A 72,089-nucleotide genomic window follows, 5' to 3' on the forward strand; every position below is an offset into this window, starting at 1 on the left:
ACCAAATACAAGAGGCATGCGATTCTAGTATTTCGAATATATTTTTCGATGTTGTGTTCTTTTGTTTTTTTTCCTTGTGATTTGATTGTTCTTTTCGGTTAACCTAAAGTTATTTTAGGAAATTAAATATTAGCTTTCCATAAAAGGTTTTGTCTAGTCGGTGGTGGTTGCTCCCATATCCAAGAAGGCCATGTGCCTCGCCACGTCAGTACTGGGAACCAATTATGGAAATTAATATTTAATGGAATTAATAACTTAAGGTGATTTGGGTCGAACGTGTTAAGTTCCGCAGGAGACCCAAGTCAAAACCTAAAAGAACGAATAGATTAAGTTTTGGATCAAACGTGTTAAGTTCCGCAGGCGATCCAAAATTTAATTTAAAAGAACACATGGTAGCTAGGAAAAGGTTCAGACCTTTGTACAAAATTTTTGTACAGTGGAACCTCTAGGCTTTCCGAGTAGCAACCAACACCGTGGTCCTTGACCACTTTCGTTGGGCAATCACTAACAAGTCGAAATATGATTACAGAATAAGTACAGGAAATGCTAGTGAAAATAAAGCAATACCGACAAAGAAAATTATATAAAAACCGAAGGAGCACTTTTGTCGGAGCGTTGTTGGCGTCGCACTGAACGTCGAGCAGCAAGACCAGTAGTAGAAGAGTTCTCAGTTTGATTGATTCTGAAGCTCCTGCCTGGTGCTTCTTTTATATCTTGTTAAAGCGCTTGGATTCCTTCCGCGCACGGAATGTGACTCAAACCAAGATGCTCACGTGGCGATGACTTGGTGGATAGAATTAGCCTTGCGCCGGATCCTTGGCGCTCGGACTCTGGCGCCGGATTCCTCCGCGCCGGACCACCTGTTTGAAAACTCCTTTTCTGCAAAACAAAGTTAGTCAGGGTAAAATACATATAGAATATAAGCAGATGCTACAACAAAGTTCAACAGATGGATAAAAGAGTATGACTTAGATTCCGTCTTTCAGGAATCTAGTCACGATCTCGACTTAGATATCCGAAATGGATCTAAGCGGATCGGCGCCTAATGTTCCTTCCCGGGAGCGCCCACGTCACTCCTTCCGGTGACTTACCTTACTGCCAGACGTCCGGTCAGCCCGTCGACCCGTCTGGACTTCTCGCCAAGCGTCCGGTCAGCCCGTCGACCCGCTTGGACTTCTCGCCAGCTATCCGGTCAGCCCGTCGACCTAGCTGGACTTCTCGCCAAGCGTCCGGTCAGCCCGTCGACCCGCTTGGACTTCTCGCCAGCTATCCGGTCAGCCCGTCGACCTAGCTGGACTTCGTGCCAGACATCCGGTCAGCCCGTCGACCTGTCTGGACTTCTCCTGCACACTCGATCAAAGTGTCAGACAACAACAAAACTAACTTAACCTATTTGTCATTCATCAAAACCTGGGTTAAATCGTTAGTGCTAACCGCACCAACATAAACAAGCTGAACCAAGCCGAATAGTATTAGGCTCGAGCTCGGCTCGTTTAAGTTATATTCGGGCTCAAGCTCGAATCAAACTTTTATTACAAGGCTCGAGCTCGGCTCAATTTGGAATTATCAAGCTCGCGAACAGTTCGAGCTCAACTCATTATTAGCTCGATTATCATAGTTAATGAGCCTAATTCGTTAAGCGAGCTCGGACTCATTTTAGAGCTCATTTTTTTTGGCTCGTTTTAAGGTTCGTTTTAGAACTCATTTTTTGGCTCGTTTTAGAGCTCATTTTTTTTGGCTCGTGAGCCTATAAACGAACATGTTCATGAGCTCACAAGCCAAATATCCTTAAGCTCAAGCTCAGCTCGATAAAACTGTCGAGCTTGAAATCGAGCTCGAGCTGGCTCGATAAGATAAACGAACGAACTCGAACGAGCTTTTTATCGAACTGAGCTCCGAATAACTCGTGAACCGTTTGGTTCATTTACATCCCTATCGTCGGCTCTCTCCCATGCTGTTCTTCTCGCTAGATATGTCTTTTGCTCAACTTCCTATGCTCCTAAGCTCCTGCACACTTAGACATAGGGTTAAACATAACAGGATTTAACTTAACTTGTTTGATCACATCAAAACAACCTTGGGGTACTAATAACCAGAGCAGTTGGAACCTCAAATGGACGCGTAGAATCTCGTATGGAAGTTGTTGTTGAATCTTAGGTCGAGAAGCCCTTATAAAGGCTGTGGAAGGTGCCTCTAATACGGCAATTCTGATCCCAAATAAGCTGGCCCTTATCCACGACGAGGTTTAAACTTTATCCTATGGAAGATGCCTTCCATGCACTGAAGGCACCTTCCATGAACAGTGTCAAGGTGCCTTCAGTGCTTGAAGGCACCTTCCATCTCCTGGAAGGCGCCTTGGGTATTGTTCATCCAAGATTTTATGTTCTCTTATTACCCTGTAAAGCGTGTTAGTCCAATAAACCAAATAATAACCTGCAAGATAAGTGTTAGCACAATAATATTGAGTAGTAATTAGACCTTGTCTCCCCAAGATCAAGATCTAGTCAAGGTCTCAGTTCACGGGTCTGAAATGGATCTAAACTGGATCAATATCTACTGTTCCTCAATTGGGACGCGTCCTCACCGATTCACTCTCCTCCAGTGACTTACCTTTACTTACCAAGTTACAGTCGGTTGACTAGCCTCTTGACCCACCAGCTCTTCATGCTAGTTGTCAGGTCCACAGACCCAACTGGACTTCTACCGGCTGTCAGGTTCTGTGAACCCAACCGGACTTTCTGCCAGATATCAAGTCGGCCCGTTGACCTATCTGGACTTCACACCAACTATCCAATCCTGCGAACCTAGCTAGATTTCAGCTTGGTATCAGGTCTTCCATGTTGGACCCCGTGATTATTTTGATGTGATCAACCAAGTTAGGTTAGGTGCTATTTGTTATTTGATCCCTGTGTCTAAGTGCGCAGGAGCTTATGAGCGAATGAAGTCGAGTGGAAGACGCAGCTAGCAAGAAGGACGACACGGGAAGGGAGTCGATGGGCTCGGTGCGTCTGAAGGACGAAAGAGCTGCAAAAGAGTACACCGGTGGATGAGAAGAACGTGTGCGACGTTCGAAGGACGAGAAGCCGGGTCGGAAGCCTGCTCGAGGAGAAGGTCAGAAATTGGGTTCGGTGAGCCCTATTTCGGTTGGCCGCAATCACCCAAGCGATCGTTACTTCAGAAGAAAAAGGAAGATGAAGAGAAGCTGAAGAAGCCATTTGAGGTGCCCTCAACTCGGTCAATATGGTTGTTTGCAATCGGATAGAGTTTTATCCGGTCAAACCCCTTGAAGGCGCCCTCAACCCCTTTGGAGGCGCCTTCAAGACCCGAGATAGAATTTCCAGAAGCTATATAAAGGCCCATAGAGCTAGGAAATTATTCATTCAACTCTGTATCAACTTCCTAACAACTGTTTGAGCTTCTAGTGTGTAAAAAGCTTCTCCGCCTTCAGAGAAGGAGACTTTTATAGTGTGCTTTCCAACCACCTTGGATTAACAACCTTCTTGGTTGTAACCAAGTCAAAAGTCTGAGTCTTTTCTCTTACTGTTTACTTCTGTTATTTCTTTTATTATTGTTGCTAATTTTTTGAGTTGAAAGTTTGAGGAGGGTACTTTTTATTTGCAGGCAATTCGCCCTCTCCTCTTGCCGACCCCGCTGCACCAACAAATGGTATCAGAGCCTGATAGCCTCAAGAGGACTAACCGCCGTCTGAAGCAACAAAGATCAAGACGATGGCCGGTGTATATATTCATCCCCCGAAAATCGACGGAGACTTCGCTACATGGAAACGAAGAATGGAGGTATTTTTTAAAACAATTTTTGATATTCTTCTAACTATGAAATTTAGTTTTACAGTTCCAAAAGACAAAGAAGAGTATCTGTGGACGAAGAAGAAGCAAGCCAATTTCGTGGCCAACGGAAAAGCTGAGTTTCATCTGCTCAGTGTTTTGCCGCCCTAGGAGGTAAGTCAGATCGGAAGCTACGACTCTGCCAAAAACCTCTGGGAAGAATTCCTGGAGCTCCACGAAGGCTCCTTAGAAGCAAAATTAGCAAGGCGTGACATCCTCCGGACTCAGCTAACAAATCTCCGGATGAACAACGGTGAAAAGGTAGTGCAACTCCAAGCAAGAATAAAGGAGCTGATAACTCAACTGACCAATCTCGAAGAATCGGTAACGAACCAAGATTCTATCCGGTATGCACTCAACGCCTTCCCAAGAACTCCAGAATGGACGCCCTTAGTAGATGCTTACTACATCTCTAAGGACTTTGAAGTAAGTACTTTAGAAAATTTATTTTTTACTTTCGAACTTCACGAGTCTCGAATTGTAGAGCCGAAACAAATAGAGATATCAGATCTCAATGTTGCCCTACAAGCCAAGATGGACGATCCCGACTCCGAAGTGTCGATCGATGAAACTGAAGCGGCGTTATTGGTAAGAAAATTAAATAAGTTTATTAAGACTAATAAATTTAGATCGCAATAGAGAAAGCATCAACACAACAGAAGGACGGTCCGATGCTACAACTATAACAAGGAAGGGCACATCAAGGATGACTGCCCAAAACTAAAGAAAAGAGACAAGGAGAAGTCTCAAAGGCCGACGTCCTCGAAGCGCAAGAGTTTGAAGGCTACATGAGATGAATCATCATCCTCCGAATCTGAAGTCGAAGCCTTCTCGGGACTAGCGTTAATGGCCAATCATCAAATAGAAGAAGATGAGTTCAGCTCAGAAATGAGCATAGATGAAGGAGGAGGATCATCAGAAGAAGAAAGTTGCGATGAAGGGGGAGCATCAGAAATAGAGATAAGTGAGGTACGTAATCTGACTCCCAAGTAGTCTTTTCAATTCATTAAAGTGCTTACTAAAGATCTAGTTAAATTATAAAAGGAAAATGCTGAATTAAAATTAAATTTAGCAAAAGCATGTCCTCTACAATTATATGATAATTTTAAATTAGAAAATGAAAAATTAAAGATAGAAATTGATAAATTGAAAAATAATCATGCATGCTTGAATAAATTTCAAAAATCAAAACTGAGAATTTATGGTAAATTAAATTTATATATTAGACATCACCAAGGTCAACTTAGGAAAATTTCTAATGAATATGTACCCACTAAGTTTTTGACTAACCCAGTAGGAAGGAACCTCTATTGAGTTTCAAAATCATATCTAGAATAAAACTGTTAATCAAGGCTTTCAGAAGAAATTAAATATTGAAATTCCTTAAAAGCCTTTGTCTAGAAGTGGTTGATGATCTAATAACCAAGAAAGCCTAGTGTCTCGCCACAGCCTGGAAGTCGATTATCGAATTAAATATTTAATTGACAATCTAATAAAGCATAACATATTGGTTAAATGCTTTTAAAATTCTTGTCAATTATTTGAATTTTTTTTAACTTAAAAATAGTGTTAAAAGTTTGTTTTAACTTAGACAACTTCTTTACTTCATTAACTTGGAAATTTACCCCCTATTTTTTGATGTAATCAAAGGGAGAGAGATAGGACAAGTTTAGGGGGAGTTTTAGGGGAATTAAAGTTTAGGGAAGTTAATATTTTTAAAAATTTTAATTTTACTTAGTGTTGTAAATTTGTTTATTGCAACCTTTTTTAAAAAAAAGTTAGTTTAGCAATTTCTTTAAATTACTACTTGTCTGTTTTTTTCCCTAACTTGAACTTGGGTTGATGCACATCAAAAAGGGGGAGATTGTTGGGCCCTGTGGTTGTTTTGATGTGATCAACCAAGTTAGGTTAGGTCCTGTTTGTTATTTGATCTATGTGTCTAAGTGTGCAGGAGCTTAGGAGCGCAGGAAGTCGAACGGAAGACGCAGCTAGCGAGAAGGACGACATGAGAAGGGAGCCGACGGGCTCGGTGCGTCTGAAGGACGAAACAGCTGCGAAAGAGTGCACCAGTGGACGAGAAGAACGTGTGCGACGTTCTAGGGATGAGAAGCCGAGTCGGAAGTCTCCTCGAGGAGAAGGTAAGAAATTGGGTTCGGATGAGCCCTATTTCGGTTGGCCGCAATCACCCAAGCGATCGAAGCTTCGGAAGAAAAAAGGAAGATGAAGAGAAGCTGAAGAAGCCATTCAAGGCGCCCTCAACAGTGTTGAGGGCGCCCTCAACAATGTTGGAGGCACCCTCAACCTTGAAGGCGTCCTCAACAATGTTGGAGGTGCCCTCAACATTGAAGGCGTCCTCAACTCGGTCAATATGGTCGTTTGCAATCGGATAGAGTTTTATCTAGTCAAACCCCTTAGAGGCACCCTCAACCCCTTTGGAGGCGCCTTCAAGACCCGAGATAGAATTTCTAGGAGCTATATAAAGGTCCCTGGAGCTAGGAAATTATTCATTTAACTCTGTATCAAGACCCGAGATAGAATTTCTGAACCAATGCCAGCAGAACCGGAGTAGAAGACCGGGACCAAAAGTCAACAAAATGTTAACTTTCTTGGTATGGGAGCCTGAACCTAGTCCAAGGCGCCCGGACATGGTCCAAGTGTCTGGACCAAGAATTTTATCCAAACTCGACGTGGCGCATCCCATTGCGACATGGATAAAAGTTTATCCCCCTCCAGGCGCCTGGAACCTTTCAGGCACTCTGACCAGAGCTATAAGTACAGTCCTAATCCCAGAAGGTCAGAACAACACTTGTAAATGCTTATCTTTTGTTCTACTACTTGTTTGTGAGTCATCAACGCTATAAGAGACTTCTCCGCCTGAAGAAGACTTTGATAGTGAACTTCAACTGCCTTAGATTAGCAATCATCTAATTGCAAACCAAGTAAAATATCTGTGCCTCTTTTTCTTTAATTAGTCTCTTATTTCTTTTATGCAAGTGTATGATTTAATTAAGCCGTAAAGTTTGAGAAAGGTTTATTTTTTCTTTTGCAGGTCTATTCAACCCCTTCTATCTAGCCGCCAAGGGTCCTACATGTAGTATTGATTAATTTCTACTTGCGTGGTTAGGCACACTTTCAGAACTCAAGTTTTGGTTTGATTTTTATGCTTGTTGACTAAAGATATAAACGTTTTATTAGTTGAGCTGGACTTCTATATGAGTCTGGATTTATTCTATACAGCTCTTTGTGATCCAAGTATTATATCCAGATACTTAGATCTTGTTGTGAATTTTTCTAATAGTTGTTTTAGTTCAAGTACTTTACTTTTCAATTTGGAATTATCCTCCTCAAGTTGTGCAACTTGAGTCAGAATTTCAGGTTGAATTAGCTTAATTGTTGAGTTTGAATTTAGTTTTTTGTTAAGTATTTTATTTTCTTTGGTTAGTTCATTTATTTATTCTTCAAATACAGTTAATTTCTTATGTAAGTATGCAATAATTTTAAAAAAATTACTTAAGATAGATTGTACCTCATTGAAAGCTTCAGAAACAAGTACAGACTCTTGGCTCGATTCGGGTTCAGACCCGTCTTCTGGTTCACTCTTCGACTCTAGTCCATACACCATCAGCATGAGGTAGTTGATGCACCTTGGTTCATCGCCGTTTGATTCCTCCGCGGACGATTCATCCCACATTGGTTTGAGGGCTTTCTTTTTCTTGAGATTCGGGCAGTCGTTCTTGCAGCGTCCCTTCTTGTTGCATCCAAAGCACATGACATTCGTCTTGTTGTTATTGGAGTTAGAAGTAGAGTTGATCTTCTGTAGGTCCTTTTTGGTGAAATTCTTCTTTCTCCTGGTGAATATTTTTCTTACCAGGTATTCTTCATCATTTGAGTCTGGGTCAAACTCAGCTTTAGGTTCTGGTTTAGTTTTTGATTTTTCTTTTGACGTTCCTGCAATAAGAGCAATACCTTTCTCGGGTTTGGCGTTAGTCTGTTTGTGTAGCTCTAATTCACAGAAAAGTCCATCTAATTTAAGTTTAGACAAATTCCTTGAGATTTTGTAGGCATCTACAATGAATGCCCATAATACATTTCGAGGGAAGGCATTTAGGGCAGACCTTATCAGGTCTTGGTTCTCCATCCGATGACCGATTGTGTGGAGCCCGTTAAGGATGTCTTTTATCCTTGCGTGCAACTGACTAGCGGATTCTCTTTTCTACATTTTGATATTAAATAATTTATTTAAAAATAGGTCTCTTTTTGTTACATTTGCATCATTAATTCCCTCGTGTAGTTCTACAAGCTTGCCCCATAGTTCCTTTATGTTTTCGTGTGAGCCGACATGGTTCAGTTCCTCCTTTGTTAGCCTGCACTGGATGGTGTTGAGGGCTGATAACCATGATTTTACTGCATTATTTTGATTCATATATTAATGGTTTGATGTTGATTTTATAGGTTTAAATCATGGTTACATCACATTTTGTGCATAGTGTGTATTTTTGGACTTAATTGCAAATTATCTTATTTTTGTGCTATTTGATGCTAATATTTGATTCTTATTTTGTAGGCATCAAAGGATCTTAGATTTGGATCTACTTGGACTGAAATTGGGCTCGAATCGGAATTCAAACGAGAAGATCAAGCTTTGAAGCATTATGGGCCGTTCATCAAGAATAGGACAGATCTGGACCATCCGTTGAAGATCTGGCCGATCAAACCTAATGGGGAGCAGATCTAAGCCATTTATGAAGATCCAGAAGTTTTGATCCAGATCTGAGTTCATCCAGCCATTGATCCAGCCGGATTAATCTGGACCGTTCAATGAAGACTGTGCAGATCCGGGCCATCCAGTGATGATCTGATCGATCCGACCTACGGGAGGGTAGATCCAGACCCTATATCAACATCAGTACATTAAGATCGGAATTTGGATGACTTTTCACCGTTGATTTAGCCCGGAATCATCTCAGCCGTCCGATCAGATCCAGATCTGATTTAAATAGAAGCTACAGTAGCTACAGTGCCTTGGTCGATCTCCTCCTCCGCACAGCTGCGTCGCGCGTTCTTCTTCAACGAGTTTCGGCCCCTTTCCTTTCTCCGATCATCCTCTCAAGCTTCAACCTCGGTGGATAGTCTCTACATCCGCTCTTCCCGATCATCTGGTGTCGTAGGCGGGTGTTCTCTCCGGCGCAATCTCCACTTCTGCGATACCTCTGTTCACCTCAGATTTGGAGGTGTTCTTCCAAATCTGAGCTCCGATTCCTATCAGAAACGCTCGGCGGTGGTCCTCCGGCGTTACTGAGCTTCTTCCAATGCCCATCCGCAGTCCACATCTTCATTCCAGATTCAGAGGTCAAGGATGGCAGATTTCCAGCATTTTCGGCATTTGATTGGTTCCGGGTTGTTTCTAGCTCGTCGGGGGTGGTCCGTCGACTAAGCTGAGCAATTTTGGAACTGATACGTTGTAGAGATGCTCCATTGAGGTCCAGAGTTGGGTGGTCTCGACTTTGGCACTCTTGTGTGACGGCAAGAGTGTGAGGATTGTTAGATGATTGTGAGAATGGATTGGTTTATCATTTTATTTCATTTTGTTATTGTTTTTACAGCTTAGAACAGATTCATTTGATGTTTGTTATGTTTTTAGCAAGTAATTTAGTATTTCATTACATTGTTGTAGTTTAATTTGAGTTTAATTTGTTCTCGGTTAATTGTTAGGTTGAATAGTTTAAATTAGGGTTTAATTGGAGCTGTAGATCAGATTTAATTGCATTTCATTATTTCATATTTAGTTTAAGTGTGTTGATGGTTTAATTATAATGTAGGGTGACAATGCATTATGGTTTGATCATTGGCACATAGTTAGGTTTCATTTATGCATTAGATAATTTCGTATTCGCTATTGTTTTCATTTGTTAGATTTAGATTCAAAGTATTAAACCCCCAACTCCATTTTTATATCGAAAACCCCAAAAATAGGAATAAAAATACGATCCTAAGATTACATCATACTATTGGTTCCTCGGATCGATCCTGGGCTCGTTACTACAACATTATTGTGAAATTAAGGGGTTCAGTGAATATAATACATTGTTAATTTGATAAGCCTATTTGTGACATTTAATATAGATTTTGTGCATTATCAAATTTTGGCGCCGTTGCCGGGGATTTTAATATGCAATGTTTAGTAATTTTAGGATTGTTTTGATTGCTTTCATGTTTATATATCCATGTGTTGATTTTATTTGTTCCTGAGTCTTCTAATTTTATTTGCTAGTGTTTCAGTCTAAGAACAGGAAATTCTTTTTTATCATGGATCCATATTATCCGTATTTTGGAGGTGGGATGGAGAGTTATTATTATCAGCCTCAAACTGGGATTTATGCGCCTGAATATCAGTATGAGGATGCACAAGAACAAATTGAAGAATCAATGTGGAAATGCAATAAAGTTATGCAACAAATGAGAGAGCATCAAGAGCAACAATTTGTAAGGATACAGAATATACAGAGTCAGTTAGATCAGATAACATCATCTATTAATCAGTTACAAGCACAAAGAGCCAGTGAAGAGGTGGATTGTGGAGATCTTGTCAGGCCTGACACTACTTCTATTTCTTCACAACAATTTTCTAGTTTTATTTGTGATGATGTAGTTGTTCAAATTTCTGAATCTACTGATAATGTTGCTTTAGATGTTGTTGAAGATGCAGGTTTTGATGCAGAAGATGATTTAAGTGTAGGGGAATGCTTACTGGAAGCATTACCTCAAGAATCACCAAGAATAGAGGATGTAAGTGTAGGGACTTGTGCTACGGAGCCAAGCACCCAAGAATCACTACATGAAGTTGAACCTTCACCAGAACAAGAGTTTGAGCCATTATTTGATGATAATGAGGTAATAATCACCACTCCAGGTAACTTTCAACACGATAAGGTAAGTATTGTTTGTGATACATCAGAAAATTTCATAGAGGTACCATTTATTGATTTTATTAGATGTGAATCATTTCTTGAAATATCTTTTACCCACACTAATTTTTTCCTATTTTCTTTTTACCCCACATGTGTGTGGGAGGTATTTTCTTTTATTGATTGTGTAGGAGAAGTTGAGCTTCCGGAGTGGGTGCTAAAACTGAACCAACTTAGACCTCCAGAGAGAACTTTGAAAGGAAAAATGAGTAATAAGAAGAATTTGAGTAGAACCATGATTACTCCACTTCCGGGGTGGCTTATTTTTCTAGATCTTCTTCAGCCACCGGGAATTAAAGGGGAGTTGGTTCCAATTTTGCTTGCTCTTGCATTTTAATTCAAGCTTTGAGTTTAATAAATTCTTTACATGTTTCTTTAGTTTCATACTTTGCATTTTGCATTTTACTTTCATACTTTGCATTTAGTTGGTATACATAGCATGTCATTTGAATAATATTCTCCATGGAATTGTTTAGTAATATTTTTAAGATGGTAAAAGTCTCTTAAATTTGACCATCAAATTTAGGTCATTTAACATGATTGGATGCTTTTCTCACATGATATTGGTTAATTTGGTAGAGGATTCCATTTTGATTAATCAAGCTTGATTGCATTAAAATACCTAGTGAGGTCCACTTTAAGCCTATACACGATTATATTCTTTTGTGTGGCATGCACTCATAGCAATTGAAACTCTAGAACTTGCTTTGCCTCTTTTCAAAGTCACAATGGCATATGTGTGCATGGAGATAAAGGATATTGTCATTCTTTTCCCTCATAAATCCTAATTCCTTTTCCTCACAATTTTCTTTAAGCAATTTCGTCTAGCATCTTTGCTTGTCATTATTTCTTTTGAGAGTTTGGTTGAATTCTTGATGAGTTAGATTGTGCAAGATGACAAGGTTATAAGTGTGGGGGAAGTGTACTCTATTGAAATAAAGGATTGAAGAGTGGCTAATGATGTTTTTCTCAAGGATTGCTGGAAGGAAAAGGGGTTACTGAATTTGTAGATTCTGTGATGTGAATTGGCACATTGAATTAACATTAATTTCAGAATTCTACTTACACATATTCAGAAATTTAAGCATCCAATCAGAACTTATGAATCAGTTTCATTTCTGTCTTATTATGTTCTTGAATTCAGAAATCCCAATTTAGTAAACATATAAGTGAATGCGTTGATAAGAGAGGAAGCTTAGTGGATTGTTGTTAACAGATTGGAAATCGAAAACTGATGCTATGATCAGTTTTTATAGAGCTTTGGAATTCTGCAGAAATTGAAGTGCAGGGCTGAAAAGTTTGTATCAAATTTAGAATGCAATATTCGAAGTGAAGGAAGCTTAGTTGGAATTCAAGAAGAAGCTGGAAACAAATGGTATGTACTTGTCATGGCATTGGCAAAATAATCTGGACAGCAGAATTCAGATACATTGTAGCTGTTGAAATCTGACCACAATGGACTTTAATAGGGAATTCAATTGGTGGTACTTATTTCATCAACAAAGCATTCGAATGGAGTGTCAATTACTCTGAAAAGTTGAAGGAGAGGGCAACATTTGGAACTTAAAACAGTGAGTTTAAAAGCTGGAAACAGAATTCAGAAACATTTGTATCAAGTTGTGCAAATCTTTCATTATCAGCCCTTGAAACCCTTGGCAATGAATTGAAAATCTTGTATTCCCTGTAGCAATGGTTGTTTATTTTCTTTCCATACTCTACAAACTTGCTGGATAGGATTGTGATACTATCAAGTTGCTGAAATTGTGAAGTTGCAGTAAGCTGTTTTATTGATGAAGGTGAAACAAGATGGATTTCAAGTTATGAAATGATACTTCATTCAAAGATTGCTGCAAAAATGAAGAATTTCAAAACATTTTCTGTGCATAAAAACAATGACTGTCTGGAAGTTGGATGAAGGGCTAAGTGCAGAACTGAAATTGCAGGAATGAACCATCCTCTGCAACCTTTACTTACCGCAGAGAAAGAAACAGGAACTAATTACATTCAAGGTCCAGAACTAATTAAATCGAGCTGAGAAAGAATGTACCAATTTAAGTCTTTAATGTGCCAAATTCTGGATGTGATTTTCGGATCATTCAACCATCAAGATCTGATAAAAAAAATAATAAAAAAAAAAAACTAGAACTCAGATTTTGAAATTTTGATTGTTGTTTCTGTTCAAAGCTTGAGGTTGTTCATAAGAAGGAAGGGCAGTGACAACAACTATAAACAGATCAGATTTCTGAAATAGCTGATGCTAAATTGCTTTTGCTTTGACACCAAGTCTAGGAAATTTGGAATTCAGAGATTCTGAAATTCTTGATATTGAAAAAGCTGAATTGAGGAATTCATTAAATTCTGTAATTTGGTATCTGAAATGTGTTTATGACAAATCTCTTGTTATCTCTTATCAGCAATAACTTTGAGTTTGAATCCTGTTAGCTTAGTGTCAACTTCTAAAGTCTGAATTCTGAATGTGCAGTTATAGAATTCTGGATTGCAGGTTTTCAGAGGTGGAGTTTAAGCTCTCAACAAGTCAGAAACATTTGGGAGGATTTGATAACTTGACTTACTATTGTTTGATCCCTGAATTTCAGTAGGAAGACATGTCTTTTAAAAGTTTAATTGTGGAACATTGAAATATGGTTGCTGGAGTTTAATCTAGAGGTTGAAATTTTGAGTTCAGAATGTAAATAAGCTATTGTCCTTTGATTTCAGCATAATGCAGAAACATATAAATGAAAACAACATACTTCAACACTACATTGGGTCAAAACAAAAAAATGCTAATGGAAAAAAATGTGTCTAAAACAGAAATGCAGTAGTGTTCGAAATAGTGAGAATCTTGAAGAACTAAGCTGTTTAAAACAGTGAAGTGTTGATTTCCTAGTGATTCTAGACTATGGAGATGGTGTTACCTACTTCCTATTCTTAGGCAAGAACGAAATCAAATATTGCTGTAAAGAAAACCAGCTATTAGTGAATGTTGTATCTGTTTTATTGCTGGTTCTACTAAATCTTTGGACTATGTCAGAATTTAGATTCAGCTGTACTTCAGAGCTGAATTCACTGTAATGTTCAGTAATAGAGAGTTAAGTATCAGAATTTTCGGGATTTTGTGATCTGATCAATTTGCTGAAACTTAAGAAGATCTAGCAACTTCTTTTAGCTGAACTCAAGCTGCTGTAATGTTCAGAAAATTGCCTTGGACAAGAAACAAAAGTCTGAGTTTAAAACAGAAATAGAAAAAGCTGCAGAATGAAAACAAAAACAGTGGTTTGGCTGGAATTTGAAGTGTGCAGGAGTGGAGCTCTACAGCATCAAGGAGTTTGAAATTATTAAGTCATATGGTGTTCTATTTGCCAAAATGTCCACAGTTCAAAATTTGAATCAACACGAATCCTGAAAGCTGGAAATTTTAAATGTTGTTGCTTAACCTGGAGATAGTTACTGGTGGAGATAGTTACTGGAAGAATTAGTTATCAAGTGTTGTGGTAATTTTTTATGATCTTAAGACAAGTCATAGTGGTTGAATTTCGGAATCAATTTTAATTCTGAATCTGGAAACCAGAGCTGAATCTGCCAATGACAGGAACAGAGTCCAGAGCCTGTACAGAAATTCTGGAAACCTGCAAGTTCTGTGGTACATGGTGTTTAGAGCCATTGGATCACTAAAAAATTATAAACTAGCTGTTGTTTAAGGATTGTTAAGAAAATCTTTCCAATACCTTTCTTTCTAATTGATCAGAATTTCTGGAAAAGGGGAACTGAGTTAACAGAAATGGAGAAAGAATGCAGAATTTTCTGCAAACCTAAATGTCTGAATTTTGGTTTATAGATTCCAGTTTCATTGGTTACCAAAACCGGAGTAGATACCAGAATAGGACTATTGACAGCAATTTGAGGGTTGCTGTTAGATGTAGAAGCAGAATTGTAGGAGCACAGTGATGAATTTCAAGTTAGGAAGTGACTGCATTAATGAGAAAAATGTACAGGAGAAGTGCTAGTTGTGCCAACCTTTCAACCCAGTCTTTGATCAGGAATAAGGGTGAATTCAATTGCTATTAATGCAGTGCTAAAAGGTATCTACTTCCTAGTTTAACTTTTCATGAAGCCGACCAAGATCTACTTGATTTAAATTCTGATACTAAGGTCAGAAAACTACTTTGGTCTGATTTCTGAATTTGGTCTACTAATTCATACATTTGTTGCTGATCTAAATTTTGTAATATGAAATCTTTATAACTTGAGTCGAAATTCAAGAGCTCCAACAACCTGGAATATATTGCACTGCAGTGCAAGAAATCAAAAATGGAATACTGATTTGTGCCAAATCTTTGTATTGTTTAAGAATTACAGAAATGTTGGATTCAAGTTCAAAACAATTTAGTGCCAAATGAGTTCCTTACCTAGTTCCAACTCCTTCCGAACTAAGCCCAAATATCTCCCAATTCAGAATTATGAAATGTGAGACTGAAGACCAGAATGCTGAATCAGCTGTAATTCCGAATTTTCAGAATCTGAATTTTATATTCAGTATTTTGCCTAGATTTAAAAGATGGCTTAATTAACAAAATGTCTAAGCCTATTCCTTTGGCCAGATTTTTGTGATGGGTCAGAATCAACATGAGTTGCAGCTGATGAAAGTATGAATTGCTGAAGTAAAGAGCACATTTTTCTGTGAACCTGATTTTGGGAACTATTTAATCTGAGAATCTGAATTATGTTGCTGCTAGTAACTGTTGGTGCTGAAGTAGATTGCATTGGTATCTATAACCAGGTCCAGTAGCAATGCCAAAGAATTCCAGAAGTGCTCCTTAAATTCAGTCCAAGAAAATGAAATCTGTTGCTGCAGTTGAATTTCTGAATTCTTAAATTCTAAATCCATGTGCCAATTCTTTTTGAAGTGTCTCAGCAGAGACAACTATGAATAAAGTTTGAATCCTATTAACCTAGTATCATATACTATCCTTTGTTTAGCTGAATTCTGGAGGATTTAAGCTGGAACTAATCTAGTAAGTTGAATTTGTTGGGCTGTTGAAAACAAATGAGCTGTGGACTAATTTTCTGTACTGCATTGATTTCTGAATTTCTTATATACTAGATTTATGGGAATCTGAAGTTGGAACCCTGTTAGTTTTTGCAAGATCTAAGTTAGAAGGAGGAGTGCTGAGTTGTTAGCTGCAGTCTTGAAATTTTTCTGCTGTAATTGTGAGAAACCTGCAGAAATTTCAGAATCCAGGAATATTCAGCAACCTATTAGAATGGACAGATCTGGAGTTTAGTTCTCAGTGCAAATTGAAGTGCAGAATTTATAATGATGTTTTGAATTTTGTGTTCAAGGCTGCTATTGGAGATTGATGGAATTTGATTTGGTCTTCTACCAATGCACTAGAGAAGCACATCTTTATTGAATTTGCCAAAGACAGAGAAGAAAATGCAAGATTTGTTGAATTGTCCGAGACGGCCAAAATTTAAGTGTGGGGGAGGGAATTCTTCTTCATTAATTGAGTTGAGATTATTTGAGTTTTAAAGTGATGAAATTGAAGAGTTAAAGCAGAATTGAAGTGAAAAAAAATGACAAAACAAAGAGTATCAAGAGTGGAGGTAGAGTATCAAAAATTTTGGATAGCCATCAAATTGAAGGGGAGGTTAGCTTGATATTTTGAATTGGTAACAACAAATGGTATTCATCTCTTTACACATCAAATTGGTCAACTCATCAAGTATATTCCTCGAATACTCTCATCTTCTCAAATTTTCATTGAATTCTTTTCTTTTGCCTACTACATTCACTTCACTTGTTCTTCTTGATTTCATGTTAATTCTTCATGATTAAATCCTTTTGATTCATGTATGCTATGTTTATAGTGGTGGAGAAGTAGAATATAAGCAAGCTTATGGTAGTGAAATGTTGTGAGTTGCATTGAGAGAGCTCCACTTATACACATGTTTGAGTGTGAGAGATAGAATAGGTAATTTCCTTGTGAGATTGCAACTTGCTTAATTTTTCAATTGGATTGAAACTACCATACCTACTGATTATTGTTTGGATTGTATTCATGATTGTTTGTGATCTTTAGATGGTCTTAGTTAAATTCTTTTTACTATCTTTTAGATATTGCTAGGGAATTTCTATGGAGATGATTTTTAATTTTCTTTACTTGCACGGGACGTTCAAGACTAAGTGTGGGGGATTTGATAACCATGATTTTACTGCATTATTTTGATTCATATATTAATGGTTTGATGTTGATTTTATAGGTTTAAATCATGGTTACATCACATTTTGTGCATAGTGTGTATTTTTGGACTTAATTGCAAATTATCTTATTTTTGTGCTATTTGATGCTAATATTTGATTCTTATTTTGTAGGCATCAAAGGATCTTAGATTTGGATCTATTTGGACTGAAATTGGGCTCGAATCGGAATTCAAACGAGAAGATCAAGCTTTGAAGCATTATGGGCCGTTCATCAAGAATAGGACAGATCTGGACCATCCGTTGAAGATCTGGCCGATCAAACCTAATGGGGAGCAGATCTAAGCCATTTATGAAGATCCAGAAGTTTTGATCCAGATCTGAGTTCATCCAGCCATTGATCCAGCCGGATTAATCTGGACCGTTCAATGAAGACTGTGCAGATCCGGGCCATCCAGTGATGATCTGATCGATCCGACCTACGGGAGGGTAGATCCAGACCCTATATCAACATCAGTACATTAAGATCGGAATTTGGATGACTTTTCACCGTTGATTTAGCCCGGAATCATCTCAGCCGTCCGATCAGATCCAGATCTGATTTAAATAGAAGCTACAGTAGCTACAGTGCCTTGGTCGATCTCCTCCTCCGCACAGCTGCGTCGCGCGTTCTTCTTCAACGAGTTTCGGCCCCTTTCCTTTCTCCGATCATCCTCTCAAGCTTCAACCTCGGTGGATAGTCTCTACATCCGCTCTTCCCGATCATCTGGTGTCGTAGGCGGGTGTTCTCTCCGGCGCAATCTCCACTTCTGCGATACCTCTGTTCACCTCAGATTTGGAGGTGTTCTTCCAAATCTGAGCTCCGATTCCTATCAGAAACGCTCGGCGGTGGTCCTCCGGCGTTACTGAGCTTCTTCCAATGCCCATCCGCAGTCCACATCTTCATTCCAGATTCAGAGGTCAAGGATGGCAGATTTCGAGCATTTTCGGCATTTGATTGGTTCCGGGTTGTTTCTAGCTCGTCGGGGGTGGTCCGTCGACTAAGCTGAGCAATTTTGGAACTGATACGTTGTAGAGATGCTCCATTGAGGTCCAGAGTTGGGTGGTCTCGACTTTGGCACTCTTGTGTGACGGCAAGAGTGTGAGGATTGTTAGATGATTGTGAGAATGGATTGATTTATCATTTTATTTCATTTTGTTATTGTTTTTACAGCTTAGAACAGATTCATTTGATGTTTGTTATGTTTTTAGCAAGTAATTTAGTATTTCATTACATTGTTGTAGTTTAATTTGAGTTTAATTTGTTCTCGGTTAATTGTTAGGTTGAATAGTTTAAATTAGGGTTTAATTGGAGCTGTAGATCAGATTTAATTGCATTTCATTATTTCATATTTAGTTTAAGTGTGTTGATGGTTTAATTATAATGTAGGGTGACAATGCATTATGGTTTGATCATTGGCACATAGTTAGGTTTCATTTATGCATTAGATAATTTCGTATTCGCTATTGTTTTCATTTGTTAGATTTAGATTCAAAGTATTAAACCCCCAACTCCATTTTTATATCGAAAACCCCAAAAATATGAATAAAAATACGATCCTAAGATTACATCATACTATTGGTTCCTCAGATCGATCCTGGGCTCGTTACTACAACATTATTGTGAAATTAAGGGGTTCAATGAATATAATACATTGTTAATTTGATAAGCCTATTTGTGACATTTAATATAGATTTTGTGCATTATCAAGGGCCTTGAAGTCAATCTGGGTCTTTTTCTTCATCTCTGAATTCTGATTTTCTGGGTCCATTGAAATTTCAGTGTTGTGGTCGATTGGTGCCTTGTATCCTTTGGTGGCGCTGAACCACTAGTTGAAGTCAATTTTTAAGTAGACTTCCATCTGCTTCTTCCAGTATGAGAAATCATCCCCGTTGAATACAATGGACGAACAGTGATGTATCCTTCATTTTGAGCCATTTGTCATTGAAATACAAAACTAGAGAAAAGTACCAAGACTTGGTCTTGGATTAGCAAAGTTTTAAGAAAATAAGTATGCCTAGGAACTCGAGTGGTGTTGCGCCAACTTCGAGTAAAAATCAAACAAAAAAAATTATTTGAAGAGGTAAACTTTTACCGATTCAAATAGAATGTGAAAAACTGAAATCCAAAGAAAATAACTCAAATTCCCCTACCTTGATTGGTGGTTGCACCAATTTCAGAGCAGAACCTGCTCTGATACCACTTGTTGGATCGAGTCGCACGTGAGAGGGGGGGTGAATCACGTAGTTTTTTAAAACTTGTCTTTTCTTTTCAAATTTAAAATAAAAGTAAACAACATAAAACATAAAAATAAAAAAAATACAAGTTAGAAGATAAAATCTGACATGGTCGGTTTACTTGGTTTGGAGCCTTCGATGACTCTTACTCCAAGACCTAGGTCTCGCAGACCTATCGACGGATAATTCACTAATCACCCTCTTTCGATACCCCGAAAAAGGAAATTGAGTACAAAGAAAGACAAAACAAGTGCAAAACACTGCACTTATCCTTTTTGCAGATAAGTAAGTACACAAATTACAAGTTCGTTACCCAACACCTCCAAAGATTGCCAGCTTATACTCTATGTCGGTTAGCTCCTTGGCAGTAGTCGAGCACAACAACGTTGTAGCAGAGTTACAGTAGGAAGCCGGAGCAGTTAGAACTTCAAATGGATGAGTAGAAGCTTGTATGGAAGTTATTGTTGAAACTTAGGTCGAGAAGCCCTTATAAGGGTTGTGGAAGGCGCCTCCAATGCGGCAATTTTGATCTCGAACAAGCTAGCCCTTATCCGTGATGAGGTCTAAACTTTATCCTGCGGAAGGCGCCTTCTATAAATAGTGCCAAGGCACCTTCAGTGCTTGAAGGCACCTTCCATCCCCTAGAAGGCGCCTCGGGTACTGTTCACCTAAGACTTTTGTGCTCTTCTTGCCCTGTAAAGTATGTTAGTCCAATAAATCAAATGATAACCTGCAAGACAAGTATTAGCACAATAATACTGAGTAGTAATTATGCTCTGTCTCCCCGAGACCAGGATTTAGTTAAGGTCTCAGTACAGGGGTCCGAAATGAATTTAAACTTAACCGACACCTACTGTCCCTCAACCGGGAGGCATCCTCACCAAGTCACTCTCCTTCAGATTTACCTTTACTTACCAAGTTACAATTGGTTGACTAGTTTCTTGACCCACTAGGTCTTTATGCTAGTTGTCAGGTCCGCAGACCCAACCGGAGTTCTACCGGTTGTCAGGTCCTGTGGACCCAACTGGACTTTCTGCTAGATATCAGGTCGGCCCGTTGACCTACCTGGATTTCACACCAGCTATACGATCTCGCAGACCTAGTTGGATTTTAACTTGGTGTTAGGACCTCCAGACCCATCAATTCCTGCACACTTGATAAAGTACTTAGATCACAAATGCACCTAACATAACTCACTTGTCATTCATCAAAACCTGAGTTAGACCGTTAATGCAAACTGCACCAATAATATCTTGGTTAGATAGGTGATAAAAGATCTCGCTAAAACCTCATCTTCAACCTTGCTCCATGTTGACCACTTTCTTCTACTTGCAGCACTAGAATCTATCTTTTCCAAATTTACGAATTCAATTGGGGATTCACGGTCAAAAAGTTGAGTCTCCAGAATAAAAGTCGGAGTAAATGGTTCCTTTTCCGTCAAAGATGTAAAAGGCATACCGGTTGCATGTGGAATAGATGGATAATTTTATGGATATGGATATGGATAATTTGGTGGATATAAATCATATGGATTATTTGATGGATATGAATTAGGTGGATAATTTAGTGGATATAAAAAATATGGATAATTTGGTGGAATTTGTGAATTTTGGGAAGAAGCATTTTCTTCTAGATTTTTTTTATAATTCACAATTTTTTTTAAAAAAAAATCGATTATTTTCATCTATTTCAGAGGAAAATAGGAGAAGAATTTTGGAGAGATTGGTGGTTGAATAATTAAAATAAGTTGGGTAAGGCGATGAGAATTTATAGATAAAAATTTGACTTTTTTTTTATTAAAATAGTCGTTAAAAATCAGTCGTTAAAAACTAACCATTTTATTTTATTTTTAATTTTAAAATTAATAATTTTTTTAATAAATAAAATTTAAAAAATATACTCACGTGGGGTGGGCCAGCTAGGGCTGGCCCACCTGAATGAGTTCAAGAGAAGAGGCATTATAACACCTCTTCCCATTGGTTTTAACACCAAGGGAGGGTTATAACACCTCATTAATACATCCAATGTAGATGCCCTAATACACCACAGAAAAACTCATTCATTTCTAGTGTGCACTTGCCTCCACCATGTTATATTTATATAATATATTAACAGTTGGTCCCTTGACGACCAACTAGAGAGGGTAAATAATCCTACAATTCAATCAAGGTACCTTTCTCTTTCTTTCAACATTTAGGTTATAAAAACACTTTAGTAAATAAAATTAAACTTCATAAAAGAAAGTACGAGACAAATAAAATTTACTTGGTTTGCAACTAGGGAGGTTACTAATCCAAGGCAAATAAAGCTCTTTAAGTCGATTCCTTCTTTGACACAAGTTCGAGGCGGATAAGTCTTGTACAATATGTTGACAACTCACGAACAATGAAGAATAGTAAAGTATTCAAATACAAAGAAAGTGTTGTTCTAAATGAAGAGGACAAAGACTCTATTTATAGTCCACTAGTAAAAAATAATCATTTGCTAACGTGACGACTCTGGGCACCCCAGCTGTGTGTTTTATCTGTCTGCAATGGCTACACAACGGTGCGATGATAAAACTTTATCATCGTCCGGGCGCTTGGATCAAGTACAGGCGCTTGGATCAAGTCCAGGCGGCTGGAGTGCTGCTAACGTGGCCCTAAAGGTGATCCGTAGCAATAAATTGCGAAGGCGCCTGATCGACACCAAGGTGGTCAAGTGCCCAAACGAGTCAACTTCATTCTGGCTCATCTGACTTCTTCTCTGGTCGAACGAGTGATCCTCCAACTATCCAGAGTTGAGCTAACCTGAACCCAACTCCGACTTTCTGCTCGAGCAGTCTTCCACTTCGGCTTCGCGTCCCTTGGAAGCACTGCGCTCATCCTTCTCACTCCACCGGTATACTTTTTCACAACTTCTCGTCCCTCGGATACATCAAATCCATCGACTCGATTCCCATGTCATCCTTCTCGTCCGCCACATCTTCCGCTCGAGTTTTTGCATTCCTAAGTCCTTACATATTCAGACGCAATGTATCAAATATATAGAGTCTAACTTAATTTATTTTACGATATCAAAACTAATACGATATATTTATATTAACATGGAACATTTTTTTTAATTTTGAGAATGACGATATATTTATATTAACATGGAACATTTTTTTTTTAATTTTGAGAAAGTCTGTAGGTTGATCCTTTCTAATTATAACGCGACACAATTAAAGATGGTTTTAATTCGTATATCTTACTATTTTATTAAAAATCTCCCCCCTTTACTAACTAACTTTGGTGAAGCCTAAAATGAATTTACGTTAATATCCTTTTTTCTATTCACACTAAAAATAATTCCAAGGTTTATTAGTAATTCCACAAGTGAAATAATCAGTGATCTAGAGTTCGAGACTCAGCTGCGACATATTATTATAAATTTTTCTCATCATTAATTTTCTCGGATTGTTTTATATAAAAAAATATAATTATCTTTAGTCCCACATCTTAGAATTGACAACACTATGATCAAAGAAGCTTCTATAAATATTTTAGGTCAATAATGTTAAAAAATATACTTTTCTTAGTTTTTTTACTAACATAAGTATAATATTAAATTAAATTAATTTTTTTCATAGGGAAGTCATAAGGGTGACACTCGAAAATCCAAACAATTCGGATTTTCAAAGATCCAAATAATTTAGATTTTCAAAAGTCAGGTACTTTACCCTAATGACTCTACTTTAGTATTTTAATGCTAAAATATTTTAATTAATATAATTTCATTATAAAGGGTCAATGTGATTTCAATGTATTATATTACACACGCGACGTGTGTGCACGATCACTAGTATTGATAATAAATCTTCCAAATCTAACTTCCCGATTAAACTAATTGTTTCTAGTTTGATTTATAAATTTAAAAGATTACTCTTTAACTATTGTGATCTGACCATAATATTTAGGGAAAAAATACCTTTAACACCATGTGTTTTTTTTTTTATCAAATAGTATTTTATCTCCTATCATATAGTCGACCCATCTAATGGGAAAAGATTTAATTGTTATTGTTTAGTATTTTATCTCCTATATTTAAAAAATGATATTTAATTCCATTAGATCAAAAGTAAGATGTGAGAAATCTAATAAAAGATAATTATGTCCTTACAATTTTTATTATTTTTTCGATAATAATCTCGAGAAAGAAAAAGCATATTAAATTGATCATTATATCTTTTAATAAAAATCTTCATAAAATTCATATATGCACCAACATAAATAATAAAAAATATAATTTTGAAAAGGATAATCAGTCAAAAATTCATTCCATGACCCTCACCAAACTAAAAAATAGCCAAAATTTTAAATTAACAAATCAAAATCAAATGAAGATGGAACAAAGTTTATCATTAAAAATCCCCTTCTCATCATCAAATGTGACATATAATGAAGTAGAAAGGATTTTGGTTCATCAATTTAAAATTCTCTCTTGTTTGATTCCGTGAAGGTAGTGTAATGAGTTTTTAGTTGATTATCCCTTTCAAAGCTATTATTTTTTTTTATGTTTATGCTGGTGCATATATAAATTTTATGAGAGTTTTTATCGAAGGATATAAAGGTCAATTCAATATATTTCTTTTTCTTAAGGTTGTTATCAAAAAATAATAAAAAAAAGATAAGAGCACAATTATCTTTTATTCATTATATGTCACATTTGATGATGAAGAGGGAGATTTTTAATAATAAACTTTATTCCATCTTCATTTGATTTTGGTTCATTAATTTAGAATTCTGTCTCTTTTTTAGTTTGATGAGAATAGTGGAATGAGTTTTTGACTAATTATTTTTTTCTGAGTTATTATTTTTCTATTATTTATGTTGATACATATATGAATTTAGTAAAGATTCCTATCGAAAGATATAATGATCAATTTAATATATTTTTTTCCTCTTAAGATTATTATCTAATGGCACAATTATCTTTTTCATGAGAAATTTTTGGTCAAAGGGATTAAATGCCATTTTTTAAATATAAGAGGATAAAATGTTTCTTGATAAAAGGTTAAATGTATTTTCCCCTAATATTTATAATATATATATAAAATACCACATCTATCAGTAAGTCATATGACAATATTTAATTAAGACGTACAAAATCAGTTGTGTTTGTGGTGTAGATATATACAAAATACATGCCTACGTCTTGTACTTATATGGATGTTTTCTTCATGTTAGATGTCTGATTTCTTTCATACAAATAATTGTTATGTTAAGAAAAAATATTCATATAATTTATCTATCTGAATCTTATGGTGAAGCCGATGATACTAAATTAGATGAATAATATCATCTTTTACTCTAATACACGCCTAGGTCTTTAGTTGTTTGGGAATAGACAGACAATTAATTTACCTGAGTTGATCCTTCTCTATCCGTTAATTAATTTGCACTTGTGTAGATTTTTTTTTTTAGAGTTTCTGAACATCAAGTTCAAAGAGATTTTGACAAGGTACAAGGTAAAAGCAAAAGAGGATTTCGAAAATTTTATTATCCTCTCTTCGTTTCTCTTGTGCAAGTGTAAATATAGCTTGAATGGAGCCAAAATTCTGCAACTACAAGCCAGGCTTGCACCAGCATCGATCCAAATGACTAGTCAAGAATGGTTGGTTCTATTATTGTGGTGGATAAGAAAACATCATTTTCCAAAACATCCTTTTCCATCTTCTAAGCAGTTAATTAGGCATTTCAAATCTCAATTGGGATGTATTATAAGAATTTTATTTTGGTGGAAAGATAAATCTAAAAATGTTGGCATTTGAATGGGCTTCCGTATCTGCTTTATAATTTAACCTATAATCGATGAAAAATTTTTATAGGATAAAATAAATTACTTTTAAAATAAATCAATCCAAAAAATCAAATACCTAAATTAAGAAAAAAAAACATTGAGCAAAAGGATATTCCAGTAATTGTCTATCTGGCAGGCCAAAAGCAGACAAACTATTTAGATACTTTCATCCTCGATATAAAGCGCATCGGAAGTGTAAAGAATAAAAATATCTATACCTGTTTCAATTGATTAGCAAGACTAAAAGTTGGTCGATCATTTCCTTCCTCACATCCTTCATCCACACCCGTATCATTTTGCGTCGGTTGGGACGTATAAAATCACTATTAAAGCAAGTGGAAGAGTTTGTGCCAATTTTTAGAGATCCCTTCGTCCTAATTCCTCATCAAAAGCAAACCACCTTCTGAGAGGAGATGTTGGAAGGCAAGGCGATGATCCAAGACACAGACATGCCATTGGAGATGCAGCTCCAAGCCATGTCCTTTGCCTGCGAAGCTCTTGACCTCTTCGACGTCTTGGACTGCAGAAGCATCGCCGGCCACATTAAGAAGGTTGTTCTTTTCTTATAAAAACTAGAAATTGGGTTGGAAATGGAAGCTAGCTTTCGTATATACTAAAAAAACATTTCAGGAATTTGATGTTGTGTACGGACCTGGTGGCAGTGCGTTGTGGGATCAAATTTTGGATGTTTTTTCACACACTCGAAGGGGGCTTCATCTACTTCTGCTTGGAGTCTCTCAACTTCCTTGTTTTTAAAGGAGCTTCTGCATAGTTTGGATTGCACACTGGAGAATGGAACATACTGTAATTTGGATAACAAGCAGTTTCATACTTTTCTTCCAAACAGTCTTCAGACTTTCAACAATCAAACTTAGAGTGGTTTCGACTTCTGAGCAACTGCAGTGGCTTCCAAGTTCCAACTCAGCAACTGCTTGCTTCCATGACTTGAGCAGCAGAGTGAGGTAATGATTTTTTTCTTTTTTCTTTTTTGAAAGGAAAAATATATTAAGTGACTACGGATATCACTTTAATCATCAAAACATTGAGTCACTTGGATGAGAAGTATTTTGGATGATATACAGTTCCAATTTGATTTATTATAACTATGCTTTCTCCAACAATACTTGCCAACAAGAACAAGAGAAAAGCAGGTGATCGTGGTTTGTATTAAACGTCAAACAACATGCACATATGCTATCAGAATAAATAGAAGTGTAGTTTGCTCATCTTTGTACCTATCTATTTCTGGCTTTCCTGCCTACAAGTCGGGGTTCTCTACTTTGAACTTGATCTCTCCATTCCTTGTGACTGACCGTCCTACTTGTTGGTCATCATTACTGAAATTAACAGGGTTTGGTTTTGATGTTTGAGGTAGCGCTGCCGCAGGTGTTGGAGCTCTAGCAAAACCAGATGCAGGTGATCCATGGAAATCTGATGTTTCAGGTTTTCCAACCATCGATTTGAATCTCTCTTCTGTAACATATAAGAATCGCAAATTTCAGGGGGAAAAAAAACATGAACCAAGTAATATATTTGAAAGAGAATGCGAGAATATATCATATTGGGAAAAAATTTAGTAAATGACTATATCCCATTTATTGTCATTACGTTTGCATAAAGATTAACATTTACCTTTGAATCTCCCCGAATTCACAATTTGACGAAGGCAGTTCCGGAACTCTGACAACACACACCTTTCTTGCTCTACAAAAATCTCTGATGTTCTCTGATTGCTGTGAGAAGATAGAGAAGTACAAGGGTATTGAGACGTCATGAACATTGTGTCTTGCTCGTCGCACATTAGGGCCAGTGTTCCTGGAGACATTGGTCTCTGCCCTTGCTGTGTGCCTTCACAGACAGGGTCAGTCTCTTCTGCCTTGATTTTGTACGCAGGAATATTTTCTGAATTGTGATCTGCTGACCCAGGCTGAACACTTGGATCATCTTGTCGTTGATCATCTGCATCTTGGTTTGGGGAAGCAATAAGACTTCCAACATACTCATCCTTCTCAACTGAGGAGTTTGCGTTTCCATCTGAAATTTTTTATTCACACTAAAACAATAAGAAAATGTAGCACAAAGGAGTACTGAGACCATGAAGATGATGCTTCACTATGACTACATGACCCTCTCAATTGTAACAACTGAGGCAATTTCATCATTTTATCCCTTAACTTTGATCAGCAAATTTATGACAACTAAAATTTTTTCAGAAAATGAGTAATCTGGAAAGTCTGGATTATGAATGCACATATATATGTCATACCGAACAACATAGCAGATAAAATAGTCAATATTTTAACATAGAAACAATCAAACTTATTATTGTCTTTACTCAGTATTTGGGTAAAGAGAGGACAACATTCTAGTTAGTTTGCTGGCAATTCATCATCATAGTGGATAAATTGTACGACTCAATAGAAAAACTGCAACAAAACTACAAAGTTGCAGACAGTTGTCTAGTTGTGTAGTTGTCAGCCTTAAATGATCTTATTAGTGTTTTAAGCAGAAACCTGATGGTTTTTATGAGAATGAATGAAGCATATACAAGCACTTTAGAGTTTAGAAACCAATTTGCTCAGCAGAGAAAAACAAATATTAGTAACTCATCAGCTAAAGCCTAGATATGCCCAAGGTGCTTCAACTATCTAATTGTGAAATTAGCCATACCAGGAAATGTTTTGGCTACATGCTCAGATACAACCACCAGAAGCTTGCAGAGGTCAGTAATGTGCTCCGCTTGAACTACATCCGATAGAAGAGACCTTTATGATGACCAATAGAATTTAAGCACAGTTACATACAAGTACAACTAAAGGCTCCAAATCCAAACCACGAAGGAGCAAGACCAGTTAAGGATAATATCTCTACCCATAAGTGACTTTCGTAGTAGCTGGTGTAGTAGGAATAGTAGAATGTGTCACAGGAAGACAATTAAAAGAAGAAGCTGGAACTGAAGCCTTCGCTTGACTAGCCTGCTATCATTAAAAATTGAAAAAAAGGATAATGAATGGAAGGCTTAATATGCATTATTAATGCATGGTGGTCAGAGATAAAAAAAAGTCAATAATTTATGTTGCTTTCTAGTTCTTTACTAATTAAGGTCAGTAAAGGAAAAAAAATGATTCTTTAGAAATTAAGGTCAATAAAAATGGCCAACTCAGGAAAACATTTGAAACAAAAAATATAGCGATTTGAATGGAACTCACACAAAAGCATGGAGTATATGAATGGGAAAGACATCTTTGTTGGTGAGCTAATAAACAAACCTTCAGAAAACCTAGTATATCACGACTAAAATTGTTAAAGTTCAGAAGCTCACCTGTGGGAGTTGTGACGGCCTGTGAAAAGATTGATCTTTTATGGCTGTACCAGTAAAGAGGCTCTGATTTCTCCTCCTCTTAGAAGATGGAAAGCTGAACCCTGAGGGTCCAATAGCTCCATTTAAGGCTGCATTAGCCTGTTGCATGTATAGCATGCTTCCATGATTACTGTGAAAGAGAGCTTTCCTCTCTTCACTGCCTTCAAAATTCTTACAATCCATGCATTTGCAATTATCAGAGCACAGAATACTTGCTTGGAAGCACTCGCAGTACTTCTTGAGGCATCCAGACTTCTTGCAATGGCATCCCTTGTTGTGTTTTCCCACCAAAGGCAGCTCTCCAGCCTCATCCTAGCTTCCAGTAGCACATTGGTGTATCAGATTAAATATGGATGATCTATCAAGTTGAGTGAATAAAATATGTTTTTAGAAAAATAATGAAAACATACCTTATTATCCCTAGGTGCATGAGGGCTACTACCAATCTTAGGCCTGAAGGCATTAGGATTGCGTTCTAGAATAGCTTCAATAGCTTCATGCCTAGTAGCTCCATTTTCAGCATTGTTACAGCAGTTTGTGCAGTTGCAACCGTCACAGTATACTCCAGATGCAAAACATTCACAATACCTAAAAAACACAATGAGGTTGACAACTTGGCATAGAGATAATAATCAAACTTGCCATAAAAAAAAAGATTAGTACGACTGTCAAAGTCAGCCATATTAATAGAATACCAAATTGCAATGCCAAAGAAAATGCAGCTAGGAAGCTAAAATTATACAAGTTTCATGTAAACAGGGCTTAATCAACGCCACTGTTATAGTTTATTAACGTCATAATATTCCCTGCAATTTGTTCTGTCTAATTAAAAGTTTTGGATAAAAATGGAATTGATTTGAATTTTGAATTGCAATTGAATTTGGTAATATTTCCGACCCCTCCTAGTGGGATAAGGCTTGGTTGATGATGATTTGAATTTGGTAGTATTCTACTATGAAATTAGATATCTTTTAATTTGGTTAGAATTTGATGGAAATCTTTTAGCTAAGAGTTCCTTTAATTTGGTTAGAGTTTATAAGAGTCCTTTTGAGTTGTAAAGAGTTTTAAGTATTTGGGTTATTTTTCAACTTTAGTAAGATCTTATATTTCCAAGTCATAATCATTTTATTGCTTAAGTGTCAAGTCCTTTGGATAAGTATGAATTTTTTATATTCTTAATTGTATTTTCCAATTTTAGTTGAGTTGGAGCCTTTAAAATGATCTAACTCCCCTTGTAATGCATCTTTCAATTAATAAAATTTTCTATTTGATGAAATTCATCATTGTGAAAGTCTAGTGCTTTGTGTTTGTCTCCCTGCTACCTAGTGCAATATCTGATATTGGTATCAAAATCAAACTCTTAATTTGATTTTTGATTTTTCATGCTCACCACTGGCTATTCCTCCTTGAGCATCCACCATCCATCATCTCATCCATCTTCGCTACTTATCTATCCACAGTCGTCTTCCATAGCCAGTAGTGCCTTCTGCCTGTAACAGCCCACAACCTCATCTTCCTTTTCCACCATGCCTCACCAATTGTTGAACCAAATGCAGCCTTTAGGCACTAATTAATCACACAAAGAACTGCCACAGACAAGAATCTAAGTGAAAAATGAATATTTTGTTGCTTGTATATGGAGAAACAGTAGATTATTGTTGTTACATTGTATTCTCAGTTGACGTTTTTTGTTCTTGATTTTTGTAAATGGAAGATGAACACTAGCAGCATTTAGAATACAATTTCTAGATGTGAGTAGATGCAAATGTTTCCCTAAAATAGGCAATCAGAAGTCTGCAATAAATCATATGCTTCATATAACCAGTAGTGAATCCTCTTCGTGCAAGGAAGTGAATATGACAATCTGTTCCCTTATAAACAATATCCAAAAACTATATCATTAATCTGAATATTAACATCAGAAAATATTTTCTTAGCAGAAAATTCTCAATTAGTATTTTTGAAATGGGCAATACATCACAAGACCAACCTGGATAGATAAATTACCAAGGAAACAACATTTGTTTACCTTGAAAAAGGAAATACACTTCTTAACTACCAGAATTCACTCTTAATCTGTAATCAAGACAATGTAGCTTACGATACTTCACCTCTAAGTATTGCATAATATAAAGCTCTTTCAGCACACCAAAAATTGGCATTATTTTGACCAATTAACCATGATATTAAATAATCAACTTACCAAATAAAGCATACAATTTATAAGTAGGACAAGTATTATCAACAAAATAACATTACCTTATAACTGGAATATTGAATATGGATACAAATTTTATTCCATTCACTTACAACTTCAAGCATTTTGAATGTTTGCAGTTGCAATTCTTCTTTCTAGGAGTGCCTTCTTTGGTTGCATATCCTGGTTGTGATAGTTGCCTTGGAGATTCTGACCTGCTGAAAAGAAAGAGGACAGCTAATGCTAATGACTTAACTTCAAATGTAAGCATCAATTAACTACAATATCTTCAGAGGTTACCATGACGACCTTGCCAATATACTAGTTCCTTATGTGATAGTATTTGCACATTTCCTAATGAAACAAAAACTCAAAGATTTAAACTGTGACTATCAAGCATGAAATAGAGGCTTTAACTGGAGAAAATAATCTTGGATAACCATTTCTAAGTTACTTCAAAACTTAATCTTCCTGATGCTGCATCGAGCTTCAAAATATGATCTACTGCTGCATCTAGATTCAAAAATAAGATCTTTAAAGTTCCCGAGTGAACTATCCCATCCTTCAATGCAACAAGCAAATCAACTTTGCATATCTAACAAAAAAATTTTTCTTAAATCTAATAACATTTCATTTATGGCATTTGTTGAATAAAGAAGATATTCTCAAAAAAGGAAGGACGCCCTAGCCTATACAAAAGTTGAAACTTGATTCAAAATGGAAATTTGGGGAGAGCAATAACAAATTTTATAAGGAGAAATACTCCTGAAACTAGAAGCGCACATCCTAAAACCACCAGTAAAGGTGTCTAGTAGAAAATCGACAAAGAAGTGGCATGATCACGGCGGAAAAAAAAGCCAGCAAACGGGAATGAAGCAGAGGAACTACGAAAGGTTAAACAACAACTACGAATTAATATATATATATACAAACTTACACCGGAAAAGGAACCACAGGGCGGGAGGCCGGAAGCGGAGACAACATCGGCATAGGAACTGGCAGCGGTTGCTGCTGGTGTTGAGGCTGCGGAGGCGGCAGCTGTTGTTGCGGTTGATGTGGCGGATGCTCTATGTGCCCCGAAGATGTTAGAGGAGGGGGAGAACTCGGATATTCATGGGTGGTGAAATCCAGATGACGGATGGGTTTCTTCGGAGGGAAATCAGACGAGGCCGATGCGTGAGCAGATGGATTCCCTGGTTCCATCGATGCCGTTGAATCATAGGCCGAAGATTCCGACAAGGAAATACGGAAAATAAGCCTCGAACTGGCCTAGGATGCCAGCGGCGAGAACCGATCCCCTGGTAGCGTCCAGGATTCCAATCAATTCGCGTCCGCAGATCGAGAGGCGAAGGCGGGGAGATCGAGGAAGGGCAGTGTCCGTCGGAGTGGTGGAACCGGAGGAGACAAAGGGAGCGGCGGCGGCGCGGGGAGAGCGCGAGGTTTTTCAATCGGATGCTGGAAATTTTGGAGTGGAAAAAGGGGGAAGGAGGTTAAGCCAAGACGACGAAGCAAATAGCTCGCTTTCTCTCTCTTTCGCTTTCTCTCTCTCCGCTCCACTTGAAATCAAATTCAGATATTGTACGGGCAGGATCGAAGAAATAGATACATCGGACAGTCGATAGAAGACAAAAGATTGACGGTTCAAATTCATAGGTCTTAGTACGAGAGATTATCCACCGTCGGATTAGATGAGATCCCCACTCGTTAGTAGTATATGTTTTTATTTGACTATGGACCGCAAACTGCCGCATAAAATTTGAGTAAAATAATAGATGTTTGAAACTGATCCTGCCGTCCAAATAGGAGATCCGACGGTAGTTGTAGCTTTCGAGCAATTTGAAAAATCCACTTCTCTTCTCTTCTGCATGCACGATTATGTGACATTTTTCAACTCCTTTCGTTTGGCAACTGGCGTAAATGGCAAGATCCTTTCGCTTAGAACTCTCAAAAGCATCCAAGGTCGTTGAAAATCTTAGAGAGCTCTTTAGTTATTATATCTCTATCACGTAAAAGTAAAAATACCAGATATCTTTTTCGTTATTAAAAAAATCACTCAATAACTTTTTTTAATACATACTGATCTATCTGAAAATGAAAAATTAAAAAATTAAAAATTTGACAGCTCTATTGATTAGATAAAGATCTCATTTTTTTCTATGAAATAAACCAAGCTAGAAAAGGGGTATCTGATATTAATCCTCCAACACTTAAATTAGAAATAATAGTAGAAAAAGAAATTTAAAAATAATAGAGATACTTACCTTTTTTTCATACCTAACATACTTTTTTGTTCTCTTTTATTTTCTCTTTCCTTATTAAGTATCCGTCTTTTATTCCTTTATTATTTTATCGATTTATTATTAATATGTACAATGTCAATATCATACCCCGAGCCGGACAGGTGGTCTGCTCGACCCACTCTCCTACCGACCGGGTTGATCGGACACTGGTTCATCATGACGGCTGACCAGACAGTGGTTCCTCCGATAGGTTGTTGTAGTCACTTCCCACTTGGTCAGCCTAGCTTAAATCATGGTGTTGACTGCCTTGACTTTGACTTACACCGTGACAATTGACCTGTGTCAGGTAGGCTCCTCCTTATCGCCGCATCACAAGCCTCCCCCTCAAGTCTAGTCGAAGGAGGTTGCAAGTCCGATTGACTAGACAATTGGTGGCTTAGGTGATTTCCACGTCTGATCGGACTATACTTGGTCCTTGATCGCTGATCGACCCATAAGACAACGCCATTCGGCTTCATTTTCCAAGTGCCTGTAGATCTTGGGTCGTGGTTGGAGCAGATGGTGTGTAGGACGTTCGGCTTTATGACCCATCCTCTGTACCGATCGGAACGATGGGCAGCAACACTTCGCAGCTAAACTTCCTTTCCTTGTGCATCCTTGGGCAAGCATGGTCATGGCTAACGTCATCCAAATTTTTCGAAAACCGTACAAATCCCTAATAATTATTTCCGAGCACGCGGTTATACCTTCTTAATTAAGCTTAAATGTTGTCCGGTGATCGAAGGGCACGTGTCTTGCACTGTCGTCGCACACTTGATGTGGCATGCCGATATCCGCTTGTGACGCGATGTGCGCCTTTTCAAATTCAACGGTTGGATCTACTTCTAGGTTTCTGTAACTCTAGATTGGATGGTTGAGGTCGATCGACCGCGAGGTTTATAAACCTCATATGCGTCGCCATCTTCCTCACTTCGCGTCTTCGTCTTCGAGCTTCCCGGCGACACTGCGTCCTTCTTCCTTTCCAGCGATCTTCCTTGTAAGTTCCCTCCTCCTTTCAATTGAATCCTTTCGTTTCTCTTCTCTTTCTTAGTTTTCGATGGCAAGTACCTCGCGATCCCTTGCCCCTGTTCCTGGACTTTGAGATACTTCTATTGAGTCCAGGTTCGACGGAGGCGATGCTGAGAGTTTACAGGCTGCTTATGAGCTTCCTCCTGGCTATGAAATTGCTCTCCCTTCTTCTTTTGATCGGCCGAGTGAGCCATTGCTGGGTTGTTTATGCTTCTTTAGAGATCAATTCACCGTCGGTCTGCGATTCCCGATCCACCCATTTTTTCCGTAGTTTATAAATACTTTCGTCTCTCTCTCCACTAATTAGTCTTGAACTCTTTTAGGCTGTTGTACGAGGTCGTTGTCCTTTTTCGCTTGCACGACATTCCTTTGACCCCTCAGGTCTTTCACTACTTCTATTATCCTAAACTATCCGAGTCAGGAACCTTCCTATTCCAAGTCCGAGTGGGCTCGGTATTCTTTGATAAGATGTCGTCCTCCAATAAGCATTGGAAGGACTACTTTTTCTTCGTACGTTTTCTCGAGCGGCCAGATTTCCTGACCGGCTAGCAGCCAGAGGTTGCGAATCCTCCATCGCTTGGTAAGTACAAAGGTCGAGTGGACTATCTACAAGCGACCTCAAGCTTGGCTGGACAGAAGTATCACATTCACAAGTTGCTGCTGGAGGGCGTCCTCTACGTGTTTGGCCTGAGCCCGATCCGCAGGAACCTTCCATCCAGCCTAGGTATGCTCTTTCTCAATCTAACATTTGAATCTAACTGATATCTCTCTTTCTTTTGTAGCTCGAGTTATGTTGCGTGCACATCTAGTCGGCAAATCCAAACTCGCGGACACAAAGATCAATGTTGTGGCTGTAGCTGAGATGGAGGGTCATGACTTACAGCCGGTCGGCTCGCAAGAAGATCAACTTGAAGAGAGTGAAAGAGTGTCAGCAAAGGAGAGTGAAGGGGGAGCAAGCCGGACATCTGGCAATGGAGCAAAAGAGTGCCAACCGATCGGACTTCTGTCAGAGCGGTCTCCAGCACTGCAGGTCAACTTGGCCTCCGAGTTGGCTTCTTCTGAGGAGCCTTTGATAATCTAAAAGAGGCGACGCGTGGAGATTGCCACCCGATTTGCCACCTCCGCTACGCAGACTCCCACCAGGACCAGGCCACGTCTTCCATCCGAGCGGGGCGAAACCTCCACACCTGCACCTGAGCAAGTGTAATGACCCGACCCTTTGGCCTCTTGTGCGGCCCTTGCGGCGGCCCACTGGCGGCTCCTTATGTTGTCGGCCCATTTGGCGACCTCTAATGTCGTCGACTGACGATCCTTGGCCATGCCGTTACTCACTAGGACTTTCCATTCCTAGCCAGTGGATTTTTGCCTCCCCCAGGATTCAAACTCTAGACCTCCAGACTTAAGTATTAGAGTTTATGAATCTTGGTAGCCAAGTGAGAGTCGGATTTTTGCCTCCCCCATGATTCGAACTCTAGACCTCCAGGCTTAAGTATTAGAGTTTATGAATCCTGGTGGCCAAGTGAAAGACTCTCACTTGGCTACCAGGATTCATAAACTCTAATACTTAAGCCTGGAGGTCTAGAGTTCGAATCCTGGGGGAGGCAAAAATCCACTGGCCAGGAGTGGAAAGTCCTAGTGAGTAACGACACGGCCAAGGATCGTCGGTCGACGACATTAGAGGTCGCCAAATGAGCCGAAGACATAAGGGGCCGCCAGTGGGCCACCGCAAGGGCCGGGTCGTTACAATAAAAGGCGTCTTTTTATTGTAACGACCCGACCCTTTGGCCTCTTGGGCGGCCCTTGAGGTGGCCCACTGGCGGCCCCTTATGTCGTCGGCCCATTTGGCGACCTCTAATGTCGTCGACCAACGACCCTTGGTCGTGCCGTTACTCACTAGGACTTTCCACCCTTAGCAGTGAATTTTTGCCTTCCCCAGGATTCGAACTCTAGACCTCCAAGCTAAGTAGTAGAGTTTATGAATCATGGTAGCCAAGCGCCCGAAAATTCTCAAATTAATTTTATAAATATTCTATGATTTTTATGGAATTTTGGAATATTTTTATAGAATTTTTGGAGTAGCAGAAGTAGCAAAATTAAATAAAAACATAAAACAGCCTAAGCGGGAATAAACCCGAGACCTATTAAACCCTACGACTTATAGATGATTATAGTAACCAAGGGGTCCCAGCAGGGGTATGCTAAAAGAAGAGAGAGCAATTATATTTATGATCGAGTTTGGGTGTATTTATCACTTAATATAAATAGGAAACTTAAGTGGGAGATTTTATTTTCTGAACGACACCTCTCCCTCACCCTCACACGCCGCCCTCTCTCTTCTCCCGCACCTTCTCGGTGCACAAGCCCAAGAGACCTAGGGTTCCATCCCTAGGGTCGTAGGAATACTTTCCGGCGACAACTCCGGCACGAAGACGTTCCTCTCGGAGAGAAGAACACGTAGACGTAAGAAGATCGTCGAAGAGATCTTCTTCTCCGAAAACCTAGCGATCGGATTGTAAGGAAACTTAACGCAGGATGTAAGTAATCCCTCACCTGCAGTATAAGTAGCTAATAGTATGTTTTTATGCCCTTAGTTCGCTCTTATGTTCTTAGTGCAGCCATATGCAGAGTTAGAGCACACTAGGTGCTCGATAAAATGCCTAGTACAATTATATGCTACAGTAGGCGTTTTAATAGTTCAGTTAAACACCATAGATGCATTTTAAATAGTATACATAACCTTGCTTCAGTTTATATGGGACTACGGTCCAATGGGTGGGCTTTCATAGTCGCCTCTAGGTTCAGATAACCTAGTAGAAGCAAGATAAGATAAATCAGTTTATAAACAGTATTTTACTTTTATCAGTGGCACTGTACTGAACTCTCAGTTGTCCTTGGGTTGGGTTCCCATAGTCATCCCTAGGTTTAGATAACCTAGTACCCCTACTAGATTCGGGACTTGCTACCTCGGGCCTAGTTAGGGATGCGCGCATAGCAAGTACAGTTGTTGGGCCCAACAGCAGCATGATTATTATGTTTATCTATTTATGAAAAATAGTTTTCAAACTTCACAAACTAGAGATGTGAATACAGCTTAGCTTCAGTTTAGTTTTTATTGATATAACAAATAGCTTAGCTTATGTATCAGTTTAGTTTGCTTGTTGATACAATGAATAGCTTTATGTTCAGTACTTGATTAGCATGACTTGTATGCCCATATGCCATGTTTTAGCATTATCAGCATGTATTTCAAAAAGCATCTTTGAAAGCATGATTTCTTCGAATACATGTTTTTTGTGAGGTAGATGGTTCTTACTAAGCTCCCAACCTTATAGTTTCCTTTTTCCTTATACTGCAGATAAAGGTAAAGGGAAGATAGACTAGCAGAGGCTGGAGGGCAATGCGATCAGATGTGTGTGAGAAGGAACTTGGAATAAAGGCTCTTGGGAAATAGCCCACCTAAAGATTTAGTATTTATGTTTTGGTCACTTTTCTGCATTTTTAGGATGTTAGGTATCGTGAATTATGAAAGTATGTGACATGCCATGCCTAGACTTCTAGTTACCTTGACGTTAGTAATAAACCACGAACAATGACAGTAGTGGCATGCCTAGAACTCTTGTGATTAGTTTTAAGTTGATACATTTACACCTTATTTGGATTAGTGGTGAAATGTAGCAGGAATCGCAGAAATCAGAGCTCTAATCGATCAGCTGATCGATTGGAGGGTCCTCAATCGATCAGCCGATCGATTGGGGAGTGATTTCCCGTATACAGAAAGCTGAAGAATCGATCAGCTGATCGATCGGCCATGGATCGATCAGCCGATCGATTGGGAGGTAATTCCCCGTGAACAGAGAGCAGCTGAGTCGATCAGCTGATCGATTGAGAAGTCCTCAATCGATCAGCCGATCGATTGAAACGCGACTTCCGTTTACAGAGAGCTGCCGAATCGATTATCAGATCGATTGACCAGACTGGATCGATCAGATGATCGATTCCGAATTTACCTTCGTGCACAGTAGCACGTTGAATCGATCAGTGGATCGATCAGACAACTCCAATTGATTAGCTGATCGATTGGAAAGTCTGATTTTAGTTCTGTGATCAGATAGAAAGTTTAGGTTCCTTTCTTTAGCATGTGTATAACAATGAAAGAAAAAAAAAAGAGTATTGTGAACATTGAATTCCAGATTTTATAACAAATAGTAGAATTCTTAATTAGTTCAGCTTTCCGCACAAAATAGTTTAGCATAATGTAACCCCCGGCCTCGCAGCCTAGACAGTAGGAGGCGGGTCATTACAGCAAGCGAGGGCCATCCGGCATACTTTGCTTTCATCCAATCGGGCGCCGTCTTTGTCCGGGATGCCACATGGAACAATCTACGTGCCGTTGGTCACTTTCATACAACCTTCACCTCTGCCGAAGGCTTAGAAGTCTCGAATTTGACTGACGTCAGTATCCCAATCGGCTGACAGAGCAACCTCATCCCCATCCGCTTCGAGTGGTCGGCGCCACATAATAACGGTCATTCATCTACCTACGGACGAGTGGTGCGACTCCGACAGCGCTGAATCCTGAGCCCCGGAGAACCAAATAATTATCCAGGGGCCGCTCGCACAGATATAGGTCGACGCCCGAGCCCGTATGGTCGTCATGCCTCCAGGGGCGCACGCCGATAGTCATACCCAGATATCCACTGGAGTAAGTTTTTTACTTGTATGTTCCTATTTATCGTCGCTCGACATTAATAAATTCTTGCTTCCTCATAGTATTAGGTAGAGAGTTTGGTCATGTGCCAAAGGCTCGCATTTTTGGAGCAAGAAGCTAAATAGCTGCGTGCCCCGAGTGGCTAGGAAACGGCTTGTCAGGCGCAGTTGGAGCAAATGAGCTCTGAGATGACTCAATTAAGAGTCGATTTGAGTAAGAGCTCCGAGCAGCTGAAGGTGGAGAAGAGTAGAGGCGCCGAGCAGGCTACACAATTGTCTCGTCTTGATAAACAGGTCAGCTCCTTCGAGTACAAGCTCAACTTGACCAACACTAGGAAGCTCCGAACCATCGAGGACTTGGAGTGTTGGTTGGTCTTAGGAAGATCGTACCGGTTCCACTGTATAAAAATTTTGTACAAGTGTCGAACCTTTCCTAAACAACTTATTGTGTTCTTTAGAAATTAAATTAGGAATTGCAGACGGAACTTAACATCATTGATTCCAAATTTAACTTATCTGTTCTTAATGATTTAGACTTGGATCACAAGCGGAATTTAACACTATTGATCCAAATCCACCTACGTTATAAATTCCATTAAATATTAATTTCCTAAATTGGCTTCCAGGACTGCATGATGAGGCACATGGCGTTCTTGAGTATGGGAGCATCCACCACCGCCTAGACAAAGCCTTTTAAGGAAAGCTAATATTTAATTTCCTTATATAACTCTAGGTTTAACCAAAAAGAACAATCGAATCACAAATTCGGAAAAAAAAACACAACTTTGAAATAAATCCGAAAAACTAGAATCTAATGTCTCTTGTGTTTGGAATTCTTACAAAGAAAAATAACTAGCATGATGCGGAAAATAATTACTAGTTATACCTTTTTCCTTGTATGCTAATAACCTCGAGATCTTCTACCGTATTCCTCGCCTCGTCTTGAACGTTGTGTGGGCGACGATCCTCCAAGATGAACACCACCCAAAAGCCTTCTTCCTCTTTCTCTAGAATTCGTCCACCACCACCACCAAGGAGCAAAAGAGAGCAAGGGAAAGGGAAGGGGAGAGATCCGGCCACAAGAAAGAGAGCACAAGCAAGCGAATAAGAGATGATGCAATCTCTACTTCTCCTCTTCTTCTCCTTCTCTTTGAATCCGGCTACACCAAACAACCACAAGGGGTGGCCGGCCCTAGCATGAAGGGAAGCAAGGGTCGGCCCTTAGGAGAAGAGTAGAGAGAAGAGAGAAAAAGAATAGCTTACTCATGATGCCTCTCTTCCCATTCTTTTATAATACTTGCCCAAGGCAAATAAGGAAAAACTTTTTACAAAAATTAAAATCTTCCTCTTATTTTTCCTTTTCCCCTTTTATTTTTCCTTTTCTTTCCTCTTGATTGAATCAATCATCAAACATTGATTGGATGATGATTTAATTTTATTGGTCGACCCCTTGCTTGGGCACCAAGCAAGGGTGGCCGACCCCTATAAGGAAGGAAAAAAATTAATCTTTGTAAAATTTTACAAGCTCTTATAAAATTTTACAAGCTCTCTTTTTAATTTCCCAATGTGGATGTTAAAAAAGGAAAGTTTTAAAAAATTAAAATTAAGTTTTAAAATTTAAAATTTCTCTTCTAAAATTTCCTTTTTTTAACATGGTTACAAAATTAAAAGATTTAAAACTTCTCTTCCTTTTTTCTAAAACCATGAGGATGGTTAAAAAGGGAAAGTTTTAAAACTTTTAAACTTTCTTTTAAAGCATGTGGCCTAATTCAAATAAGGAAAGTTTTATATTTTAAAAACTCTCTTTTAAAACTTGTAGTTTTCTACAAAGAGAAGATTTTAAAAATTCAAAAACACCCCTTAACTTTGAATTATGTGGCCGACCCCCTTGCACAAAGCAAGGGTCGGCCACCTTGAAGGAATTCATGGCTGGCCCTTGACTTGGTCACCAAGCCTTGGGCTGGCCCTTCTTGGACACCAAGATGGGCTTTCATTGGATGAACTTGAGGCTTTAATGAGGCTACGATAGGGACCTAGAGGAGAAATTAGTTTTGTCCTTCAGACGAGTATGAGTATCCCGTGTTCGCCCCGAACACACAACTCAAGTTCATCAATAATAACTCATTCCACTAGAGAGTTATTATTGCATTACCGCACCAATCCCAAATTACATTATGAGCTCCTTCTTATCATGAGTATGTTAGTCTCCCTGTGTTTAAGATAACGAATGTCCACTAATTAAGTAAGTTACTGACAACTCACTTAATTAATATCTAAGTCCAAGAGTAGTACCACTTAACCTCATTGTCATGTCGGACTAAGTCCACCTGCAGGGTTTAACATGACAATCCATATGAGCTCCTCTTGGGGACATTCTCAACCTAGATTTACTAGGACACAGTTTCCTTCTATAATCAACAACACACTCTATAAGTAATATCATTTCCCAACTTATCAGGCCTATTGATTTATCGAACTAAATCTCACCCTTTGATAAGTTAAAGAAATAAATACTAAATATATATGTTTGTTATTATATTAGGATTAAGAGCACACACTTCTATAATAACTAAGGTCTAGTTCTTTTATTAAGTCAGTATAAAAAGAACTTACCTAAATGGTCCTACTCAATACACTCTGAGTGTACTAATGTAATTTATTAGTCAAAATAAACTAATACCTAATTACACTACGACTATTCCAATGGTTTGTTCCTTTCCATCTTAGTCATGAGCAACTGTTTATAATTTATAATGAATTGATAACATGATTTTTTGTGTGTGAAACCATGCACCATGTTATCTACAATATAAATCAATTGAACAACTACACTTAGCATATAAATGTAGATATTGACCAATGTGATTCTTTTTATTTCAAATATAAATGTCTAAAAAGCTAAGCTTTTAGTATACACTCTCACAATCTCCCACTTATACTAAAAGACTAAGTTGTCATATCTGCTGCCATACATCTGATTCCCAACCCTTTAACATGCCCATCAAAAGCTCTTGCCTTAAGGGCCTTAGTGAAAGGATCTCTCAGGCTATCATCTGATGCAATCTAGGCGGCAACAACTTCTCCTCATTATATGATGTCTCGTATTGGGTGGTACTTGCGCTCTATTGTGTTTACTTGCCTTATGAACTTATGGTTTTTTCGAGTTTGCTACTGCACCATTATTATTACAAAAATTATAATAAGTTTTGGGCAAACCAGAAATCACGTCTAAGTCCATCATGAAGTTCCTGAGTCATATAACTTCTATGGATGTCTCAGAGGCTGCCACATACTCAGCTTCTACGATAGAGTCCGGAAAAGCACCTATACTTAACACTCCTCTATAGTTATGGCTTCACCTCTTAAAGCAAACACAAAACCTTGAGGGCGACTTACTATTGTCCCTATCTGATTGGAAGTCAAAATCCATGAAACTCACAGGAATCAAATCATCTGCTTAGTAAACTAGCACATAATCTCTAGTCCCTCTATAGTACTTCAATATATGCTTTACCGTAGTCCAATGTCCCTGTCCAGGGTTACTTTGATATCTGCTAACCATGCCCTCGGCAAAATAGATATCCGGTCTCGTACATAGCATAACATACATTAGGCTTCCGACAGCCGAAGCATAAGGAACTGCCTTCATGTCCTCTATCTCCTTTGATGTCTTCGGAGACATCTCTTTAGATAAAGCTATTCCATGCCTAAAAGTAGAAAACCTTTCTTGGAGTCTTGCATGCTAAAATGAACTAGGATTGTATCGATTTATGAAGCTCGGAATAAACACAACATTCTTTTTGTGATCCCTTATTACTTTGATCCCAAGAATATGTGCATTCTCCCAAGTCCTTTATATCGAATTTGTTTGGACAACCATACCCTTACTTCCGACAATATGTTGATATTGTTTCCAACTACCAAAAATGTTATCTACGTATAGTACAAGAAATACCACCACGTTTCTATCACACTTCTTGTATACACAAGACTCATCCGGTTATTAAATAAATCCATAGGTCTGGATTACTTTATTAAACCGGATGTTCAAAGACCTTGAAGCTTTGCTTCAGTCCATAGACTGATTGAGCTTGCACATAAGATGCTCTTTGCCCTTTGCAATGAATCCTTCTGGTTGCTTTATATAGATATTTTCTTTAAGACTTCCATTAACAAAAGCTGTCTTGACATCCACTTGCCAAATCTCATAGTCCATATAGATAAAAGAATCCGGATAGACTTAAGCATGGCTACCGGTGAAAAAAGTTTCCTTTTTCAACAAACCTTGCTTTGAAAGTTTCTACCTTCTCGTCTATCCCTCTTTTCCTATTGTAGACTTATTTTTACCCAATGGCTTTTACACCATTTGGTGATTTTATAAGCTCCCAGACTCTATTAGAATACATATATTCTAATTCTGTATTCATTGCTCTTTGCAAAGACGCTGCATCTTTATCTTGGAGTGCTTCGTCATATGTCCGAGAATCAGGTTCATGTCCACCAGGGATCAAGTCCAAAGACTCTCCCAAAACATGAATCTTTAAGGTTGCCTAACAACCCTCCCACTACGTCAAGGCACTTTCTGCAATTGTGTATCATTTGTGATACGTGTTGCAGTTTCTTGTGATATTTCATCTTATACAGTTGGTACTAGATTAGACGTGTCCTTTAGAACAATTTACTTATGGGCTTGTGATTCATTACATAGTCCTCTTCTAAAAATCGAGCATTGGTAATGACCTTCTGATTTTTTTAGGACTATAAACCTACTTTCGTTTCTCTAGGATAACCCACAAACAAGTGAACTCCTGTCCAACTTATCAGTGTTTCTCTTGTGCTAGACTACCCAAAATCCGAATATACTTCAGACTAGGCTTACGCCCATTCTGTAATTCTATGGGAGTAGAGAGTTCTGACTTAGAAGGTACTATGTTCACTTTCATTTCCAATGTATATCCTCAAAATGAATTTTGGTAATTCTGAATAACTCATCATTAATCTAACTATTTCCATAAGAGTCCTATTCCTTCGTTCTACTACACCATTTTGTTAGGGTGTACCAGGTGTAGTCAGTTGGGATTGAATCCCGACTTCTGATAAGCAACTCCTAAACTATCCTACGAGGTGCTCGTCACTACGATCTCACCGTAGTGTCTTGATACTATTACTTTGACGTTTCTCCGCATCAGCCTCGTACTCTTTGAATTAATCAAAGCACTTAGACTTGCGGTGTATCAAGTAAATGTATCTGTATCTCGAATAGTTGTTTATAAAATAGATGAAATATTTAAAACTACCTCTTGTCTGGATAGTCATAGGACCACACAAATCAGAATGAACCAATTCCAACACATATTCGGCTCTATACCCCTTAGATTTAAAAGCTACTTGGTTATGTTTTCTTCCAAGTAAGACCCGCTAAGACCCACAGGTTGGAAAGTTTTCCTACCATCAATGAACCCAAAAGTTCATTATCCTTTGAATCCTACTCAAGTCAATATGACCTAGCCTTAGATGTCAAATATGTGATTGGTTCATTTCCGAAGGTTGCTTTCTCTTATTAGAGTTAGAAGATGTGTTATTAATTTTCATTTGTTGTATCGTGAGAGTTATTGGATTTTAAATTGCCAACCAACGTACCAGAACAGATAACTTTCCTATTTTCTTGATAACAACTTTGTTACCAAAATAGACAGAATATCTATTCTTTAATAGTTTACAAACCGAAATCAAATTCTTTCTAAACTTAGTACGTAAAGATAATTTCTTAAAATCCATATTTTATTCCTATCAGAGGATAAACATCTCCCACTGTAATAGCTGCTACTTTTGCAGTAGTGCCCATGTATACGGTATTTTCCCTTTCATATAGTTGTCAGGTTTCCTGGAACCCCTGCAATGAATTGCAGACATGATCAGTGGCTCATCGTATCTACACACCAGGTACTGGTAGATAACACCACTAAACATATTTTAACAACTAATGAATAAAATACACCTATATTGTTCTCAGTTCTAAGAGGACAGTCCATCTTAATGTCCAAGTCTTATTTCCAATCATTATAATTGGGACAACTAAGTCTATTCTATAGTATAACAACTAGGGGATTGACAAACATCCTAAGAATCACAAAACTATTTGGTCAAGACCAACTTCTTAAATCCCCGTGAATTTTGTATGCCACGATAGTGTGGACGTATACAAAATCAAAAAGGAGATTTTATCCATTAATTTTATTATCTCATCAACCTTCCTTTATGACGAATAAAATTAATAGTTGGTCTGTCTTTGGTCAAATATTTGATCAAAACTTTGAATTTAAAATACCATTGATTCCTCAAAATAATATCATTTAAATTCACCAACACCTCAAACACCGTGAATTTTGCATGCCACGATAGTGTGGACGTATACAAAATTAAACATTTGTAAGAGGAGGGTTATACCCATTAATAACCTTGTCAACCTATCTTTATGACAAATAAAATTACCTCAAATACCGTGAATATTGTATGCTACGATAGTGTGGACATATACAAATTCAAACATTTGTAAGAGGAATTTTACCCAATAATTTTATTATCTTGTCAACCTGACAAATAAAATTACCTCAAACACCATGAATTTTGTATGCCACGATGGTGTGGACGTATACAAAATCTCAACATTTGTAAGAGGGGGTTTTCATTTTATTATCTTGTCAACCTATCTTTATGACAAATTAATAGTTGATTTTCTTTGGTCACACAAATAATAGCAGTGACTCCGATGGGGAGGATAGTATTAGATGTGCCCAAGTGTATACCATTACTTGACACTTAGTCTATTAAATAAGATTGTGCGCCTTCCGATGGGGAAGATCACACGCTCTTAGTTAATTTCCTATAGTCATCTAAATGGAAGTTTGATCTAGTGATCCGCAAACAAACTCATCCGATATGGAGGAAGGCACTCAGAGCCAACGCGTAAGTTTGTTTGCATCACTTACAAACCAGTAATGGAGACCGTGGAATTTATTTATAAATCCCTCTCCCACTTAGTTATTTAAGGTGAGGAATTTTAACCTATGCTAGCATACATCACATGCACATCACAGTAAATAAAAGCAATAAATATGGAAATTAATTTTCCAACTATTATGGCTTCTTCCATCACTTTTCTTCGTGTGTTCCAACCCTGGCTGCTGCCATCTTTAGCTACCACCATCAGGTCCATCGAGCTTCCTTTTCTGCTGCGCCTCTAGTCCTCCAATAGCACCACGCTTCGCAAGGATACGATCCGCGACAAAAATAGAATTTTACATATATCGATCATATATTCCACAAAGGAATGTACATGTAATCTAGATCGAAACAAAAATGTAAAATCCTAATAACTAATATAGCTCCTGCTGTATTTAATATTACAATCATGCACACACAATAAAATACCCTTGACATGTCCAAGGGTCCAATCACACACAATATCTATATGCCATAATAGTTGAAGCCTGCAATAACAAAGTTAGCACATCCTACTATTATCCTGCCTAAATTATGTATGACATGTGCATAATCTATTTGAAAACCAAACACACAGAGGCAAACTCTCGCTCTGATACCAATTGTTGGTTGGTCCTAAGAAGATCGTACCGGTTCCACTATACAAAAATTTTATACAAGTGTCGAATCTTTCCTAAACAACCTATTGTGTTCTTTAGAAATTAAATTAGGAATCGCAGACGGAACTTAACATCATTGATTCCAAATTTAACTTATCTGTTCTTAATGGTTTAGACTTGGATCGAAAGCAGAACTTAACACTATTGATCCAAATCCACCTACTTTATAAATTCCATTAAATATTAATTTCCTAAATTGGCTTCCAGGACTGCATGACGAGGCACATGGTCTTCTTGGGTATGGGAGCATCCACCACCGCCTAGACAAAGCCTTTTAAGGAAAGCTAATATTTAATTTCCTTATATAACTCTAGGTTTAATAAAAAAGAACAATCGAATCACAAATTCGAAAAACAAAAAAAATACAACTTCGAAACAAATCCAAAAAACTAGAATCTAATGTCTCTTGTGTTTGGAATTCTTACAAAGAAAAATAACTAGCATGATGCGAAAAACAATTACTAGTTATACCTTTTTCCTTGTATGCTAATAACCTCGAGATCTTCTGTCGTATTCCTCGACTCGTCTTGAATGTTGTGTGGGAAACGATCCTCCAAGATGAATACCACCCAAAAGCCTTCTTCCTCCTTCTCTAGAATTCGGCCACCACCACCACCAAGGAGCAAAAGAGAGCAAGGGAAAGGGAAGGGGAGAGATCCGGCCACAAGAAAGAGAGCACAAGCAAGCGAATAAGAGATGATGCAATCCCTACTTCTCCTCTTCTTCTCCTTCTCTTTGAATCCGGCCACACCAAACAACCACAAGAGGTGGCCGGCCCTAGCATAAAGGGAAGCAAGGGCCCTTAGGAGAAGAGTAGAGAGAAGAGAGAAAAATAATAGCTTACTCATGAGGCCTCTCCTCCCCTTCTTTTATAATACTTGCCCAACGCAAATAAGGAAAGACTTTTTACAAAAATTAAAATCTTCCTCTTGTTTTTCCTTTTCCCTTTTTATTTTTCCTTTTCTTTCCTCTTGATTAAATCAATCATCAAACATTGATTGGATAATGATTTAATTTTATTGGTCGGCCCCTTGCTTGGGCACCAAGCAAGGGTGGCCGGTGTTGGTAGTTTTGAGAGCATGAAAAACTAAAACGAATCAATTGAATAGTGCAGTAACTACTCACATGGATCTCCCGAAGAACCGCAACCAAAGACGTCGGTCGATGAAGTCGTCGATGAACCGCCGGAGACGTCGCTGCTGCTGTCGCCGAGAAGATCACCACACGGAACCTTCTTAGACTCTTCCACAAACCAAATCCCGTCCCTAGACGTTCTCTCTTTGCTCACTGATCACCTCACGCCTGTACTCGCTGATTACCTTCGCATCAGCCTCCGCTCCTCTCTGATTGCCTTGGACGCCTTTTATAAGAAGGCTGAGGAAGATGAAGGGGAAAGGACGTCCCTTCGTCTCCTTAGCGTTCCCAGCAAACTGCCGTTTGCGGCAGCGAAAGGGACGAACCCTTTCGTCTGCCAAGTGTAACGCCCAACATCTCCCACTCATCCAAGTCAATCCATATGGTCACATAGACCATGACAGTCACATAGACTATAAGGTGATCAAGTCACGAAGACCAGAGTGAAATTAGTCACAAAGACCAAATAAGTCACGAAAACTTTATGAGGATCAAGTCACGAAGACCAGAGCAAAATTTAGTCACAAAGACCAAATAAGTCACATAGACTTTATGAGAATCAAGTCACGAAGACCAGATCAGAACATCCATTCCATACATTAGGGAAAATGGTTCGTGCGACAGCAAGCACAGTGAGCATTCAATTGCTAAGAAGATTGTCACACCTTACTTAGCTGCTCCATAGAACAAATCAGAGACATAAATGTCCATAGAACGAATCATAGACATAAATGACTTGCCTTTACCCCAGATTAAATTATTTACATCATCATGAACATCTCTAATCCCTCATATTGACCATATGTTAAGAGCATGTTCAACACCTCCAATCAAACAAATTATTCACAATTACATTTTATGTACTGAACTAAAAATGTAACCGGTACCAGTGAATTAATATCGCAGATGTAATCAATCTTAATCTTCCTTTTTAGCTAGAATCCATTCATTCTAATCAGTTGCTTTCCTAGTTATGCTCCATAGACCGAATCATCCATAGCCAATAGGAAACATGCTAAAGTAGCAGACACTGATCAGAACTTCAAGTAGACAGCTAAATAGTCACTTAGGGTAAAATCGAGATTAACTTATAATCTCAACGGTCTCACATAGTAGAGAAGCAGGGATCCATTCTCCTACAACCCTTCTTGTCGCCATAGCACATGTGGTATGAATCACATGCTATGATGTTATTCTCTTTACCAAAAAGAGCGCATGTTTTTTTCCAATTTTAACATCGTACAGATTTCGATCTAGATATTCCCAATGTCTAATCCTGAATTCAACATATGAATTCTAATCTGGCTTCAAGCAGATTCAGTAAATGGTGGGTGCATTTACTCCAATCATTACACAAATGATCTCATCTTGACACAAATATCAAGACGACCTTAACTTATGGGTATGTCTCTATTCACAGCTACAAAAGTTGTCCCATAAGCAACGGTCTTACCTCTATTCGTACTTAACAAATAGAGATGATTGTCCATGTGAGTGGACCAATCTCAATCTGCCAACATGCTTATCGAGACTTTTATTCGAATGTAACCAAGACATATACACCGAATAGATCATGGAATTTTTCATTTATCAAAATGTCTTTACAATTGTTACATTCTTCGAAGTCCCAAAGACTTCATATGCCCATGAAATGACTCTTTAGTCAATGACTTAGTAAAAGGATCAGCAAGCATTTTTCGTATAGGGATGTACTCAAGAATAATCTTTTTCTTGTCAACAATATCCCTTACAAAATTATACTTAATTTCTATATGCTTGCCTTTGCTGTGGTATTTGTGTAACGACCCGCCTCCTACTGACTAGGCTGTGAGGCCGACCGTCACATTATGCTGTGCTAAACTATTCCCTGACCATCATTAAACCTAGTTGCGGAACTGTACTATTTAAAATTTTGCTAATCTATCATCATTTCTTGGTTCTACATGTGCTAAGGGGTGTAATCTAAGCTGTTGTTGATATATTTTACATCCCTCATGGTCAAGGAGCTGGACTAAAGGTTTCCCGGCTGATTTCAGGCCTCCCAATCGATCCACAGATCGATTGGAATGGTTGAATCGATCCAGTGATCGATTCAGCCGGATAATGTATGCGGGACTTGGGTTGGATCGATCCAGTGATCGATCCAGCACGCTACTGTGCTCGGGCGATATTCTGGATCGATTGGCTGATCGATCCAGTCTGGCCAATCGATCCAGTGATCGATCCCAGAGCCTTCTGTTTGCTACAGAAATTGCTGGATCGATCGGCTGATCGATCCAGAAGCCTACTGTTCGTGGAACAACTTGCCCAATCGATCAACTGATCGATTGGGGACCCTCGAATCGATCAGCTGATCGATTCGAGTTTCTGATTTCACCCAAGGGTCTGATTTCAGCACTTGTTCGTGCCAAAATCACCTATAACATTTCTAACTAAATGCCAAACATTCTAACATCACAAAAATAGTATTCTAAACATGATAGGATGCTTGATTAACTAATTCATAACGTTTAACATGCTAAGGTGCAAAATAACCAAATGCTAAAAGTTCTAGTGCTTAAACAAGCTTGTTGAAATTCCCTAAGATCTCTATTCCAAGTTCCATCCACACACATCTTTGTAGCATTGCCCTCCAGCCTCTGCTAGTCCATCTTTCCTTTACCTTTATCTGCAGTATAAGGAAAAGAAAGTATCTGTAAGCTTTCGCTTAGTAAGAAACCATCTACCTCACTAAAACATGCAATCGATGCAAATCGTGCTTTGAAAACATGCTATTTGAAAAGAACATACTGACTATGCTAAACATGGCATGACATACAACACATAGAAATAAAACTGATCATAGCGATAGAACTAATCATAAACTATCATGTTGTATCAACAGAAAACTAAACTGATATAAAACTGAGCTAAGCTAATACTAATCTGATGCTAAAGCTGACTGAACTCACATGACTAATTTGTGATGTTTGAAAACTATATTCATAAGTAGATTAAAATAATAATCAAGCTGCTGTTTGGGCCCTACAACTGTACTTTGCTGTGCGCGCATCCCCAACTAGACCCGGGTTTGCAAGTCCCGAATTTAGTAGGGTTACTAGGTTAGCTGAACCTAGGGACGACTATGGGAGTCCAACCCAATGGATATCTAATCCAGTACAGTGCCACTGAGAAAGTAAAATACTGAATATTCTTGTCTTGCTTTTACTAGGTTGTCTAAACCCCGAACTAGGTTATCTAAACCTAGAGGCGACTGTGGGAGCCCACCCATTGGACGTCTAATCCTGTAAAAGCTGTAGCAAGACTATATGAGCTGTGAAATGCTCCTATTGCATTTAACTAAGCTATCACAATGCCTAAGTTGCATTTTAGCTGTGCTAGTAATTTAATCGAACACTTGGTATGCGCTAATTCGCATCCTTTGTGCCGAAAAGCTATATACTACTAACTAAATCATGGAATTCACACGGAAGCTACTTATACTGCAGGTGAGGGGTTTCTTACCTCCTGTTCGTAATTTCTTACGATTCTAATCGCTAGGTTTTCCGGAGGAGACGATCCTTTCGACGATCTTCTCGCGTCTATGCGTTCCTCTCGCGGAGGGGAGCGTCCTCGTGTCGAAGTCGTCGTCGGAAAGGTGCTCCTAGAGCCCTTAGGGCTTGGTGCGCCGAGAGAGGAAGAGGAGGGAGGAGGCGGCGTGAGGTTAGGATGAGGAGGAGAAAAGTCACGAATAAATCTAATAATTCCTCACTTATTAATTCCCTATTTATATTAAGTGGTAATCTCGGCCCAACTTGAATATAAATTTAATTACTTCCCTTTCCTTTCAGCACGACCCTGCTGGGTTCACCTGGTTACTAAGGTTCACCATAAGTCATAGAACCCAATAGGTCTCGGGTTCAATTCCCGCGTAGGCTATTTTACGGTTCTATTTGTTTTTGCTACCTTCGCTACTCTAAAAATTCTATAAAAATATCCTAAAATTTCAGAAAAATCATAGAATATTTCTAAAATAGTTTTGAGAATTTTCGAGTGTTACAATCCCCCATACCTTATAAAAAGTTTATCCTCGAACTTAGAATAATTCTAGGTACTTCTGTCTCATGCTGGCTTCTGTCTCTCAAGTTGCCTCTTCTGCTGTGTGATTTCGCCAAATAACTTTTACTAATGGTACTTCCTTATTCTGCAATTTCCTAACTGCTCGATCTACTATCTGAGTAGGCCGACTGTCATAGCTGAGCTCTTCGCGGACTTGTAACAGCTGGGGCTCAATCACCTGGGTGGTATCTGGGATATGCTTCTTCAGCATAGAGACATGAAATACATTGTGGACAGCTGACATTTTCTGAGGTAGCTCTAGCTCATATGCTACTTTGCCCACTCTTCTAGTGATGAGGTATGGTCCCACATATCTGGGACTTAATTTGCCCTTTTTCCCAAAATGCATTACTCCCTTCATGGGAGCTACTCTGAGGAATACTGAATCCCCAACTGAGAACTCTAAAGGTCTGCGCCGTGTATCAGCATAGTTTTTCTGGCGGCTCTGAGCTGTCTCTATCCTCTGGCGGATCTGCTGTATAGCTGCTGTGGTATCTACCACTAGATCTGTCTGAAGTTCTAGTTCTTTCTGTTCACCACTCTCATACCAGCAGATTGGAGATCTACACCTCCGCCCATAGAGAGCCTCGTAAGGTGCCATGCCGATGGTGGCCTGATAGCTGTTGTTGTATGCAAATTCTGCTAAACTCAGATATTTGCACCAACTCCCTTTGAAGTCTAGGGCACATGCGCGGAGCATATCTTCGAGTACCTGATTTACTCGCTCCGTCTGACCACCTGTCTGAGGATGAAAGGTTGTGCTGAACTTTAACTTCATGCCCAACGCTGACTGTACACACTCCCAGAAGTGTGATGTGAACCTATTGTCTCTGTCTGAAATAATGGTTCGTGGGACTCCATGTAATCTGACAATCTTCTTAAGGTACAACTGAGCTAGCTGTTCCATGGAGTAGGATATCCTGATAGCTAAGAAGTGGGCTGATTTAGTCAACCTGTCGACTATTACCTAGATGGTATCAAAACCATTCGTGGTTCTGGGTAATCCCACTATGAAATCCATAGAAATGTCTTCTCACTTCCATTCGGGTATCTGAATGGGCTGCAAAACTCCTCCTGGTCTCTGATGTTCTGCCTTAACCCTTTGACAGGTTAGGCAGATGCTGACATATCGAGCGATGTCTCTCTTCATCCCAGGCCACCAAAAACGTTTCTTCAAGTCCTGGTACATTTTGGTGGAGCCAGGATGCATCGTATAGGGAGTCTTGTGAGCCTCCTCTAAAATCTTGCTTCGTAGTTCCTCCTGATCTGGAACACATAATCTGTCACCAAAGTATAATACCCCGCTATCTGATATTCTGAACTCTCCACCTTCTGATTCTGTTATCCCTTGCTTGATTTTTTGAATTTCAGGATCCTGTTCCTGAGCTGTCTGAATGTCACCAAGTAAGGTAGACTCTAATGTCATAGCAGAGAGCTGTCCAACTATGAGTTCAAGACCGAAGTCTGTGATCTCCTTTTGTAGGGGCGGTGACATGGCTGCTAGAGATAATAGAGCAGCACTGGACTTTCTGCTAAGTGCATCTGCTACCCTATTTGCCTTTCCTGGGTGGTAGAGGATGTCTATATCGTAGTCCTTGACCAGTTCTAGCCATCTGCGCTGTCGCATATTCAGATCCTTCTGAGTGAAGAAGTACTTCAGACTCTGATGATCTGTATACACTCTGCACTGAGCTCCATACAAGTAATGCCTCCAAATTTTGAGGGCGAACACCACTGCTGCAAGCTCAAGGTCATGGGTAGGATAGTTCTTCTCATAATCCTTGAGTTGTCTGGAGGCGTAGGCGATCACCTTGCCATCTTGCATCAGCACTACTCCTAATCCCAACTTAGAGGCATCACTATACATATCAAAGCTATCTGTGTTCTCTGGTAGAGTCAGAATTGGTGCACTGGTCAATCTCCTCTTTAGCTCGCTAAAGCTGTTCTCACAGTCCTCTGTCCACTGAAATTTTCTGTTCTTTCTGGTAAGAGCTGTCAGTGGGGAGGCTATCCTGGAGAAGTCCTCTACGAACTTTCTGTAATAACCTGCTAATCCCAGAAGGCTCCTGATCTCACTGGCATTCTTGGGTCTTTTCCAGTTACGCACAGATTCTATTTTACTGGGGTCTACCATGATACCATCCTTTGAGATGATGTGACCCAGGAAGGACACCTGATCTAACCAAAATTCACATTTTGTGAACTTGGCGTACAACTGGTTCTGCTGAAGGGTCTGCAGTACTATTTTCAGGTGCTCTGCGTGTTCTTCCTGAGTTCCTGAATAGATAAGAATGTCATCGATGAATACGATAACGAACTTATCTAAGTATTCTCTGAATACCCTATTCATGAGGTCCATGAAAGTAGCTGGAGCATTTGTCACACCAAAGGGCATGACTACGAACTCATAATGTCCGTATCTAGTCCTGAATGCTGTCTTGGGTATATCCCCTTCTTTAACTTTCACCTGATGATAACCTGATCTGAGGTCTATCTTAGAGAACACTGCTGCTCCCTTTAGCTGATCGAACAGGTCATCTATTCTGGGAAGAGGATACCTGTTCTTAATGGTGACTTGGTTCAGTGCTTTGTAATCTATACATAGGCGCATGCTCCAGTCCTTCTTCTTCACGAACAATACAGGCACTCCCCATGGTGAGTGACTAGGACGTATGAAGCCCTTGTCAAGCAGCTCCTGTACTTGCTCATGAAGTTTCTTCAGTTCTACTGGAGCCATGCGGTAAGGCGCTTTGGAGATAGGATTTGTACCGGGAATGAGTTCTATCTCAAATTCGATCTCCCTGTCTGGTGCTAGGCCTGGTAACTCTTCAGGGAAGACTGCTGGGTAGTCACATATGACTCGGACCTCTGCTAGCTGTCGGTTCTTGTCCTGACCGGTACTAACTATATGTGCTAAAAATCTCGTACATCCTGAATCCATTAATCTCTGTGCTTTCATAGCGGAGAGAAACTTTTTGGCCTTTCTCTTGGGTTCTCCGATGAACTCGAACTGTGCTTCTGCTTCAGGTTGGAATACGACTTTCTGTTTACGGCACTCGATGGAAGCACCGTATCTGATCAAGAAGTCCATTCCGAAGATGACATCGTAGTCAGTCATATTTAGCACTATCAGATCACAAAAGAGTTCTCTGTCTGCTATAACAACTGGCACTGCTCTGAGCCAGTGTGTGGATGCCATAATTTCTCCTGAAGGTAAGGTCGTCAGAAACTGACCACTGAGTACCTCTGGAGGTCTTGCTAACTTCTCAGTAAATGCCCTGGATATATAAGAATGGGTTGCCCCAGTATCGAATAAGACAGTGGTACTTTGCTGTAAAATACTAATCTGACCTGTAACAACTGTCGAGGCATTTGCTACGTCCTCTCTGGTTAGTGAATAGATCCGTGCATTTGTCGTAGCTGGAGGGGCTTCTAGTCTGCCCTGGCTGATGTGGGGACCCTCTAAAGCGGCCTGCATCTGATGCAACTGGGCTGGCTTGGCTTCGTACTGGATTGGCTGTGGTGGAGGAAAGCTGGCCTTGTTCGGACACTACTTGGCCATGTGCCCTTCTTGTCCACACTCAAAGCATCCTCGTGTGCCCTTACGACAAACTCCAGGGTGGAATTTCCCACAAGTAGCACACTTTGGATAACTGGGCTGTTTGCTAGCTGGCCCTCCTTTTGGGTAACTCCCTGGTTTGCGCTTGTTGCTGGAGTTCCCTTTCCAGTTGGAGTTGTGGCTCTGTTGTTTCTGAGTGCCTGAACCTCCTTGACCTTTAGATTCCGTGAGAACTTGCTTCTGCTGCTTGATATTGTTCTGGTAGTGCTCGGTGGTCAGAGCACTGCTGACTAGTTCTTCGGTGGTTTGCGACCTGTGAATGCCGCCAGCCACGTTCATTGCTATTTCCGGCCTCAGCATCTTGAGCATCAACCGGACTCTTTCTTTCTCTGTGCTGACTAGTTCAGGGCATAGACGAGCCAATCTATTGAATTTCTTCACGGCTTCCTCAACTGATAGGTTGCCCTGACGAAACTCAGTGAACTCGTCGTAGTGGCGGTTTGTGACCCGCATGTGAAAGAATTCTTCAAAGAACTCCTTCTCGAAGTCTGCCCATGTCATCTGGTTTACTGGGCGCTTCGCTCTGATTCTCTCCCACCACATGCGTGCATCTCCTGTCAAGCAGAAGGAGGCGCACTTCACCTTCTCATGTTCTGGCCAGTCTAGGAGCTCCATCGTACTCTCCAGTGTTTTGAACCAGGCTTGAGCATTCCATGGTTCACTGGTGCCTGAGAAGTTCTCGGGCTTAACTCTCTGCCACTGGATCAGATAGGCCTCTCTTTTTGCTTATGCTGCTGGGGCCACTGGTGCTGTAGGCCGGACTGGTGGAACCTCTAAGACTACTGGCGTTGCCAAGTTTGGTTCCGGGGTGACTGTGGGAGTATTCTGTTGATTAGCCTTTAAGGTGACTATCTCCTGCTGCTGTTCAGCTAACTACTGCTGTAACTGAGCCACCAATGTTGTCAGGTCTGGGGGAGGCACAGAACTGCATGCCTCATGCTGGGGCTCAGTAGCTGGTGCCCTTCTAGCTGGGCGTCCTCGTGCCATTCTAGAGACATAGAGGACATACATAACTAATACAATCATAACTGCATATCTATGGTTATCATGTTAGGTACTATCATAAATAAACATGCTTCATTTACTTCTAACATAAAAACAGTAAACATAAATAAGGTGAGAGGTGTTCTTACTTGGAAGCTGCAAGTTCAATGCTGATGTGTATGTAGGAAGTATGGAAACTGCTCTGATACCACTCTGTAACGACCCGCCTCCCACTGACTAAGCTGCGAGGCCGACCGTCACATTATGCTGTGCTAAACTATTCCCTGACCATCATTAAACCTAGTTGCGGAACTGTACTATTTAAAATTTTGCTAATCTATCATCATTTCTTGGTTCTACATGTGCTAAGGGGTATAATCTAAGCTGTTGTTAATATATTTTACATCCCTCATGGTCAAGGAGCTGGACTAAAGGTTTCCCGGCTGATTTCAGGCCTCCCAATCGATCCACAGATCGATTGGAATGGTTGAATCGATCCAGTGATCGATTCAGCCGGATAATGTATGCGGGACTTGGGTTGGATCGATCCAGTGATCGATCCAGCACGCTACTGTGCTCGGGCGATATTCTGGATCGATCGGCTGATCGATCCAGTCTGGCCAATCGATCCAGTGATCGATCCCAGAGCCTTCTGTTCGCGGAACAACTGGCCCAATCGATCAACTGATCGATTGGGAACCCTCGAATCGATCGGCTGATCGATTCGAGTTTCTGATTTCAACCAAGGGTCTGATTTCAACACTTGTTCGTGCCAAAATCACCTATAACATTTCTAACTAAATGCCAAACATTCTAACATCACAAAAATAGTATTCTAAACATGATAGGATGCTTGATTAACTAATTCATAACGTTTAACATGCTAAGGTGCAAAATAACCAAATGCTAAAAGTTCTAGTGCTTAAACAAGCTTGTTGAAATTCCCTAAGATCTCTATTCCAAGTTCCATCCACACACATCTTTGTAGCATTGCCCTCCAGCCTCTGCTAGTCCATCTTTCCTTTACCTCTATCTGCAGTATAAGGAAAAGAAAGTATCTGTAAGCTTTCGCTTAGTAAGAAACCATCTACCTCACTAAAACATGCAATCGATGCAAATCATGCTTTGAAAACATGCTATTTGAAAAGAACATACTGAATATGCTAAACATGGCATGACATACAACACATAGAAATAAAACTTATCATAGCAATAGAACTAATCATAAACTATCATGTTGTATCAACAGAAAACTAAACTGATATAAAACTGAGCTAAGCTAATACTAATATGATGCTAAAGCTGACTGAACTCACATGACTAATTTGTGATGTTTGAAAACTATATTCATAAGTAGATTAAAATAATAATCAAGCTGCTGTTTGGGCCCGGCAACTGTACTTTGCTGTGCGCGCATCCCCAACTAGACCCGGGTTTGCAAGTCCCGAATTTAGTAGGGTTACTAGGTTAGCTGAACCTAGGGACGACTATGGGAGTCCAACCCAATGGATATCTAATCCAGTACAGTGCCACTGAGAAAGTAAAATACTGAATATAAGCTAATAAATTCTTGTCTTACTTTTACTAGGTTGTCTAAACCCCGAACTAGGTTATCTAAACCTAGAGGCGACTGTGGGAGCCCACCCATTGGACGTCTAGTCCTGTAAAAGCTGTAGCAAGACTATATGAGCTGTGAAATGCTCCTATTGCATTTAACTAAGCTATCACAATGCCTAAGTTGCATTTTAGCTGTACTAGTAATTTAATCGAACACTTGGTATGCGCTAATTCGCATCCTTTGTGCCGAAAAGCTATATACTACTAACTAAATCTTGGAATTCACACGGAAGCTACTTATACTACAGGTGAGGGGTTTCTTACCTCCTGTTCGTAATTTCTTACGATTCTAATCGCTAGGTTTTCCGGAGGAGACGATCCTTTCGACGATCTTCTCGCGTCTATGCGTTCCTCTCGCGGAGGGGAGCGTCCTGTGTCGAAGTCGTCGCCGGAAAGGTGCTCCTAGAGCCCTTAGGGCTTGGTGCGCCGAGAGAGGAAGAGGAGGGAGGAGGCGGCGTGAGGTTAGGGTGAGGAGGAGAAAAGTCACGAATAAATCTAATAATTCCTCACTTATTAATTCTCTATTTATATTAAGTGGTAATCTCGGCCCAACTTGAATATAAATTTAATTACTTCCCTTTCCTTTCAGCACGGCCCTGCTGGGTTCACCTGGTTACTAAGGTTCACCATAAGTCATAGAACCCAATAGGTTTCGGGTTCAATTCCCGCGTAGGTTATTTTACGGTTCTATTTGTTTTTGCTACCTTCGCTACTCTAAAAATTCTATAAAAATATCCTAAAATTTCAGAAAAATCATAGAATATTTCTAAAATAGTTTTGAGAATTTTCGGGCATTACAATTTGGGATCCTTGGAAAAAGCTATTGTAGCTTGACTGTCACAGTACACTGTAACAGGACTCCCACTGTCCTCAGCAATTCTCAGATGCTTCAGGAACCTTCTTAGCCAGACAGCCTCTTGCACAGCCGCTGCACAAGCCACATACTCAGCTTCCATTGTCAACAAGGCTACACAAGCCTTCTTCTTGCTGTTCCATGAGATGACGCCATCATTCAGCAAGAAGACACAGCCAGATGTGGATTTTCTGTCATCAAGGTCCCCTGCCCAATCTGCATCTGAGTAGCCACTTAGGCTCATATCTAATCCTTGGAAACAGAGGCAATAATCAGCTGTTCCTTTAAGATATCTGAATATCCTCTTCACCGCTTTCCAGTGTCTCGATCTTGGGTTTGACTGGAAACGACTAACTAAGCCAACATCATAGCTTATATCGGGATGAGTACACAACATAATATACATCAAACTACCAATAGCACTGGCATATGGTTTTTTCTTCATTTCGGCTATTTCTTCTGGAGTCTTGGGATACATACTTTTGCTCAAGACAGTACCTTTCGCAATAGGCATCTGTTCAATGTTGCAATCTGACATATTGAAGTGTTGCAGCATCTTAGTGATATAAGCTTCTTGAGACAAACCCAAAAGCCTCTTTGATCGGTCTCTAACGATCTTCACTCCTAAGATGTACTCTGCTTCTCCCATATCTATTATGTCAAATTGTGATGAAAGCCAACTTTTGACTTCTATCACACTCTTTATGTCACTTTCAGCTATTAGCATATCATCAACATATAATGATAAAATGACAAGCTTTCCTTTTTCCTTTCTTAGGTAAACACAATGATCCTCATTGATCATTTTGAAACCATAAGATAATATTACTTTATTAAATCTTATGTTCCATTGTCTTGACGCTTGCTTTAGCCCATATATAGACTTCCGAAGTCTACATACTCTTTTCTCTTTGCCTTCAGCAACATAACCTTCTGGTTGTACCATATAGATTTCTTCATCAAGATTACCATTAAGGAAAGCCGTTTTTACATCCATCTGATGTAATTCCATGTCATAGTGTGCTACTATAGCTAGGATGACACGTATTGACACAAACTTCACAACTGGGGAGAATGTCTCTTCAAAGTCAATACCCTCCATTTGGGTATATCCTTTTGCAACTAATCGAGCTTTGTATCGATTAATTGATTCATCTGCTTTCCTCTTTACTTTGAGAATCCACTTATTCCCAATAGCCCTTCGGCCCGGAGGAAGATCGACTAAATTCCAAACTTGATTCTTTCTCATTGACTCCATTTCTTCATCCATTGCAATTTTCCATTCTTTTCTAACTGAGCTGCTCAAAGCTTCCTCAACTGTTCGAGGTTCCTCATCATCAACTGGGAGAACCATCAATGCCTCATTCTCAATATCAAACCTTCTCTGAGGAATAATCTGACGACTACTTCTTCGAAGGTTAGACTATTGAGAAACTGACTCATTCAGTGGCAAATTACTCCCACTCGGTTGACTAGATTCAGGCATCTCCTGATTCGTTGATAAAGGAACATTATCCTCCTCCTCTATCTCATATAGAGGAATTATCTTATCAACTTCACCTCGTGTCGGGAACTCAATTTCTAGAAAAGTAGCATCTCTTGACTCTATCTCAGAGATGGTTCCATCTTGTCGCTCACCAATAAAAACATAACCCTTAGAAGTCTCAGAGTACCTTATAAAGATACACTTCTTACCTCTGGGTCCTAATTTTTCATATTCGTGAGTCTTATCATGAACGTAGGCAGCTGACCCCCAAGGTCTCAGATTACTCAGATCCGGCTTTCTGCCTGTCCAACGTTCATGTGAGGTAGATGGAACTGACATTGAAGGCACTTTGTTAAGTATATAGGTCGCTATTAGTAATGCATCTCCCCAATAGGAGATTGGCAAATTAGCTTGCGCCATCATAGACCTAACCATTTCAAGAAGAGTCCTATTTCTTCTTTCAGCAACCCCATTTTTCTGTGGAGTTCCAGGGATAGTTAGCTGTCTAATAATCCCTTTCTCATTACACATTGTCTTGAACTGATTAGACAAATAATCTCCTCCACGGTCAGTGCGCAAGGTTTTAACCTTTCGTTCCAATTGATTCTCAACTTCGTTCAAATAACGAATAAAGCAATCCAATGCTTCATATTTGTGAGAAATCAAAAACACATGACCAAAGCGTGTGAACTCATCGATAAATGTAATGAAATAAGAACTCCTATTTCTAGCCTTCACATTCATTGGACCACAAATATCCGAATGAATTAATTGTAATGGTGAATCAACCCTAATAGCCTTACCAAATGGTTTCCTAGTCGTCTTTCCAGCAAGACAATGCTCACATATAGATAAGTTAATCTTAGCATGAGTGCCTAAGAGACCCTCCTTAGCTAATCTATTCATTCGTTCTTGTCCTATATGTCCCAATCTAGCATGTCAAATTTCATCATTAACATCAGCATTACTAGTAAGAGCAATGTTTGAAAAACAACTATTATTATTTGGTTCTACATCAAGAACCATAAAACCATTTGTTAAATAACCATATCCAACTAACACAGAGTTAATTCGAAGTTCCACACAACGGCTATAAAAATTTACATTGTAACCTAAATCAAGAAGATAAATAATGGAAACCAGATTCCGTCGAATCTCAGGAGCGTACTGTTGGAGTGTATACTGAAAGCCTAAGCTTTGTAAACATTCATTATGAATAAAGAATCACATTTGATCAAATTGTCTACATTTAGTTGTAGTTGTTCAATTAATTTATATTGTAGATAACATAGTATATGGTGTCACATGCAGAAGATAATGTTATCAGTACCTTATAAATTATAAACAGTAGCTCACGACCAAAATGGAAAGGAACAAACCATTAGAAGGTCGTAGTGTAATTAGGTATTAGTTTATCTTGACTATATAATTACACTAGTACACTCAGAGTGTATTGAGTAGGACCATTTGAGGTCGTTTCTTTTATACTGACTTTATAAAGGAACAAAGACCTCAGTTATTATGGAAGTGTGTGCTCTTAATCCTAATATAATAACAAGCACATATATTTGATGTTTATTTCTTTAATTTATCAATGGGTGAGATTTAGTTCGATGAATCAATAAACCCGATAACTTGGGAAATGGTATCACTTATAGTGTGTGTTGTTGATTATAGAAGGAAACTGTGTCCTAGAGATACTAGGTTGATAATGCCCTCAAGAGGAGCTCATAAGGATTGTCATGTTAAACCCTGCAGGTGGACTTAGTCCGACATGATGATAAGGTTGAGTGGTACTACTCTTGGACTAAAATATTAATTAAATGAGTTGTCAGTAACTCACTTAATTAGTGGACATTCGATATCTTAAACACAGGGAGACTAACACACTCATAATAAGAAGGAGCCCAAAAATGTAATTTGGGATTGGTGCGGTAGTTCAATAATAGTTCTCTAGTGGAATGAATTATTATTGATAAAATTAAGTTGTGTGTTCGGGGCGAACACGGGATGCTTAATTTTATCGGGAGACCAAAACCAATTCCTCCTCTCGGTCCCTATCGTAGCCTCTTATTTATAGAGTACTATACCCACCTATACCCACCTTCTATACCCACCAATAGGGGGCCGGCCAAGCTAGCTTGGGAACCAAGCTAGGGCCGGCCTAGGTATAAATTGGGGTGGTCGGCCCTAGCTTGAACCCAAGCTAGTGGGGGCCGGCCAAATTAAATTAAAAAAGAATTTTAATTTTAATTTTTATTATGTGGAAGAAATAATTTATTAAAGAGAATTAAAATTAAAATATCTCTCTTGTAAAAGATCTATAAAAGATTAAAGAAAGAGATTAGATCTCTTTCCTTATTTGTAGATTGGTGAGATATTTTATTTTCTCTTTAATATTATCCACATGTTGATAAAATTAAAATTATAGAAATTTCTTTTTATCAACCATGAAGAGATTTTTAAAGAGAAAATTTAATTTTTAAAATTTCCGGAAACAAATTAGGAAGTTTTAATTGTTGATTAAAACTTGTCTAATTTATCTCTTTTAATTTGGCCGGCCATTAGAGATTAATTGGGGAAATTTTATTTTATTTTTCTCAATTAAATCATGTCAAGGGAATTAAGGAAATTTTATTGTAATTAAATTTCCTAATTTGCCTAGGCCAAGGAATATAAAAGAAGGGGTGAGGGTACCTTCATGAGACACAACCTCTTTTATTTCTCTCCCTCTTTTATTCCTTGGAGTGGCCGGCCATCCTCTTCCTCTCTCCCTCTTTGTGGTGGTCGAAACTCTCAAAGGCTTGGAGCTCTTGTGGCGGCCGGATACTACTTGGAGAAGAAGAAGAAGGAGGAGGAGAGAAAGCTAGCATCTCTTGGAGCTTGGTTGGTGTTTTGTTCTTCATCCTTGGTTAAGCTTTTTGTGGCCGAACCTAGCTAGGAGGAGAAGAAGGTGGTTGGTGGTTTCTCATCTCGGAAGATCGTTGCCCACACAACGTCCGAGGTTAGAAGAGGAATACGGTAGAAGATCAAGAGGTCTTTCTAAAAGGTATAACTAGTAATTTTTCTTTCCGCATCATACTAGTTATTTTTTGAAATAATACCAAATACAAGAGGCTTATGATTCTAGAATTTCGAATATGTTTTTCGATGTTGTGTTCTTTTGTTTTTTCTTTTCCTTGTGATTTGATTGTTCTTTTCGGTTAACCTAAAGTTATTTTAGGAAATTAAATATTAGCTTTCTATAAAAGGTTTTGTCTAGTCGGTGGTGGTTGCTCCCATATCCAAGAAGGCCATGTGCCTCGCCACGTCAGTACTGGGAACCGATTATGAAAATTAATATTTAATGGAATTAATAACTTAAGGTGATTTGGGTCGAACGTGTTAAGTTTCGCAGGAGATCCAAGTCAAAACCTAAAAGAACAAATAGATTAAGTTTTGGATCAAACGTGTTAAGTTCTGCAGGCGATCCAAAATTTAATTTAAAAGAACACATGGTAGCTAGGAAAAGGTTCAGACCTTTGTATAAAATTTTTGTACAGTGGAACCTCTAGGCTTTCCGAGTAGCAACCAACAATTGGTATCAGAGCTAGGGTTTTGCCTCTGTGTATTTTGTATTAGTTTAATTATGCACATGTCATACATAATTTAGGCAGGTTAATAGTAGGATGTGCTAACTTTGTGGATGCAGGATCCAACTATTATGACTTTTAGTTATTATGTGTGTGATTGGACCCTTGGACATGTCAAGGGCATTTATCTGTGTGTGCATGATTGTATTAAAATACAGCAGGAGCTGTATTTAGTTTTATTAGGATTTTATTTTTGATCTAGATACATGTACATTCCTTTTATGGAATATAGGATCAAAAATATAAAATTCTATTTATGTCGCGGATTGAATCTTGCAAAGCGTGGAACCTTCTAAGGACCAAAGGCGCAGCGGAACTAGGAGCAAGATGGATGCGACAGCTAGACTCGGTGGCGTTGGCCAAATATGGCAGCAGCTTGGGATGTCAACACATGGAGGACAACTAGAGATAAAAGCCATAATAGTTGAAAATTAGATTTTCTATTTATTGCTTTTATATTGTGTTGTGTGTGCATGTTAGTTTACAAGTTTAGTAGGCTAGCATAGTTAAAATTCCTCATTTATAAATAACTAAGTGGGAGAGGGATTTTTAAGTAAATCCCATGGTCTCCATTATTGGTTTGTAAGTGATGCAAACAAGCTTGCGCGTTGGCTCTGAGTGCCTTCCTCCATAACGGATGAGCTTGTTTGTGGATCACTAGAACAGACTTCCATTTTTGGATGACTATAGGAAGTTTATTAAGAGCGTGTGATCTTCCCCAACTGAAGGGGCATAATCTTATTAATGGACTTAGTGTCAAGTAATGGTATACACTTAGACACATCTAATAGTATCCTCCCCATCGGAGTCACTGCTATTATTTGTGTGACCAAATGATACCAACTATTAATTTTATTTGTCAAAAAGTTAGGTTGACAAGATAATAAAATTAATGGGTTAAAACCCTCCTTTTACAAATGTTGAATTTGTATACGTCCACACTAACGTGGCATACAAAATTCACGGTGTTATGAGGTGTTGGTTAATTTAAAATAGTATTGTTTGAGGAATCAATATTATTCTAAATTTAGAGTTCTGACAAAAAGTTATTTGTGATTCTTAGGATGACTTTCAACCTTGTCCATCATACTTCAACAAAATAGACTTCTGGACCTAATTACATAGATTGGTAAAGAAACCTGGACATTGTCTTCTGCTAAAAGCTATAAATTTGTCTTGATGAGTGCTCAGAAACACCTCTTGGTGAATCTACCCAGAGGAGATTGAATATCATAGGAAATGGGTAAGCGGATGAGATGGCGTGGTGTTACATTTTGGCTTCAATGTCAAATGTATTGCAACATCGACATCAAGATTTACCAACGACTATGATATTATGAACAATCTCAAGGAACTCTTTGGTCATCGGGATAGGGCTTCTAGGCAAGAAGCCATGAGAAAGATAATGACACCACCATGCAAGAGGGTACTCCTATAAGGATCATATCCTAAAGATGATGGCTTATCCGAACGAGATACTGATCCTTGGAGGAGAAATTGATGGAAACCCGGATCGATATGATCCTCCAAACGCTACCTAGAAGTTTTGAGCAGTTCCGTTTGAACTATAATATGAATAAGAGGATTTATTCATTAGGGAAACTACTGACAGAACTTCAGCGGAAGGATTATTTCGTCATAATTCTCAAATTTACTTTTTGAAAATGGTTCTACTTCTAAGCGAGAGGAAAGAAGAAGAAGAAACAAGTTGGCTCGAAAGAAAGTGAATAAATCTCAGTGTGAGATTTAAAGCTAGAGTGAAGAAGCCGAAGGGCAAGTGCTTCATCTATGAAGCAGTTAGGAAGGTCCTCGTAGGAATCGAAACAACAAGGTATATCTCATGCTCTAGTTGTTGAAACATGTTTAGCGGTGTTATCTACCAGTGGTGTGTAGATACGGGAGCCGATCATGTCTGCAATTCCTTGCAGGGTTCAGAAACCCGACGACTACTGAAGGAGATTACCGTCTACATGGGCAATGCTACTAAGGTGGCGGCATTGTAGGGAGGCGTCTACTTATCTTTTAGTAGAAATAGAAATTTGGTTTAAGAAATTGTCTTTATGTACCCGGTTTAGAAAGAATTTAATTTCAGTTTCTAAACTGTTCTTAGATGGATATTCAGTTTCTTTCAGTAACGATGTAGTTATTAAAAGAAATAAAGTGATTATATGTTCTGGTACATTAGTTGACAATTTGTATACTTTAAATCCAATTTCTTCCACAAAGCAAAACATGGAAATTTATAACTCATCTTCTAACTCTAATAAGAGAAAAGAACCTTCGGAAATGAACCAAGCATATCTTTGGCATCTAAGGCTTGGTCATATTAACTTAAGTAGGATTCAGAGGCTTATAGCCGATGGACTTTTGAGTTCATTAGAGTTGGAAAATTTTCCAACTTGTGAATCTTGCTTAGAAGGTAAAATGACCAAGAGACCGTTCAAGGCCAAGGGGTATAGAGCCAAAGAAGTGTTAGAATTGGTTCATTCTGATTTGTGTGGTCCTATGTCTGTCCAGGCAAGAGGTGGTTTTGAATATTTTGTCTCTTTTATAGATGATTATTCAAGATATGGATATATTTACCTAATGCGCCGCAAGTCCGAGTGCTTTGATAAGTTCAAAGAATACAAGGCTGATGTGGAGAAACGATTAGGTAAAAGTATCAAGACACTACGATCTGATCGTGGTGGCGAATACCTCTTAGGAGAGTTTAGGAATTACTTATCAGAGGCCGGGATTCAATCCCAATTGTCTGCACCTGGAACACCCCAACAGAATGGTGTAGCAGAATGAAGGAACATGACTCTTATGGAGATGGTTAGATCGATGATGAGTTATTCAGAATTACCAAATTCATTTTGGGGATATGCTCTGGAAACAGCAGTGTATGTTCTGAACTTAGTACCTTCTAAATCAGTTTCTTCTACTCCCATAGAATTGTGGAATGGGCGAAAACCCAGTCTAAGACATATTCGGATTTGGGGTAGTCCAGCACATGTGCTGAAACCAGATGTTGATAAGTTAGAATCCCGTACAGAAGTTCGCGTGTTTGTAGGATATCCCAAAGGAACGAAAGGTGGTTTATTTTATAGTCCTAAAGACCAGAAGGTCATTGTTAGCACCAATGCCCAGTTTTTAGAAGAAAACTATATAATGGATCACAAGCCCAGTAGCAAAGTTGTTTTAGAAGAACTTAGAGAGGACACGTCTACTTCAGTACCAACAGTACAAGATGAAGTACCACAAGAGACTGCAACACGTGTCACACATGATACACAACCACAGACAGTGCCTCGTCGTAGTGGGAGGGTTGTAAGGCAACCTGAAAGATTCATGTTTTTGGGAGAGTCTTCGGACTTGATCCCGGGTAAACATGAACCTGATCCACGAACATATGATGAAGCACTCCAAGATATAGATGCAACATCTTGGCAAAAGGCAATGAATTCTGAAATAGAGTCTATGTACTCTAATAAGGTCTGGGAGCTTGTAGAACCACCTGATGGTGTAAAAGCCGTTGGATGCAAGTGGATCTACAAAAGGAAAAGAGGGACAGACGGGAAGGTAGAAACCTTCAAAGCTAGGCTTGTTGCAAAAGGGTACACTCAGAAAGAGGGAATCGATTATGAGGAAACTTTTTCACCGGTAGCCATGCTTAAGTCTATCCGGATACTCTTATCCATTGTTGCTCATATGGATTATGAGATTTGGCAAATGGATGTCAAGACAGCTTTCCTTAATGGAAGTCTTGAAGAGAACATCCATATGAAGCAACCAGAAGGGTTCATTGGAAAGGCAAAGAGCATCTAGTGTGCAAGCTCAATCGGTCCATTTATGGTAGCAAGCTTCAAGGTCTTGGAACATCCGGTTTAATGAAGTAATCCAGTCATATGGATTTATTCAGTGTCCGGATGAGTCTTGTGTATACAAGAAGTGTAACGGAAACGTGGTGGTATTTCTTGTACTATACGTAGATGATATTTTGTTAATTGGCAACAATGTCAAGGTATTATCAGACGTAAGGGTATGGTTGTCCAAATAATTTGATATGAAGGACTTAGGAGAGTGTGCACACATTCTTGGGATCAAAGTGATAAGGGATCGCAAGAAAAGAATATTGTGTCTGTCCCAAGCTTCATATATAGATACAATCCTTGCTCGTTTTAGTATGCAGGATTCCAAGAAAGGTTTCTTACCTTTTAGGCATGGAATAGCTCTATCTAAAGGGATGTCTCCAAAGACATCAAAGGAGATAGAAGACATGAAAGCAGTTCCTTATGCTTCGGTTGTAGGAAGCCTTATGTATGCAATGCTATGTACGAGACCTGATATTTGTTTTGCCGTGGGCATGGTCAGCAGATATCAGAGTAACCCTGAACAAGGACATTGGACTGCGGTAAAGCATATATTAAAGTACCTGAGAAGGACTAGATATTATATGCTAATTTACCAAGCAGACGATTTGCTCCCTGTGGGTTACACGGATTCAGATTTCCAATCAGATAGGGACAATAGTAAGTCTACATCAGGCTATGTGTTACTTTAGGAGGTGGAGCCATTTCATGGAAGAGTGTTAAGCAGAAATGCGTATCGGACTCAACCATAGAAGCTGAGTATGTAGCAGCCTCTGAGGCAGCTAAAGAAGCAGTATGGCTCAGGAACTTTCTAATGGACTTAGATGTGATTCCTGGTTTGCCCAAAATCATCACAATTTATTGTGATAATAGCGGTGCAGTTGCAAACTCGAAGGAACCACGAGCTCATAAGGCAAGTAAACATATAGAGCGCAAGTACCACCTGATACAAGATATTGTGAAGCGAGGAGAAGTTGTCATCGCCAAGATTGCATCAGCGGATAACCTGGCAGATCCTTTCACTAAGGCCCTTCCGGCGAAAGCTTTCGATCGGCATGTGGAGGGAATGGGAATCAGATGTATGGTAGAAGATATGGCAGCTTAGTCATTAGTATAAGTGGGAGATTGTTGGAGTGTATACTGAAAGCCTAAACTTTGTAAACATTCATTATGAATAAAGAATCACATTTGGTCAAATTGTCTACATTTAGTTGTAGTTGTTCAATTAACTTATATTGTAAATAACATAGTATGTGGTGTCACATGCAGAAGATAATGTTATCAGTACCTTATAAATTATAAACAGTAGCTCACGACCAAAATGGAAAGGAACAAACCATTAGAAGGTCGTAGTGTAATTAGGTATTAGTTTATCTTGACTATATAATTACACTAGTACACTCAGAGTGTATTGAGTAGGACCATTTGAGGTCGTTTCTTTTATACTGACTTTATAAAGGAACAAAGACCTCAGTTATTATGGAAGTGTGTGCTCTTAATCCTAATATAATAACAAGCACATATATTTGATGTTTATTTCTTTAATTTATCAATGGGTGAGATTTAGTTCGATGAATCAATAAACCCGATAACTTGGGAAATGGTATCACTTATAGTGTGTGTTGTTGATTATAGAAGGAAACTATGTCCTAGAGATACTAGGTTGATAATGCCCTCAAGGGGAGCTCATAAGGATTGTCATGTTAAACCCTGCAGGTGGACTTAGTCCGACATGATGATAAGGTTGAGTGGTACTACTCTTGGACTAAAATATTAATTAAATGAGTTGTCAGTAACTCACTTAATTAGTGGACATTCGATATCTTAAACACAGGGAGACTAACACACTCATAATAAGAAGGAGCCCAAAAATGTAATTTGGGATTGGTGCGGTAGTTCAATAATAGTTCTCTAGTGGAATGAATTATTATTGATAAAATTAAGTTGTGTGTTCGGGGCGAACACGGGATGCTTAATTTTATCGGGAGACCAAAACCAATTCATCCTCTCGGTCCCTATCGTAGCCTCTTATTTATATAGTACTATACCCACCTATACCCACCTTCTATACCCACCAATAGGGGGCCGGCCAAGCTAGCTTGGGAACCAAGCTAGGGCCGGCCTAGGTATAAATTGGGGTGGCCGGCCCTAGCTTGAACCTAAGCTAGTGGGGGCCGGCCAAATTAAATTAAAAAAGAATTTTAATTTTAATTTTTATTATGTGGAAGAAATAATTTATTAAAGAGAATTAAAATTAAAATATCTCTCTTGTAAAAGATCTATAAAAGATTAAAGAAAGAGATTAGATCTCTTTCCTTATTTGTAGATTGGTGAGATATTTTATTTTCTCTTTAATATTATCCACATGTTGATAAAATTAAAATTATAGAAATTTCTTTTTATCAACCATGAAGAGATTTTTAAAGAGAAATTTTAAATTTTAAAATTTCCGGAAACAAATTAGGAAGTTTTAATTGTTGATTAAAACTTGTCTAATTTATCTCATTTAATGTGGCCGGCCATTAGAGATTAATTGGGGAAATTTTATTTTATTTTTCTCAATTAAATCATGTCAAGGGAATTAAGGAAATTTTATTGTAATTAAATTTCCTAATTTGCCTAGGCCAAGGAATATAAAAGAAGGGGTGAGGGTGCCTTCATGAGACACAACCTCTATTATTTCTCTCCCTCTTTTATTCCTTGGAGTGGCCGACCATCCTCTTCCTCTCTCCCTCTTTGTGGTGGCCGAAACTCTCAAAGGCTTGGAGCTCTTGTGGCGGCCGGATACTACTTGGAGAAGAAGAAGAAGAAGAAGGAGAGAAAGCTAGCATCTCTTGGAGCTTGGTTGGTGTTTTGTTCTTCATCCTTGGTTAAGCTTTTTGTGGCCGAACCTAGCTAGGAGGAGAAGAAGGTGGTTGGTGGTTTCTCATCTCGGAAGATCGTTGCCCACACAACGTCCGAGGTTAGAAGAGGAATACGGTAGAAGATCAAGAGGTCTTTCTAAAAGGTATAACTAGTAATTTTTCTTTCCGCATCATACTAGTTATTTTTGGAAATAATACCAAATACAAGAGGCTTACGATTCTAGAATTTCGAATATGTTTTTCGATGTTGTGTTCTTTTGTTTTTTCTTTTCCTTGTGATTTGATTGTTCTTTTCGGTTAACCTAAAGTTATTTTAGGAAATTAAATATTAGCTTTCTATAAAAGGTTTTGTCTAGTCGGTGGTGGTTGCTCCCATATCAAAGAAAGCCATGTGCCTCGCCACGTCAGTACTGGGAACCGATTATGGAAATTAATATTTAATGGAATTAATAACTTAAGGTGATTTGGGTCGAACGTGTTAAGTTCCGCAGGAGATCCAAGTCAAATCCTAAAAGAACAAATAGATTAAGTTTTGGATCAAACGTGTTAAGTTCCGCAGGCGATCCAAAATTTAATTTAAAAGAACACATGGTAGCTAGGAAAAGGTTCAGATCTTTGTACAAAATTTTTGTACAGTGGAACCTCTAGGCTTTCCGAGTAACAACCAACACGTACAGGACATCATGTAGAAACAAGGTGCCTTCACCACGTAGGTTGAGCTTGCAAGTGCCAATTCCTTTGACTTCAATTCTTGCATTGTTTCCTACATATATCCATTTGTTGTCAGCTGGTACCCGATGGTACTCCACATATGTAGCTCGATCACGAGCTACGTGGTTCGTTGCTCCTGAATCTGTAATCCACAAAGGATACGAATCAGCTAACAACACTGTACTTGCAACATATTGCTCGTGGAAAGAAGACAAAAATGGATTTACCTTTTTAGGCTCAGTACAATCCCGAGCAAAATGACCCTTCTTGCCATAGTTGAAGCAAGTCAACCCGCTCTTAGGTTTTTGTCCATATTTCTTTCCTTTCTTCTTGATTTGGTTTTTCGCAGCAATAGCATTAGCCTCCTTTCCTTTCCCCTTTCCTTTCTTGAACCACTTGTTCTTATTCTTGGAACCAGAACCTTCAGCTACAAAAGCTTGACCTGAAATCCTTGCGGATTCAATCCTCTCCGCCTCAAGTTCCACATGGTGTGAGACATCAGTGAAAGTCTTGATACTCTCACTATGGGACAGGTTCTGTTTCATCGTTTCCCAAGAATCAGGAAGGGAACGTATAACTGCCTGAACCTGTTGTTCATCGGTCAACGTATAACCAGCAATCTTAAGCTCTCGAATTATGTTACCCATCTCCCTGAGATATTGGACCATGGTAACATTCGAGCGCTTCTTACAACTATCAAACTTGATAGTCAGCTGACGGAGCTTACTCAGACTGACTCCACTGTACTTCTCTCTAAGGGCTACCCAGACAGCATGAGCCGATGTTAATGGCTCATACTCAAATACCAGGTTATCCACCATTGAACTAATCAATATACCCTTAGCAATGGAGTCCTTCCTTTTCCATGCCTTATAGGCATCAAGGTCACGTCTG

The 72,089-nt window shown here is 38.9% G+C and overlaps 1 protein-coding gene and 1 pseudogene across 3 annotated transcripts; one reads left to right on the top strand and one right to left on the bottom strand.

Moving 5' to 3' along the window:
• The first annotated feature begins 25,325 nt into the window (after positions 1–25,325).
• Positions 25,326–26,206, top strand: LOC121975609 (annotated as a pseudogene).
• A 161-nt stretch (positions 26,207–26,367) lies between these two features.
• Positions 26,368–32,226, bottom strand: LOC121975608 (protein tesmin/TSO1-like CXC 5). Of its 3 annotated transcripts, none has more exons than XM_042527353.1 (8): positions 31,605–32,226; positions 30,781–30,882; positions 28,881–29,058; positions 28,432–28,782; positions 27,981–28,087; positions 27,780–27,874; positions 26,742–27,143; positions 26,368–26,582 (listed from the first exon to the last, which is right to left on the bottom strand). In XM_042527353.1, the coding sequence occupies exons 1-8, from the start codon at positions 31,868–31,870 to the stop codon at positions 26,368–26,370; spliced, it is 1,716 nt and encodes a 571-aa protein (XP_042383287.1). In that variant the 5' UTR covers positions 31,871–32,226. The 3 variants fall into 3 exon arrangements, with proteins under 3 accessions (XP_042383287.1, XP_042383286.1, XP_042383285.1); XM_042527352.1 differs by having other exon boundaries at positions 27,981–28,084; positions 30,781–30,885; XM_042527351.1 differs by having other exon boundaries at positions 30,781–30,885.
• Positions 32,227–72,089: the final 39,863 nt, after the last annotated feature.

This window comes from Zingiber officinale, chromosome 4B (genome assembly GCF_018446385.1).
Source record: "Zingiber officinale cultivar Zhangliang chromosome 4B, Zo_v1.1, whole genome shotgun sequence".
In the NCBI taxonomy this organism is placed as follows: domain Eukaryota; kingdom Viridiplantae; phylum Streptophyta; class Magnoliopsida; order Zingiberales; family Zingiberaceae; genus Zingiber; species Zingiber officinale.

Bases quoted from the DNA above. Each gene is read 5' to 3' on its own strand.
- LOC121975608 (XM_042527351.1), bottom strand. From the start codon at position 31,870: ATGGAACCAGGGAATCCATCTGCTCACGCATCGGCCTCGTCTGATTTC. The intron at 30,886-31,604 runs GTAAGTTTGTAT...CTTTCTTTTCAG, and splicing joins CCTGTGGTTCCTTTTCCGGT to CAGGTCAGAATCTCCAAGGC. The intron at 28,088-28,431 runs GTGAGCTTCTGA...TTTTAATGATAG, and splicing joins GGCCGTCACAACTCCCACAG to CAGGCTAGTCAAGCGAAGGC.